Source organism: Glandiceps talaboti, chromosome 8 (assembly GCF_964340395.1).
Source record: "Glandiceps talaboti chromosome 8, keGlaTala1.1, whole genome shotgun sequence".
In the NCBI taxonomy this organism is placed as follows: domain Eukaryota; kingdom Metazoa; phylum Hemichordata; class Enteropneusta; family Spengelidae; genus Glandiceps; species Glandiceps talaboti.
The window spans coordinates 5,956,842-6,028,930 of NC_135556.1; the positions used below are offsets into that span (position 1 = coordinate 5,956,842).

The 72,089-nt window shown below is 36.3% G+C and overlaps 3 protein-coding genes across 3 annotated transcripts in view; all 3 read right to left on the reverse strand.

Annotated features, from left to right (window-relative positions):
- Positions 1-245: 245 nt before the first annotated feature.
- Positions 246-1,337, reverse strand: LOC144438755 (ectoine dioxygenase-like). The gene has a single exon (XM_078127914.1). It carries the CDS (start codon positions 1,335-1,337, stop codon positions 246-248), a length of 1,092 nt encoding a protein of 363 aa, XP_077984040.1.
- Positions 1,338-9,552: 8,215 nt separating this feature from the next.
- LOC144438757 (cholecystokinin receptor type A-like) lies at positions 9,553-34,019 on the reverse strand. The gene is made up of 5 exons (XM_078127916.1): positions 33,506-34,019; positions 15,724-15,983; positions 14,062-14,185; positions 11,875-12,297; positions 9,553-9,680 (listed from the first exon to the last, which is right to left on the reverse strand). The coding sequence occupies exons 1-5, from the start codon at positions 34,017-34,019 to the stop codon at positions 9,553-9,555; spliced, it is 1,449 nt and encodes a 482-aa protein (XP_077984042.1).
- Positions 34,020-71,935: 37,916 nt separating this feature from the next.
- Positions 71,936-72,089, reverse strand: part of LOC144438522 (cholecystokinin receptor type A-like) — a 124,364-nt gene continuing 124,210 nt past the window's right edge. Inside the window, exon 7 of the mRNA XM_078127582.1 lies at positions 71,936-72,089. This exon is cut by the window's right edge and continues 4,293 nt beyond it. The gene's annotated coding sequence lies outside the window, so the exon portion shown is untranslated.

The window sequence follows — 72,089 nt, forward strand, 5'->3', positions numbered from 1 at the left end:
TGTCTCTAGCTATAAACAATGTGAAATATCGTGGTGTTGTCATGTCTCTTGACGATGAGGATACGTGACTGTATGGATAACGTTTGTAGGAATTTGGGCAGCAATCTGGCCAATATGTAACATGGAACGTTAACTTGGAGAACTTTATACAGAAATTTCTGAGTCGTTTAGTCATTGGATAAAATAGTCCAGTTCTCGTTTCCTATTATTATCCAATCGCATGATTGCGAATGGATGAGATTCATCTATGCAAGGTCTACTACATGTTCAATAGGCTTGACCCAAGCAGGGTCACGACTTCCCATGTGCTCTGGTCGTCTGTCCCAAGGAGCGCTGTAAGGCTTTAAGAGTTTATTGCTCAGGGCATTGTAGACAGCGAAGAAATTGATCCGATGCCATGGTGATATGTTGCTATGGTTACCATGCAGTAAGTTAACATCAAATAATATGACAGAGCCAACATCACCGGTGCAATAGTCGATGCCACATTTGTTTGCGATGTTTTTGAACACACCATCGTTTGGAGCGCCATATTCTATCTTAGCTTTGGAAGATTTGGCTAGCTGGTCAGATGGTGTTGGTTTCGGTGAAGGAGTAAATTCATGGTGTGAACCCGGTACTACCATCAGTGCACCGTTCTGTGAGACGTTCCGACTTAACATGACGACACCAGACAAGGCTCGCATTCTGGGCATTCCATCTTCGGCATGAAATATTTCGAAATCATTATGCCAGTTATGACCGACGCCAACGAATGCTTGGTGAAAGTTTATTCGGCTCTGGTGTATGTAAACATCATCGGCCAGAATCTGCTGAATGCGAGATATCAGCTTTCTGCTCCTGGACAGTCTATCAACCAGGGGGAAATGCTGGTGTGGTGCGAATATACTTCGCAATGTTTTCGTCGTTGGCTCTGTGGAAAATAAATTCGTGTTTGTTATTGTTGGGTCTTCGCCATCCGGGATACCATTCTCTATTTCATCTTTCAGATTTTGAACCTCTGTGACAACCGGTTCCATTTCTTCATCGGTGAACAGCTTCTCCAGGACCAAGTAACCTTTAGTGTCATACTCGTTCAGCTGCTCTTGTGTCAAAGGACCAGAATATGCGATACCATTGTTGTTCCAAGTAATGGGATCAAAACGCTGCAAGACTTCGCTGTTACCAACTCGGGTTGGATAATGGTCTTCAACATCACCAGTTGCATATTCAGTGGAAAGAGACGAAGCACTTCGAAGGTATTGTAGTCTTCTGGGGACGTTTCTTAAAAGATACTTCGCCTTAGGTCTAACACAATGTTGAATAAGACGATTTTGACAAATACGAATTAACGACATGATTGCAGCTACGATCTGAAGGAAAAGAGTGAAAGAGAGATATTCATTAGCAATAAGAAATTAAAAGGAAATTAAAGGTACATGTGTTCTTTATTCGGCTTCTGAATTATTTCCCATTCTCATTGTCTTGCGACACATTGATCCTCTTCCATATCACTAATGGAAGGATATAGAATCAATTGTAAACCTTCTGAAGAAAAAATATTTCGTTCATCGTGTAACCAGTAACTGGTACATAATGGAATTGTAATCCAAAGTCTTAAGGAGAAGATGGTAGAGGTGGTGGTTGCTTGAAAGTCGTGCATGTTCATTAAAAAAAATATTTGGTCAATAGTCCACTTTAGCAGATCACTTGCTTTACGATGGCAAAACATGTTAGTACAACCCGTTTCAAGTTATCGTTCACCGATCCTGTTTGATATAACTACACAGAAACCAATAAGAAACAGGATACTGGTAACTAACCAGTCTTTTACTGTTTGTCACTTTATATGTACAAATATTGCTTTCTAATACAGAGTCAAAATAATTTAATTTGTATGTATACATATAATGGGAATATTGATTAACTTTCAGTATATGCATGGGGAGGGTCATGTTTTATAAAATGGGACAAAAGGGAGGGTCACTTCTTACAAATTGGGAATGGGGAGGGTCATGTTTTACTTAACAGACTATGGGTGATTTCCTCCGGCCCCCTTGTAAATACTGAAGGCTCCCTTAGCATTATATACTAGAATATTTTAATGTTTTTTAGGTAAAATGTATTTAAAACCATTTTAACCATAGACCCTACACGATTTTACTCGTAGCCAGAGAGTCTATCAGATTTGATAATCCAATACTTCATGTTATCACATCAAGAGGGAAATGAGAATGATTGTGTGCAAACCCAACCCTCTCTCCTAAACGTAGGCCTACACGTGAACTGGCAAAAGTAAGCGTAACGCCCGCAACCATTTGTAATTAATAGAAATTTGAAATACTAGTAACATAATGAACGAACTCAAAAGTGATCAAAGTGTTGTGTGTGGTTGTGGTTGTGGTTGTGGTTGTGGGTGTGTGTGGGGGGCGGGGGCGGGGGGAGGATGGGGTGTGGAGATTATACAGGCCTAGGCCAGGTGATGCAAACAAGAGAGCTTAGCTATAACAGCAAAAATAACTTGACCGTAGAATAAAAATACTTTGGTAATATTGTTGATGGTACGGTAAAATAATCTCATTGTATGTGATCACAAAGAAATTTCGTCTACAAGAGAAAAGTTGGCTATTTAATCATACACTCTCCACCCACGTTTAATTGATCACAATACATGTATGACCATAAACTAATTGTCTTAAAAAAGATGTGTATTCAGTCATTCAAATGCTTTTCAATGCGTCATTAGTTCGGATAGTTCGAGCAGAATAGTATTGGAGAAATACAGAGGGAATGGAATATTAATACTTATAACACATTATCTCAATTCATGTTGAAACACATTTCTGTACAGCTTTCCTGTAAAAACACCACAATACACAGACATTTTTATAGCCCTTTTCAAAATTCCGAGTGTTGTTCTCAACTTGTCATGATGCATGCGTACTCATATGATTAAAATAATGTATACTGCAATGTACGGTGAAGTAAACTGAATCTTTACAACAACAACAACAACAACAACAATAACAGCGTTACAAAGCGATATAGAAGGTTTAGATTGAATGTCTGAACGTTATGTAACCCCAGCCCCGTCATGTCAGTTTCACGCTTGCTCATGATTTGGACATTTTTTAAAGTTCTGTGTATTCAGGGTACGAATGCAATCATTTTCAAAGGTAACCAGAGCGTGTTTTTCAATACACATCAAATCGATTCCGTAAAAATCCCGAACCTGCCACGAGCACTGTTATGCTGTTGACGGGCACCGGTCAAGAGACACTCCGAAGTACCCGAATTTATACAAGAAAATGTTCGATTCTAATGAACCACCTTTTCGGTATTTCGCGGGACAACCTATTTATTCGTTTCAGATACACCGATTGTACAGTGCAACTACTATGAATAATACTTCCGTTAATATACAAGCAAATATATTCAAAAGCACGGGGCTCGGAGTGAAACAGTTGGGAGTTCATATGCTGCCAAAGCATGCATGTGTAGTTGTTAGTTTTTGCAGATTACAGTTTTAATAGCTCAAGCAAATGAAGACTTATTATTGATTATAATACTAACCTGTGAATGGGTGATGTCTCTGGACAAAATCTCCAAAATATACAAGTACACTTCCTAGTAAAAACCAGTGAACCACAGGTGAGACTTCAACACCCAGTTGGCTTGAGCGTATGCAATGCAATGAACAGTTCTATATACACATGACACTGAATGAAAATTGAGAATAACGCATGAATTATTCATGTATGGCGTGAGAGATACACTCGCATGCGGCGCGGCGTTTGGTTCCGGTTATCTGACCCCCATTTAGCTTTTCGCTGCCGACCCCGAACTTTTATTTTTACGTATTCGAGAACAAAATTATAAAATCGCACAAACATTTGTGAATTTTCACGAGAGATAGTGGATGCAGAAACTGACATCAACTTAAAAAGATAAAATAAAACCGTTCTTCCAATCTGTAATGGCTGTACATCTGATGGGAAGAAATAAACAACACAGAGACCATTTGGAAAACAATGGAAAACCTGAACTAGACACTCACACAGAAAAAAAAAATATAACAAAATAAACTAAAAAATCTACCTACCCCCACCTATTCTAAAAATGAGCGTAATCGGAACCACACATTTTTTTACTAGGCCTAAACAAACAGAAAGAGAGAACATGAACATAATCTTGTACATTTTATTTTTGAAAGGCCTATTTATAAAATACCAATAATTAGACATTTGTGGTCGATTGTTTTCATAAATAGTCCAGCAAGAAATTAAAATCGAGATCGCATAGGGCAGCTGATTTTTTGGGTGCGGACCCAAAATCAATTTATTGGGATTTATTGTATCATGGTGTGTGTACAGCTTTCACCAATCCAAAACTATGCAATTTCGCTCCTGTAAAGTTGTAACCGCTATTTACAAACACTTCTTGATAGTCAGTAGAACGCTTTCTGTGGTCGGACCAGCTACTCAGTTTAATGATAAAGTTTTAATATGCTACCTAGCAAATTTCCTTGTACCCTTCAGTAACACCAAAACAATCAAGTTGAACGATAAGCACAACACCGTCAGCAGATTTCAGTTATAGGAAAGACAAAAGATTACAAAATTTGGTCGCTTGGAGTGCTATTCGGAAGCTGCTTTCGGACCTGAAATGAGTGCCATAATAGTTGACTACTTTGAAATTGTGATTTCCCAGAGTTTCATTTTATTTTGGCACGTCGGAAGTGAGCGCTTCGCAAAATTGAGATTTCTCTACTCACACAATGACAGTCTTTGCTACATGATATGCATACAAAGGGTAACCAGGGCAACAGTAACACGTTATGTCGCACTGGTGTCGTCGCCATTTTTGTTCATGTAAACAAAATAACAAAACAAGACAACCTCAGCAGCTATTCATGCTATTGGGTTGTAACCTCGTTCGGAGAATCTCAAAAGAACTAATATTAAAATTCTAAATAATCATCTTTAATGTGACTTAAGCTTTGTTTCCACTCTCTGGATACAATCTACCTCAACATGCCATTGGCATTATGCTTTTTTTGTCTTCAGACGTTCCATGTACATGTATTCTGTGGCGAGTTAAACCTTTCCGATGCTGTCTCAAACAAAACGCCTTCGAAATAATGTACACATGTCCAGTGTTGCAAGTAATACTCAAAGTAAGATAAGCATATGCTAGTACAACACATCAAGTGATGAAGCCTAGTTGAAGCTCAGGACAGTTCTTGGAGCCTGGGTAGGAAGGATGGGATGGGGCGAGGTCGAGGGCATCTCCCATAAGAAAGTAAACGTAGAGATGCCGTTAAATTGTGTCATGAAAAAAATCCCTTAACATGGGTTCAATTTTCTTTTGAAATTCCTAAACATGACGTCGTTAAAAACTGGTACCCACCAAAACTAATAACCCCCCCCCCCCCATCCATTAGAACCTAGGTGACACACGGCGTCTGAAATTTATCCGCCTACCCGCGAAGCTCTGAGGTGAAATCTTATAATTAGCGGTGAACTTAATCTTTAAATCTTTGTGTAGTCTCGTATTATGCGTGCTTTCCAAAGTACACACAGTACAATAGGGTGGTTACGACAAAATTTATTCTAAATGCTAATAAAATAAAGATATCTGGTACAGTGATAATATTGAACTTCAAATGTTGGGCATCTTATACGATATACCACATGTACATTTGTTTACATAAGCCAAGTTGACAAAGAGGGCTGTCAACTGTAAACACCAAGTACGGAAAACTCGGAACCCACGGCAATTCAGAAAAGAGTAATCCTTTCTATGTAATCCAATGCATGTATGTATGTATGTATGTATGTATGTATGTATGTATGTATGTATGTATGTATGTATGTATGTACATTTGTATGTATGTATGTATGTATGTATGTATGTATGTATGTATGTATGTATGTATGTATGTATGTATGTATGTACATTTGTATGTATGTATGTATGTATGTATGTATGTATGTATGTATGTATGTATGTATGTATGTACATTTGTATGTACATTTGTATGTATGTATGTATGTATGTATGTATGTATGTATGTATGTATGTATGTATGTATGTATGTATGTATGTATGTATGTACATTTGTATGTACATTTGTATGTATGTATGTATGTATGTATGTATGTATGTATGTATGTATGTATGTATGTATGTATGTATGTATGTATGTACATTTGCATGTATGTATGTATGTATGTATGTATGTATGTATGTATGTATGTATGTATGTATGTACATTTGTATGTACATTTGTATGTATGTATGTATGTATGTATGTATGTATGTATGTATGTATGTACATTTGTATGTACATTTGTATGTATGTATGTATGTATGTATGTATGTATGTGTGTGTGTATGTATGTATGTATGTATGTATGTAGGACAACTGCCCCCCGGACAACTGCCCCCCGGACAACTGCCCCCCGGACAATTGCCCCCGGACAATTGCCCCCGAAGGACAACTGCCCCCCGGACAATTGCCCCCGAAGGACAACTGCCCCCCGGACAATTGCCCCCGAAGGACAACTGCCCCCCGGACAACTGCCCCCGAAGGACAACTGCCCCCCGGACTACTGCCCCCGAACGAAAAAAAAACTAGTATTACAGATGTACGGGTTGGTCATTAATTAAAAAGTCACCGTCGGCAACTTACCGCCGCAATTCACATGTTTTACTCTATTGTTATCTGTGATAATTGTTACGTCATTCATAAATGTCGACATGATGATTTAACTTACCGCTGTAATTCACATAATTTTCTGGAACATTCTTCTCCTCTTTTCAACCAGTTAACAATTCTCGACGTGTTTAAGTTACACAAGTATTTAGTAGGTGTTTTTGTTTACGACTTAATACACAATAATTTACCACACTCTATAACCGATTATTGCACGCTGTTTAATTATGAATACAATACATGACAGAAGGCTCAGGGCAATTTATGTATTCCGCCAGTAAAGACATGAGTTGAACAACAATCAATATCATATACAGGTATTGTGAGTCGTAGAGTTATATACGGTATAAGTATGGATAGTTCTAACGTTGCACTCTAGCACTCACACTCTCATACTCTCGTACGGGATCGTTCAGGTCCAAGTCAGGAATTAGTCACGACTGAGAAGAGATTTCGGCTTGCCAGATTCACCTACCCGAGTGCTCGTGTACTTCTGGATGTTTAATTCTCACTTTAAGAATACTTCCAATACAATGAAATTTACACAACCACTAAATATAGAAAATCACACCATAAGATCACGCCATCATAAAAGTTATTATATACTTTTCTCTAACCAATCATGTGAATTTCGGTTACATCATGTTTGCCCAGATTCGTCATCGCCAATCTATTTCTGACCTATGGCCTATGCCGAATGGCCAATGGCCAATGCCGAAATGTAGAATTTATTCCCACAATTCCGAAATACAAATTGCGGCGGTAAGTTGCCGACGGTGACTTTTTAATGAATGACAAACTAGGTTTTTTTTTCGTTCGGGGGCAGTAGTCCGGGGGGCAGTTGTCCTTCGGGGGCAGTTGTCCGGGGGGCAGTTGTCCTTCGGGGGCAATTGTCCGGGGGGCAGTTGTCCTTCGGGGGCAATTATCCGGGGGGCAGTTGTCCTTCGGGGGCAATTGTCCGGGGGCAATTGTCCTTGGGGCAGTTGTCCGGGGGGCAGTTGTCCTGTTACCATGTATGTATGTATGTATGTATGTATGTATGTATGTATGTATGTATGTATGTATGTATGTATGCCCATCCGTCCATCCGTCAGCCCACCTCTGTCTGTCTGTCTGTCTGTCTGTCTGTCTGTCTGTCTGTCTGTCTCCTTCCTTCTCTTTCTCTCTCTGAGAAATGAAGTCGAATAGAAAACGAATCATTGTTTTTTAGTAAATGAACACAGAAGCAGGTAGGTAATTAAGATTATATTGGTAAATTCTTCTTCCTTAACCATTCAAAGTCAACATATGTTGCAGAAGTTTATTGAAGTATATACACAACTAATACAAATTGAAAATGTACAAAGTATAATAAATAAATATATAAATAAATAAATACATGGTAAAAAAATTAATGTCTAAATAGCTAGATAGTTGACTATATGAATGAATAAGTATTTAGGTGATTCTGAGAGGGACATAAGCTTTCTCTATAATCTGTCTTTCAATGACGAGGGAATCTGAGAAATTTCTATTCTTCATATGTCTACTCTTCGTAATATCCCATGAGTGAAACACCACGACTACATCATTTTAGCTGTAATATAAGCAATTATCTCTGATGGATGAAAGTGATTACACACAGGCAAACTCTTGCTGTTGCATGTGGTAGATTATAGGCATGCGTATGATAGCAATGTATTTATTATAATCACCCTGGAATAAAAGCGTAAATACTGCATGAAGGAGGATATGACACCACGTTGGGAATCTCACTATCAGAGATGTCACCCTACTGTGAGTTTAATAACATCAATGTCCGTTTGCTGCTTACATATCAACTGTTGCAATAGCACTTTTTTTCTGTGTATGTGTTAGTTATAATACTAGCTGACAGTTGACTTGCCGATGTTGTTTATTTTACAAACAGTAATTTAGAAGATAACAAAGAACGGTATGGTACGTTATGTAGAGTCATATACGGAGCAGCCGTTCGAGAAATGTACAATTTCTCGGATATTTCACGCAATGTTAAACTGGCGCTATCGCCAGGATGTATCATTGATTCTCTGTCGTCATAAATTGCCATACGAAAGTTGTTACGTCACAAATGATTGATTTAGTAAAGTATACTAAGACAATTTAGAGTAGGAGTTCAGCTCAAAAGACAAAGTGACTGATAATGTCACACTTTGCTGCCTTTATACAATGTACATCATGGATAAGATCTTCACATATCAACCTATATGGGTAATCTATGACGGAGACAAATACAACGTATGCTGCCAAATGGTAAGAATGTTGTTATCATCAACAGATCGTTATCAATAACGAAGACAGCCTTATAGAAACACACGTAGTAGAGGAAAGTTAACAAATAATAGTGTTTTGGTGTCTATGGTAACAGTACATATGTATATGTGATGTATTACCATGGTGACGCAATATTAAAAGTGTCAAGTCACACCCCATGGGTTCAACTGACTCGTTAACGCTAATGAACAGTTCCGTTATGCCTGGTACGTACACAGATCGGGCAAATGCTGCTAAAATTCAAACACTACATGAACGACCAGGTTCTATATTGTTATAAATGGGAAAAGTGAAGTGACACGCGTAGGAATTGAACCACGTCCCCTAAACACTAGTCGGGTTCCTTCAAGATATTTTTGTGCGGAATTGAATCCTCTAAGTGATACCAACAAACTTTAAATGTGAAACAGTGGATGTGTGTTTAGTCCTTGTCGCCATAAGCGAAGGATTTCGTGTTCTGACTTCAAGAGTTGCTAAGTGCTCGTGGAACGTTTTCTAGCACACACACATTCAATACAACCATTCTCTGCTATGGTCCCCCGATAGGGTAGCAGAATTTCAAACTACGTCGTTTTCAAGTTCTGTTCTTCGGCAGTTTCCCCTGCTTCTCCTCCCCTTCGTGATGGTCGATTTAATGATAACTGGGTTTGCAAAGACGTTTGGGTTGTTCTTTTCGAACTCCGGGTCCTAGCTATACAAAGAAAAAAACACAGGGAGACGGTGAGTTGTTGACGGAGAATGAAAATTAGAAATAAATCTACAATCTAAAGTTCTGTATAAAGTCTAAAAACAAATGCTGCAGTAACAGATTTTGACGCGTTTGTTACATTTTTTGAGTATTCACTAAGTGAAATAATGAAATATTCATCTGTACCTCAGACCACCATAGATATAGTGATCTGGTGCTGAACAAGTTGACATAATTAACTTCGCGTGTTTGTCTGAATTCACTTATCTTCAATAAATCCTGACCCATATCGAATGAGGGTTTGTTTTTTTCAGAGCCGGTCTTTTTTTTGTCCATATATTATATATTCTGTAAATAATCTACACACACAACTCTTAATATGGGTTGTCTACGTGTTAATCTAAGTAAACGATGAATACATTGTTTTAAAGTGTATTTCAGAACACAGCGCTAATAAATATATGTTGGTCATTTGTTATGAGAAACATTTCTATCGATACACTGTGATGCACAAGTAGGTAACAATGATAAAGCAACCCAGTCTCCTATCACTATACTCATAGTCCAGTTAGATGCAGGCTTATTTTTGCTTACACTTGGCACAGTTTTCTTGCTTATGAACGAGGTTGAAATGTAAAAAGAAAGGAAACCTTCAACAAGTGGGGGGGGGGGGGGGTTAGGTGTTTCATATCGGTTCTCGGGGGGAGAGTTATGTTTCGGAAGAGAAATTAGGCGGAGGTCGAATTTTTTTCTTTTAATTGCATTATCTAATGTGATTTGGTCATCCCATCGCTGCCACCGCTATCACATCCAAATGCTGCCACATCCCACCACTTCCACTGTTGTTTCGTAATATCAGAACATATCAGTCAACTCTCTGCTGACAACCACGCAGTGAATCAATTATTAATTGTGGTGGTGGTGGTGTGAGGAGATGAATCTAGGAGTGGGTCTTACAGGAGTGAAGGGTGAACAGTGTGGTAAGATTGTTGGTGATAAATGCGGTAGTGTGCCCCTCTAATCTTTGGGAGTCAAGTTCTGACCTTCAGCTATACAAATTAGATCCAAACACTGCCTTGTTCACTCAAATGCAAAATGGTAACAAAAAGTGGTGGCTGCAGTCTTTACCATTATACTAAGACTCATGTCCCTGTTCACGTCTGACAGCATTTTAACCCATGTTTTGAAAAATATGACTATGGAGAGGGTCATATTTTAGGGGAAAGGGAAATGGGGAGAGGGAGGGGGAGGGGGATGTTGTTTAGGTAGAAAACGGAATCGGGGAGGGTCAGACCGGGCTTGGTTTTCCCTTGCCCACTTGTAATTACTGAAGTCTTCCAAAGATGTGTACTGAAATCAAATACTCTATATAATACCTCAGCAATCTGACTTACGTACACTACTTTTACTCTGATCTATGCACTCAATATATGTAGATCATGTAACCATACAAGGTTCACTATCATATTTCCACGTGTACACGGACCACTTGAACTTCTGGCAATTCGTTTAGTAGACTCTACACATGTTTATGTTCAAAGCCAAAGTAAACACAATAAGGAGAGTAGAGCACTTAGCATATATCTGCTCTGTTCACCTGTCTCTCCTGGACGTGACAAGCTCCTCTGTGCTTTTTAAATGTGTCCTTCCATTTTTTCATTATAAATTTACATATCCAAATGTTTTAAACACGAAACAAAGGTGAATGGCTAAAAATATTTAATAAAAGAGTCATGAAAGGGCATTGATCGTTGATCATCCCAAACAATTGATATATGATCAATATGAATTCTAGTTATGTTAACAATGTACATTGTTAACAATACACGATGGCCTCTTTTATTCATTATAAATTTACATATCCAAATGTTTTAAACACGAAACAAAGGTGAATGGCTAAAAATATTTAATAAAAGAGTCATGAAAGGGCATTGATCTTTGATCATCCCAAACAATTGTTAAATGATCAATATGAATTCTAGTTATGTGAGCAATGTACATTGTTAATAATACACGGTGGCCTCTTTTCACCCCCCCCCCCCCCCGAGACACAGTTCACTGACTGTTCGGTCACTGTAGTCCTTACGATGGCCAAAGCATGGAATTTACTAAAATTACGATTATTTCATCAGTAAGACTATCAATTTCACCACAATAGATAGAGAAGGTCCATAATCGTGAATAGAACAGTACGTACCTGTGGCTCTCCCACCAAAACCATCACCATTCCTCTCCCTTTTCCACCCACAACAGGAACACACTTCCATAAGTCCTTGTCGAAATTTTTTCAACATGAAGCAATACACAACTGGGTTGACACAGCAGGACATGTACATGACCAACTTGATGACTGCCGCCTCGATTGCCGTCACAGATTTCAAGGCAGTCATTGGATCATACACAAACCAAATATTCAACACCCAAAATGGAGTCCAACAAATAAAGAACAAAACTACAACAACGATAAGCATTCCGACTACTCTCCTCTTGGCTGCGTTAGAAGCACTGCTTCGTAATCGTCGTCTACGGTTACGAAGTACTCGTTTGAAGGAATCTACACCATTCGCGCTCTCAGAGTTGAAGCCGCCATCTTTGTCAAAGTTCGTTGTGAGGTTGGTGTCTATGAACGAAATATATAAAATCATGAAATGTCACTCGACGTGTGGTTTCTCAGTCAAAGTTACTGGTTTAAGCTACAGTCATGCAATATTAAAATCCTCGCTAAAGATTGATATTTTTATTCAATAAGGAAACACGTGATTGAATCCCACGGTTCTCGCATGGGCGCCAAGGCTTATCAGTGGGGCTATGCGGACTAGAAAGGATTTAGTGTTTTGTTCGTGACCAACATTTTCTATAGCGTAATTTTACATCAACTTTAGGAAAGTGAATAATTATTTATTTTTAAAAAGAAATCAAAATAAAATAAGACTAATATTATTCAGTCACTTCAATTACTGCAAGGCGGTAAGACTGAAACAGAACTGGTTCAAAATCTCATTAATATTGTCATTTCTTTCGTCTGAGCTGCAGGTTAACGACCACTGCCACTTATCATCCTTTGACGAAGATCTGCTTAGCTAATACGTACAACCCTTTGCAGCAGTTTTCTGGCGATACCGCTAATCAGAACGCTGTTTTATCAGTGATGGATAATTAAAACTGGGATTGAAGGTTCTGAAAGGTTTTCACCTTATCAGGCTATCAAATTGCCAAATATTGACACAATATAAAAGCGAGGACCTCTGATGTAGGGTCACCCCATGTTCTTATCATTTTGTTTCATGTCTGTGAAAGTCATGGTCATATCCTTGTATACCACATGACTAATATCTTTCTCAGACAGAAACAAACTGATAAAGGCATGGAATGAATCTGCATCAGTGGCACCCTTCTATTGTTATCAATAGAAGTCAATGTGATAAGGAGAAAACTTTCCGCTACCCGCAAATGGCCCACATGAAGTAAATGTAGTAACATGTTTAGTAACATGTTTTTTTGTCGAGCCAGTCAATGTTCTGTTACAGCCTTAATACTGCCCTCTATGGTACAAGTATCATTTAAAGCGGCAACTCAGTGAACATATTTGTTGAAACTGTTTGGTTAGATTCAATAACTTACTCGTAATATTGTACACCCTGAACACTACTGAATCATCTATGGGTTAAACATTTACTGTAGCTGTATACATGATAAATCAAATCAAATCAAATTGATCTTTTGGGCCCGCATCCAAAAACTAACGCCCTCAACGGCGATAACTATTTAAATCTGTTATTGCAATACTAATAGGCAAGATCGTAAAAAATGTCTGATTATTGATGTTTTAACACTTTTCAGGGAATAGATTGTGGTTATCGGTCGAAAAATGATACTACAGTTACACACTAGTACAGTTTTAGCCTGGCGACAAACTGAAAACCAAGCTTTCGCTCAAGATTTACACTTGTCACTACACCACTTACGAATAATACTGACCACTAACTAACAGATACAATGTCTTCTTATAAGTAACTGAATAATTATTAGGGCATATACATTTGGTTACTTGGTGAAAAAACATCCAAGTTGCAGCTTTTAAGATCTTCGAGGAAAATGTCAAATTAGAGTGGCACAATCTGTAACCGAACTTTGAACTCTCGTAGGCTAAAACGTAAAATACACTTTTAATGTCGGGACTAAAATAGATAACTTTGAAAACAAAATTGACCCCCTTAAAACTTTCCAGTTACAAAACTGAAGTCTTTTTAATAAGTAAAGGAAATTAGAACATCGTAAACTGTATGGTAGGTGTATTTGTTAGCGGAAATTATCGCAATTTCCCGCCATAAGAACCTACTGACTTTTTACGTATGGTTTATTCAAATGTTCACGCTCTACTTACCTTCAATGAACATGGGAGTTTGATGCTCGTTCTGCATTCCATGCCATAGATCCTTGATCACTAAACTATATGCCACCGACATCACCATTAATGGTACCACCATCATAATTACAAAGAGCCATGTCTTTAAGAAAAGAAACGATTGACAGGATTGTTTTTCTGTTCTCACGGAAGGCATTCAGTTTACGTCTAGTATAATGCAGTGCTCAAACACTGGAACTTAAGAGCTAAATCGTTGTCAATCCATGTAAATATGTTTATTCTGAGAGGTGAAACTAAACTGTGACAAATTCTGGTAGGTGATTATTTTACTTATTGACAAGTAACCAAAGCACATATAATTATGCATAGTAATTGCATATTCATTAAAAAAATATTAATATGAATTATGGGGTGTCACAGTAACTTCATACACGTAGTTATCTCACGAGCGACACTAAATGCATCAAATACGTATAAAGATAAAATTTTATTCAAAATACGTGTAAAAATAAACGTTTTGTTCCAAATACATATTAAGGAAAAATGAGCACCTAAAATTTAACGTTCATTAAAATTTGTAATGATTTTCTTTTCTGTGTTTGGAATACATGTGAAACTTCATTTTTAGTTTAATTTTACCAACATGGATGAACAAATTACTATAAAATACTTCATTGGAAACAAAATCAGACGAATGTCATAGCATGTCTAAAAGTAAAACGTTTTAGCATCGTTCTGCTAGACAAAGTGCGTTTAATTGTGTGTTGCGCATTTCAGAAGACGGACCGTTTGCAGAGCACATGATGTAGATGACTGATATTTACAGAAAGTGGAGTATGACGTACATCACTAGAGAAAGAGAGACGTTTATCTCTAATACGAATGGTTAGAGTCTTGTAATTGCACTTTCCCATTTGTAGGAAAGAAAATAGAGCACACTTTGAGTCGCCTCATTCCATCACATCCTCCATTTCGAGAAAGCTATATATTTGACAAACACAAAATTCATGTATTTTCAATTGGGGAAAATGTCATACGTTTGTTTGAATTCTTAAGAACATAATGGGTGATGGGTGCACTAATGACTGCGGTACAGATGCAGAAATCCTACTTAATATTCATGGAATGGGCATGCACACGTCAATAAGTTGTTTCGAGACCTGGCCGATGTATGTTTAATTGTGTCCAGACTATGCTAAGTGACATGCCTTCTATTACGCTATTTACAAATTATATCATATTCTTTTTGATATCGCAGATGAAATGCAAAAAAATGGCCCAATCCATTATGCACAGGGGGACGTAAGCTTATTGTCAGAATTCTCGTCTCTATCCAGGAAAATATATATATATATACATAGAGTTTCATTCTTCTTTCGCCAAGTAGAGTGCTCATATCATACATAAAATGAAAGAATACGAGTATGTTATTACTTTATGTATTTACTCAGGTCTATGCTTGTGTGTGATACTGTGCCAAGTTTTTATAGAACCCTAGCTTTTTGCAGTAACAGTATAGAACATGAGCGTCTACATCTAACTGCGAAATATGACTACAACAATTGCGAATCTATCGCTATTTGGCGAAAAAATGTGTACAGAAAAAGACCTTAAATCTGAAAAAAAAAATTTAAACAAATTTATCCTGCAACTTATAACCTTTTGGAAATTCATACTCACGATATAAACCTGGTAAGATGTTAGATTTGGCCAATCAATTTGCTCATCACAGGCGAATATATTCTGTCCGGCCTTTCGTAGATTGGCAAATACCACAGAAGGGATGCATAAAACAAATGCAGCGAACCAAACCAGTCCAATTGTCTGATAAGCATGCCTCTTCGTTTGCCATCGCCGTGAGCTTAATGGTCGACAAATTGCAAAATATCTCTCCATTGATATCGCTACAAGTGTCCACACAGAGACGAATACTGATATCACTGCGAAAATAATAAGCATACAAAAGAATACAAGAGCGTTGGTAAAGTTAAGTTATTACAAGTGGGCATTTCCCCGTAAGTCCAATTTCATTTTTATGCATGCTACCGTGGTAAGTGTGGTGGTAATTGTGAAATCTCAACTGCAAATATATCTGGAGTACGTGCTGTGTAAGAAATACTTGCAGTTGCTAACTAATAGAATTACGGGAGTAACCCTGAGTGAAATTGGAATCTGTTTTAAAAATATCATATAAATGGTATTCTGTTCTAATCAATCGATATTTATATTACATATAAGAAAATAACTCTTGGCCCAATAGTACGTGTACTGCGGGCATGGTCGAAGAAGTCTTGTAAACAAACTGGTAATTGATGGCCGACATGAAGAGTGGTGACAAGTATCTCAATCTTACGTCACTGCGCTGTCAAAGTAACGGTCAAAGGTCAATAAGTCTATGATACATTTTTGCTCATAACGAGGTTGTCAAATTCGGGTAAAGTTGCTGAATCTACTGCAGCACTGGAACACCTTTAAACAAGACATGAAATTTGTACAACATCAATATGTACGATGGGAATCATGGGATAATAGTTATGGAAAATGCCATTTTCCTAAACATAACTTTGTAATTATCCAAATTGAATCGCACAAGCTGTTGTCATTTATTTTGAAATAGGAAGGCATGTGCTTTCTTGGAGCTGAATTAATCTTCTGGTAGTAGCTTGACAGTGTGTGCCTGACAAACATGTTAAAGGAGATAGACGTTAAGCCGCCTTTACAGATATTAATTATTGTTAATGTAAATGTCATCGTAAAGTTCGACCTCCATTGTAATTCGGAAGATAGTCACAAAGCACTGTTTTCCTTGAGGTTCTAACATATACCGATTTTGTTTTGGGCTAAGTGATGTAATTTCAAAGTAGCGGGGAACTAGAGAGACACCGACCGCCGTAATGCAATCATATTGCTGCGCCGGTTTGAAACAGCATGCAGTGTGGAAAGGCCGTAGATGTCGAATTATGATTGGAATTTGCATGCTAAAAAGACAGTTGTCTGGCAGAGTTATAGAGTAGGTTGGTCTTGAACAAAATCCCTGATAAAGTATAGCATTAATGTGAAAACCTGGGAATTGAACCTCAATGATTTATTTTAAAAATGTACTGAACCGCTCTTTTTTTAAAAATAGAACTTGATACAGCCATCACCTGGGACACGACTTATCAACATAACTAAAGGAACTCTTTATAAGCTTACGGATAATTTCCTTAATCGTGGACGCAGATTTTGTCATCGAATCAATAATTAAGGTATGCATTTTGAGTTATCTTTTAATTTCCACGCCAGTCACTTGGTCAACTGCATACATTATATATCAATAATTAAAAGAAGAAAAATCCACCTAAAAACACACCTAATAATTCAATCATTTATACTATCTAGACGACTTTGAATGTATGTGTGAATTTCTCAAATAAAATCAATTGTTGGGACTTTGCTGAATTTATGAAAGTCACCACCAACTTTTGCCGCAAAGGATATCGGGATCATTACATCACCACGCCATGCTGTCGGATAGAATTCGGTAAAAGGCATAAATCGAAAGACAATCTTTCCATTTCTAACCATTTTACGTCATACTGTCAAGCTACTACCAGAAGATTACTTCAACTCCCTAAAGGCTCATGCCTTTCTATTACAAAATAAATTGTTGGGATACTAGTAATTACACAGTTTCTATGTAAAGGAAGATAACATTTTGCATAATTACTATCCCAGGATGTACTACCAATCCAGAGTGACTATAGAGTTTCAATAAGACGGCACGGTGTTTTTTATGTCTCACACTAGAGATTTTGTTACAAATTACATAAAATAAAATAAAGACACTGATATCACACAAAACATCTAAAATGATACATTTCATTTCACTGTGAACCCAAATAAACATCACGGTGGGATGAAACAAGGAAGATTCAAACACAAAACTGTTTATTTGTGTTCACAGTGAGATAAAATGTAACATTTCATGTACGTGTATTGTCAGTGCGTGTAGTTTGTTTGTGTAATTTGTATGTGCGTTCACTGTGAGATAAAATGTAACATTTCATATGTATTTTGTTTGTGTAATTTGTAACAAAAACGTTGAAGCTAAGCCTAATTGAAAATATATTGTCTGTGTTGTTAGGTAGTAAAACCCATTGTACATTATATTGAAGTATGAAGTCCAAGTCTTGTTTGAAAGTGTTCCAAAACTGCTTTACCAAACTTTGACTAGCTCGTTATCTTTCAAAATATATCTTAGATATATTTGAGTTATTGCTAGATGACCTTTGACCTGTACATTGACAGTTCAATGCTGTACGATTGAAATATTATTATAAATAGTTTTTCATGTCGGTCATATTGTTTCTTCATGGTGAACTTCTTTTTAAAACAACTAGATCAAAAATAAACGTACTGTACATACATACATACATACATACATACATACATACATACATACATACACACACACACATACATACATACATACATACATACACACACACACGCGCGCACACATACATACACACACATACATACATACATGCATGCATACATACACACACATACATACATACATACATACATACATACATACATACATACATACATGCATGCATACATACACACACATACATACATACATACATACATACATACATACATACATACACACATACATACATACATACATACATACACACATACATACATACATACACATACATACATACATACATACATACATACATACATACATGCATACATACATACATACATGTACATACATACATACATACATACATACATACATACATGCATACATACACACACACATACATACATACATACACACATACATACATACATACACACATACATACATACATACATACATACATACATACATATCTATTGCATTTTGGGATTGCTGTGGCTAGGAAAACGTTAAGGCAGTATTTCATTTATTATATTTACAATTACAGTGCGCTGGTTTAGTTCAGCTATTTCTTTATTTAGTAAATTCTTAAGGTACACAGTCTTTTAATATCACAGATTGTTTGAGGCTAACACAGTCACCATGATGTACAGTAGTCAAAGGGTGTCCGGCTATATTGAAAGCACACACTAAAGTGTGAAGTGAAGGCTCGTTTAGTTTACGTAGCACCTATTTGCATGTCATCCTTAAACTAGTAACAAAAAACCCACAGAAAATAATCTAAGTTTACATAGCCAAATTATTTGTATTACCCGAAGGAATGTCGACTAGTAAAATGGTCATTTATAGTCATGTATTAACGGGATTATTCTCCGGAGTAGTTTACAGCCCATCTTCGTTTAGTCTCTAGTGGCTAAAAAACATCTCGAATCAATCAGATGGTTCAATAAAGATTTAGCAGTAATACAGATACATCAATTCCGATTAGTCAGCTTTAGTAGTCGAGCGATAAACGAATATATTGATCGCGTTGTAGAGTACGTCATTGAATTCAGATTGTTGTTCTTGAGACCTACACACATTGCCTGTGAGTGCGTATATAGAATAGGCCTTGGAGAACTATTACAACTACATGACACAGGGCATTACTAGTATCTCACATCCTCTTGTGAACTGAGGGGCAGTTTTGTAGACTAACAAGCTTGTATAACTGAGTTGTGTGAGATTTAATGTCAATGAAAGCATTTACCTATAATATCTCTGTAGTATGGAAATAAGTTAATATTGCGTCAGTGATGGGGTTGATATCATTACGTCACAAGAAATACACATGGTATGATGTTATCCTACAATTAAAACCTTTTATAGTCAATATGTAGAATTTCAGCCACATTCATACGAAAGGAACTCAAATTAAAGCTGACTAGATTTCGGTGGCATAATCCATACTACAAATTTAACTATCCTCATCAGTTCGCAAGTTACTTGCACTGTATTACTGGTAAATACAAGTGGTATATTTTGTCTGCATCATTCTTACAACTTAATACAAGCCAGTTGGGTTGGCATCCAATGGCGCGCGTTTATTCATGCCGCAAAAACGCGATGAATGTTTTGCTAATGCAGCAAGAGATTCGAAGAGTGTTTTACTAATAATATATCATCGAACATTTCTTTCACTTTCAGTAGTGTTAGGATTTAGCTCTCAGAGAAGGATTAGTCCCGAAACATCAGTTATCTATCATTTTAACTCAACTTTGTGTGTTTTACTAATGACTCAAAGACGGAATGCACGATTTATTGAATCCGGGATGCCGCAAGGAATCGATGCGTGTTTTACTAATACCGTAAAGACGCGATGCGTGTTTTGAGGTTTTACTAATCCCGCAAAGACGCGGTGCGTGTACATGTTTTATTAATACCACAAAGACACGATGCGTGTTTTATCAGTAGCCCCATCTACACATAGGTCGTCCTACCTGAGGTAGGATAGATTTGTGTCTACACGTAGGAAGGTTACAGCGTAGATGTCGCCCGTTCCGTCCTGACAGTACTATAGGACGAAGTCAGGAGGATTTCAGGAAACCTCTTAAAGGTGTCCTAAGTCAGGACGGTTTCAGGACAGGTTCAGGACGCGTTTGCGTCTACACGCGCTTCAAACTATCCTGAATCCTACCTCAGGTAGGATTTTTAGTGCCGTGTAGACGGGGCTAATGTCGCAAAGACGCGATGCGTGTTTTTCTAATCTAGCAAAGACAAGCCTGCGTATACGAAATCGCATACACGCATGGTAGTTTTACGACAGTGCGTCAGCATTAATTCTTCAGAAAATAATGAATAATTTTTTATTTGAAATGGGAGTGTTTTCTTTTATTATAATTTGCTGGTAAAAATTGGCATAAGACTCTTAAAAATCCTGAGGAACATAATTTTGACCTTCAAGTGAAAATGAGTATGATGGAATGAATTGCCAATTGCCTGTTCACACATCCTTGTATGCTAACAGTTACGGTTGATGACACCACTTCGTACTAATCCGACCAAAAATTCGATGAGTTTGTACGCCAGCGGCTAGAAGCGTCATTTTACCGTAGCGAAGGCCACACTTCTTGTCACCTCTGAATTGTACGCATCGTCGTGACTAACATTATCGAGCTTAATAAAGTCACGTTTAATAAACAGCCACTATCACATAAATTCAAGACTGTCTCCGGGGAATGGGAATAGTTCCCACTTTAACACTCCAATTAATCCAGTCATCCAGAAAAGCAATTACTTATCCCTAACCCAATATGACCCTAAATACTTGAAGTGTTCAATTCAAACAAGCGGATCATACTTGTTTTCTTGCCAGTATCGTAAAGCAAGACGAAAGGGCTATTTCATCACCTCCAACTCTTCAACCTTGACCTAGGATCAACTTATCAAAGTGTTGCTGTGACAATTATATTAGTATACACAATGTAATATATGTACTAAACAAATTGCTTGTCAACTATACATTTATTTTTGTCTCTTGGGTTATCTACTCCTTTAAACTTTTGATGTTCGAATAAAAAAGTACGTTCAATCTGACAATGCTCAGTAAATCTGGTTGCCCGATCATCTTTGATCAACATACATACAAATATCTTACTTTTCTGAAATAACTACCGTCTTCGTCGACCATTAACTATATTTTATCTTATTTTCTCCAGGCATATACATTCTCGTTTAGCTATCAAGGGGCTTATAGATAGATATGGAATAAATTACCATACTCAATAAGATCTACCACTAGTAAAAATAAAGAATGCTAACAGGTATGTTGCTAAATAGACAATTTGTGCCTCATCTTGTTCCCATCGCCATTAGTAGATACAAAACCCTTTTAAGTGTTAAACCTTCAACCTCTCTGGATGAGAACTGGCCAATGATAAGGCAAAAAAATGAGAAATGCTCAATTTCAAAATATGGTGGGTAGGTAGGATTTATTTATTGCTATGTTTCATCTTTGAGGATATGTTCAAATGTTGTCTTCATATTTACAGAGGTCAACAGAGACTTCTTATCGATGTAATCGCATATTCTGTACTATATGCAGAAGGCATCATGTGGTATACTGTATTCTATCGTGTTGTTTTGATCACACTAGGCGATGACAACCAACTTCAAATATCATTATTTCTCGCGCGAATTTGCAATTTTATACATATTTTTATAGACATTTCGACTTTAGGTTGGCGGTAAAAAATACGTTGGGTCGGGTTACCGAAACCAAACAATTTGCTTTGGCCTTAGCTTTGTGTTTGCTGTCTGTCAGTCCCCAGTCATCACATTCACAGTTCCAGAAACATAACTTGCATCTCTTTTATCATTGTGACTTTATTTATTTTGTGATTGTACAACTATGCGTATTCTTTATTGCGTGACGAATAACAAAAATAAATAAAGATTGATTAAGAATCGTTCAAAGTGTAACCAAAACAGCTGGATAGGTTTGTAAAGGTTTTAAATTTTGCTGAAAGTTTTCAAGACAATAGTGTATGTGGTAAAAAGCCATGGATGAGTGAAATTATTAAATCTACATTCCCGTATACATGGGTGAATCACCGTATACATAACACTGACAATTAGAGGATTTGCATGGCTTTACACTCATTTATACATCACTAGATGTGGCTAGCATAACGGTAGAGGAAAACATTCAACAGACACAAGCTACAACTTTGTCGTTCGATGTGGAAGATTACACAAGTGGGCGATTTGTTCACTCTGTAATCAACTTGAAGATAGCATGAATTTGAAAAGTCCTCCAAACTTTACTCTGCAAGATCATAGACGTAATCAGGCCCTACTGTGAGTACAATGAAACCAACTTAAATTCAATAGCTTATATCAATATGTCGCAATAACAGTTTTTAGCTTGTGTCTATTTTAAATCGAAACCTTGATTGCTGCTGTTGTATTACGCTTCGTGCAAACACATGTCGAACACGAAACTTCATACTTATTACTATCCTAAATCTAAGCACTCCATTTCCCGTTGATTTATGTTGTTTACTTCACATAGGATAAACTATAACACCACAGACTGAGAACTAATACTCCTCATTTACGGTTTGTTTGATGTGAATGATACCTAAGGGGCAAGTAAAATTCAATCGGTGTATTTTTACGATGACAAAGCTAACAAATAACTTTTCAATTTGTAGCAATTTCTATCTGAGAGATTTCTGACATGTTATTGGTTTTTTTTCCACTTCCTTCTAATATGAAAGCTGAGAGATTGGTTTTGGAGGTAAATAATCCTTTCATATCCTCGTAATTCTTGTTCATTTAAATTATTATGGCACATGTCTCACGTGACAGTACATGTGTACCGGGTCATGCAAATGTCAGAATGTCCCCGAGAGGACAAACTTATAGTTTCTAGGCAGACGTTGTTCCCATGGGAACCCTGAACTACTTCAGGATATGATATTGCAGAGATTGTGGATATCAAGGTGTTTTTTTTATAGTATTAACTCAATTCAAACATTTAGAAAAAAAATGTTTTGGCTTCTTGTCTGGCAAGAATAATAATGCACAGAATAATTATTAATGAAAAACTGGCGATTTTACATGGTTTTTATAAGCCAGAGAGGCACAGTGAACTCCTTGTGGTATATAAGTAATTGACTTAATATATTGAATGGAATGGTGAACACACATTTTGATATCTACTGACAACCTTCGCTTCTGCCTTCCCGGAAACAGATCGCTCATACAATCGCTACTTATCCCAAAATGAATACGGCTGTTTCTAGGAGAGTCATAAACAGTAGTGCATGGGTCAAATGACACTGTTTAAAATTTCGGTAGCTGTAACAGCGACAAAATTATGCACAATTTGTATTCTATATTTTATATTGTTGTGCTCACTGAAATATGTATGCATGCCCGACTAAGGATCAAGCCCCAAAATTTGGTGACAAACACATATTACCAGTTTAAACATATAACCATCGACAATTAACAAAGGGTACTTAAGATAATACATACATACATACATACATACATACATACATACATACATACATAAAGACATAAAGACATAAAGACATACATACATGATTTTGCTGTTACAGTTTATTTTACATAATCATATAGTCACGTTAGTTAGTTTATCTGCCAGCTATACCCAGACCTGTAGCTCTGTCAATTTGTTGAACGAGAAAAGTTTGAAACTGTCAAAATAATATGTAATCCATTACATAATTACATTTGCAGCAAAATCTTGAAATACCGATAACAGGTACAAGTACATATACGGTTGCTATAGCAACAGTGACTATTTTGATTGCGTGTCCCTTGATACACTGCAATCACAACGCCTACGACATGCATCGTTATAACTACTGAGATCGATATTACCGTATTGGAACTGTTTCCTGATCGAGTCTGAGTTTTGGCCAGATCGAGAAGATAAGTTTCCTTAAAACCTTGCTGTAAATTCTTAGGGGAATTTAATGTTGATGACTAACTTTTTCAAACCGCATACTAGCGTCATCACGTTGTCAGCACGTTCTTGCTGAGACACTGACTAGTACAGCTCTGTATCCGATGATAAAGTGTGTGTAACACTGTGCTGCTTAGAACCATTCTGCTACATTCCGAGGGCACGCACTCCTTGCGTGATACTTATTTTTAGAATTAAATCTACTGAGAACTCGTTACTACAGTGAGATTACAAGAAAAGTCTGCTCAAGGCTTTAATTCACAATGGAATGTAATCTTGTCAAATGAAGACGTCTTCAGAAATGTATGATACGAAACTAGTTTCAATCGCAACTTGGGAAGACAGAACCTAGATACTGTTTTTTTATATAAAAGTACACAGCACAAAGTACATAATCAGACTAGACTGCATGAAAACTACACTATCTGTATTATATATGGTATATGATAAACCGTAGCTGGTGTCCAATTTGTTTTAATTAAATAAAAAAATTTGCAGTTCCTCATGTTTACTAAATAGTTGGATTTTCTTGTTTGAAATTAAAAGATCGACTTAGAGTGCCGTTAGTAAATCTGCAGTGGCACTGTAACTGCACTTGTGAAACAAAATGTGTATTTTTTCCGCAAGTTTTTGGAACAAATTTAACTTTTATCCACCCTTTCAAGTTTCATTTTGTGAGACATGCTACTAATATTAAGTGGTGACGTCATCACCAAAACTACTGGCAACTATTATGTCAGTTATTCTTCGTTAAGTTACAAAAGATGGTAATATCGACTGAGAATATGCCGAATATCCCAACGATGAAAACCACGTTAGCTGTTACAGACCGATGTCTGGCTCAACGAATATCTTACACTCTAGTATTGCTGCATTTTATATTTATTAAACAATGTGAATCAACATTGACAAAGTCTGTATTTGTAACTCAATACATTGCAGAAAATCTAAACATTATCTACAAATAGTTTGTTATTGTAATTATTATGTATTTGCAATGTATTAAATAACAAACAAAGACTTGGCATATGTTGTTTCACGTTGATTTCTCAAGTAGAAAGCCATTATTTGAGAAATTAAAAAATCCAAAATAAATACCAAATCTTCATCCTCATGGCCGCTTTAATCGTCCGGCTCAACCAAAATCTAATCAACATCGCTATGTACGTTTTCTTTGCATGAGATATCTTATCTTAGCAAATTATTACTTTTCTTTTGGCTTAGGAACGATATGTTAAGATAATGGTATTTCATTACAGAATGTACCAAATGTTTAATTTTTGTCGAGTCAGACGATGTAACTAGCAATTAATAAATGGGATTTTGTCGGCGCTTGTTAGTTTTTATTCTTGTAACTGTTTTATTTCACGAGTATTAAACAGCTCGTTCTACGGACTGACTAGCAACTGACTTCTGACAATGCGAAAGCAGTGATCATCGTCGTAAATATTGGCAATGGCTTTGGAAATAATTTCCGTTAAATTCCCATAACATAGAGGATCTTCTAGTTCGAATCACCAAGTCATACAAAATTAAAGCTGTTCACACCTCTGAAACTACGTCAGAACTCGACTTTCCGCGGCAATGATTTTAATCTAGTGGGCATTTTAAAAAACAAGATTCTCTTGACTGTGATGGAACGGGAGGTGAAAACTTGTAAACGAAAGGTTTCAGTAACTGAAAGGAATGACCTTGCTGATGTCATTTAATCTTATCTTGTTTTGCACTGGCTTCAACTTTTGACTTTTAAGTCAGCCTGTTTCAAAGTAGTCTTGTGTGTGATATGGAGGTGTTGGAGTGACAATGACGATATATAGAATGGTTAAAACGCCTGATTAACTCAGATGAAAGTTTGTAAGAAGAAGGAAATTGAACATGTTCAAAGATTAAAATCTAATTCCGACTGTGTCAGAACAGAATCTTGTCAGCTCGGTTGACAACTAGGCTTAACCCGCCGCCTATCTAATTTTGTAGATCCATCTGTATATACATTCTAACATCAATGTATACAACGCGCGCACACACACACACACACACACACACGTACACGTACACACAAGCGTATACGAAGAATTCAACTTAAAGTTTCTAAAACGCGTGTGATTGAAAGTCTATTTTAGTCACACTTCAAGAATGTACACAGTTAGTGTATATGATATCCGATATCTTTATACAAACGAAGAAAAATATTACAGAAAATCAAATTTTAAAGTCACAATTCACTTTTCAAAAGTAAAGTGTTTGATGAAATACATTCGTGGTCTCGTGGTCGTCAAATCATGCCGGTGTGAACGGGTTAATTTACGACAACTTAGCAATAAAAACAAACTACCCCGACTGGCATTATATCAAACACTTAAAAGATCGAAATAACGACAAAATAGAGCATAAAAGCGATGTTGGTACTTTTGTTAGCAGATGAAAAAGGATGCGATGAGATTAGTGTCACTGAAGCAGAACAGTGTATGAACATGATTTAGTTGTTGTTTTCTGAGCACCCTATATCAATACTCATTTACAGTCGGTGTACTCTATTAAACTTTTACACATCCAGGTTCAATCGATAACTTCACATAAAATCTACAAGATCAAAGAAGTTTATATAAAAGTTGTTACACTGATCTTTACGGATATGAAATTTGTGGACCAAGGCGGAACGGTCCAGCCTTGAGAGGGTTCGTAAGCTGTACTACTGACGCCAGATATAAAGTCGATAGGCTGGAAATGAAGAACGATGCGATAGTCATCATACCCATTTTCAATAAATTGCCGTTCTTTGGCAAGGCGACGTCTGTCCTGATTACACCTCTGATTAACACATGATCTAGCGAACGACAAGTGTGGATGTTTTTACGTAGTATTAAACCCTTTTACTGAATCCAATATATGTCGCCAAAATTTGATGTAACTATTTCTACTGTAAGTATCGCAGCTGTCGCCAAACAGCATTCTATTTAAGTTTTCAGGATGAATTTCCTCAAAATATTCTAGGGCTGTCGTCTGCTTCCGCATGCAATGATTACAGACGCTGTATTGTACATAGTACAAACAAAGTTTAGACATCTGTGGCAGCCGAAAAGAAAGTAGTTTAGCACAATTCGCGCTACTGGCCTTATTTGGGCAAAGTGGTCAACAAAATTTGCACTATGACCTTATTTGGGCAAAGCGTGTTGGGGGCGTGATACGAACTGTTTTACACACTGTAAGAAAAACATGCCAACGTGTCAAGTGTTTAGCTTTGCCTGTCTGAGTTATCAGGTAACATTGCTATATTTGATGAAACGTACTCACGTATGCTATTGTCAGGAAAGATAAAATCATTAATATTTCACTTTTATGAGTATTTCGTCTTTATATGTTCAAGCTATTTGCATCCCTACTAGACATATGGCAAATGAATAAATAAGGGTCCGAACGTATCCTGTGTTAGTTAAAGACAGTTCCAATACACAATGTAAGATATAAAAAAACCTCACAGATATGTTTATTTCATTGAATTTCACTTTGCCTTATATGACTGCATACCAATGAAACGAAATCATGCACTCTACAATACAATACAAAACAATACAATGGTATTATCCAGTCCAATGTCAGCGAAATGATAAAACTAAAGAACTTTTAATTTTGAAGAAAATGTTTGTGTGTATTCCATTATTTACTTCTTGATAAATTGGTTTAAATTAAACGATGCATTTCCCCCAAAATCCTGTCTAGACTCTTGTATGTGTTTTTGGAACAAGGTCATTATGTCATTTTACTTCGACCTATACACGTCAGGAAGATGTTGCGCCTATTTTGATTCTGGGTGCTAGATATTTAACCCCCCTCCCTCTCCAATTCCTTAACGAGTCACTTTTTCTTGCAATATAACGTGAGTGTTATTTTTTGGTACCAAATTGCATAATTTTATGTAGTGATATATATATACAAATCAAACCATCTATGACAACAATGAGTAAACCGTGTAAGTTGCCAGGATACAGTACACGATTTTTAGACCGGAGGGACATTACAATATCTAATTTCTTTCAAACCTGGCACAAAGGTGACATGTCATATGGGATATATGCACGTCACTTTGATTCGTGACACACGCAAATATTATTGAATGGCGGCATATTAGTAGTTAAAACCCCAATATTTATTGCATACCTCAAGAATTGTAATACACAGAGACTTCATTCAGATGTCTACTCTATATACTTTCTGATCCAAGCTTTATTTTACGACATTGACCTTTACCTTGACACCCAGGGTTAATTAAGAACATCCCACAATTTCTTGTATAGCACAGAAACTTTGTAGCACTATATTTTTTTCTCGCCCTATAGAACATAAACATTACATACAATCGTCTACCCTCTTATTATCAAGTTAAGCTTTCTTTTCAGACCCGGACCTATGAATTTTACTACCATGCTCAATCTATCCAAATCAAGTCATTTCTTGTATATCGCAGACACTTTGTGGTTTTTAAGGGGAACTAATTTATAAACAAATCTTGGACGTAGAAAATAAAGAACATTGGAAATAATATAAGCATTAATTGTGTATTTTTTTTCTGAATATAGCCATCTTGGTTTAAACATTAACGATATGGGCACAAGCTTCCGAAAAATAACATACACAGACTTCATTCCACTTCAAAAGCCATTTCCCCCTTCTTTTCCTATTGTATTTGATGTTACATTTCTGCTTGTGTCTTTATATTTGACCTTGACCTTGACCTCCACAGGCATTGACTGAATGTCAGTCAGTCATACTTGTTGTAAAAAATCTTTTACGAAATATTTAAAAATAAAATAAAACGAGACTTCATTCAAGTGTCACTCCTATATGTCAGTGTCAAGGTTTTTTTAAGAACTTTACCATTTCTCATGATCTTGACTTTTAAGGTCAGTTACCCAAACCGAGCCATTTTTTACGTACTGTGCTGTTTGTACACGCTTTATGTAAAGTTAAATTTCTTTCAAATTTTGTCCAAAGGTGATAAGAGAATAAGAAACATACAGGCATGCATACAAGTTGCTGCTTTATATGCCATTTCTCACTGACTGATGGTGGTCATATCTTGTGTAAAAGTCCACCAGTTCTAGAGTAGTTCAATAACTTAAATGGATTCAAGGACTTAATCCAAGTATCTATCCCTCATCTATAATCAGATATGGCCTTTCGGTTATTACCTTTATATTTTAACCTGGCCTTCACTTTCTGAATCAAAATTAAACAAGAAAATCAATTTCCTCCCCCAGTTACACAGAATTAAATTATATGAGAGGGGCCTGTGTCTTATTTTCATCGAAGACTTAATAAGGTAAGCGTGTACACACGCACGGACGACATGTACTGTAAGTATGTGTAACACATATCCATTATTATACCCTCGTATTTTCCTGTGTTGACGTGCAGACTTATTTTCTTACTGGTTACTGATATGTCAGTGGCACTGTCAATGAACTTGGATGGATGCTAAGCATACATACATACATACATACATACATACATACATACATACACACACACACAGACAGACAGACAGACAGACATACATACATACATACATACATACATACATACATACATACATACATACATACATACATACATACATACACACACACATACAGACAGACAGACAGACAGACAGACAGACAGACAGACAGATATGTACATACTGTTGTTTTTAAGGGGTCACTGTTTTGTATGTAAGGTTGATGTGCTATCAATGTCAGTGCAATCATCATAGACAGAGTGATCGTTGACTAATAATTGGTTTAACTATGACCTTTTATTACTTCGTTAAATCACGCAATTCAATTATAAAGCTAAACTACTTCGAATCTGATACCAATGTTCACTAACTCGTCCCCGTAGAATCAAGAGCAGATACTCCTTTCTCCTTGTGATAAGGAGGCTGCCCTTTCTGGGTCCGTCACTCAGTATACTTCGTGCAACGAGCATGTCATCATGCTTCATTGCTGCGGCAATTAGTGTGGACGATAAGAGTTTCTATACGAATAACACCCTCTTGGAGAAGTTGGTCGAACACATACAGTGTTTTTATCTCTGAAAGTCGGTATGTTGATAACGCAGACTGACGCATCCTTTAAAAGGGAACTGTATACAGTGTTAATGTCGCTACTGACGCTGTAATGCATTACACCAAGGCTTTTATGGGTCGGGTGGTTTTATCCAGCGATCGATCTAAAGACGTGTTTATTGTTCGAGAATCGATTTTGCGGGTGAAAAGGGCAAACTGACTGCCCGACATAGCTAGTCGTCATACATAGGTCGTCATGAGTCACAGATATCCGTCGATAACCGTAAATATACTTTTTTATTAATCATCTCATTAAAATACACGATGTATACAGAAATGGAAATTCTATCTTTTGGAGAACGAAAGCTGATACTACATATCCTTCACGCAGTGCTTTCAGAAATAATATTTTACAACATGATAACTTTCCTGTCAGCATGCGATATAGATTATGGGATCAAAACAAGGGGTTAACCATTTTACCCTGACAGAATCCTGGCATACTTGAAAAGGACTCGCAAATCAATGGCCAACACAATTTGAAATTATATGAGGACACGTGTAAATCGATACTCACAAAATTCGCTGATTTTGGGAATTAATTGTGTTGCCGTTACTTTGCCTTTGATTTTGCAAGACGTTTCGCGAATACAAATATTAGAAAAATGTTCAAAGTTTTTTTACTTAAAACGTACGTTGAATTAGCTTGATTGATATTCAATGTTAGCAATTTTGAAAATGAAATCTCCGAAACTAATAGTTTATAGAGAATGGCAAATTATCTGTAACTATCCCAAGTAATTTGTTACTAGTTTATTAAGACTCGACATTAATTTGACTGTACACTAAACTTAAATGTACCTTGATGGAATTGATAAATCTTTAGAAATCACGTTAATTGACTGTATTCATAAAAATCAAACTAACGATTCTGACGACATGTGACGTTAACTTTTTAATCGACAATTTCAATGAACCCAGTTTTAAAGTGTATGTAACAACGTCTTGTAGCGTGCACGTGATTACGACATGTACAGCCTCTCAAGAACATAGATGTATACCTGTATATCGGTAATCAAGGTAAATTACGGCATATTATCGTATTTTAGTTTACTTTATAGTAGTGATTCATTTGTAACAGGTGCCGAGATGTCTACTAAATTTAGACGTAAATTGAGAGCTGAATGTTCGCCATCTACCATCTTTCCCGGTTCGTACTACACCCAATTTATTTATATTGTTAATAATTTTTCATAACTGAGTCTTCCTATATAAATCATTACTGATTATAGTGTTTACCCGCCATACTATTTTAGAAATCAACCATGAGACAGACGACATTCCATCTGCGCAAAAAGTATCATAAATTACTGTAATGATATATAATGTCTAAAAGCTATCATGTTATCAAAAGACACCCAATGCGTTCAACGATTACACATGCAAACCTGTACATTGTAATCACAGGGGTGTGCTTTAAACAATAACAAATAAAAACATAGAAGTTAAGTCAGGTCTCATCTACAACTCTATTGTGAGTTTATTTATGATACAGGACAGACACGTCTACTTGGTCAGTGTGATTACATCTGAATCTGCTAAGATGTCATTTTTGCTGGTTTTTTTCGTGGTCATGATGAAGACGCAGTATAAAAAACATGTTGACGATTTTCAAGATATACAAGGATTATACGTATCTTAGATACATAATCCCGTCTACACTATAACTCAACTGTCTGACTGTTGTTTTGCATCTTAATTTTGCCAGATGCACAATCGTCTAGAATGATTCTATCATATGTCAAATAACTGTCGGTTTGTGTTTAAATATCTTCTGTCGAGGACCAATACCGTGACGTCAGAGAGAGAAATGTCCTCCTTGTAAACCTCTTGTCATAGATCAAAAGCACTTCTCTAAATACTACTAGAAAATCAAGCTATTGGCAAACTCAGATACACGCAAACTAAAACTATAAGTTTTAAGTTTTCTTGAGTGGCGGAAATCTGCTTGGCATGCAATCAATGAGCTGCTATCACCCACTTGCGTAATCTACGATATCCACCAACCATAGTTTTAGTTTGTGGCTATCTTATATGTTGCTTATAGGTTTATTTCCTCAGTACAGATTGGCAGGTCGAGTGTAAAAGGAACGGATAAAACTCCTGATCAATATGCACAGAGAACAAGGCAAGATATATGTGGGTCCAATACCCGACAAATACCGGTGTTGTATATTCGATTTGTATTATTAACAAGAAAACACATGAAAAACATAACTATCATCGCCAGTAGAAATGTTACCTTAACATTGTTTTTTGAAATTATGTATTTGCAGCAGTTACTGGGCAATAGTTATGAGCTTTGTGCATGCCATGAGATAGTCTGCCTGTATATATATATATATATATATATATATATATATATATATATATATATATATATATATATATATATATATATATATATATATATATATATATATATAGTTTTGGTAGTACTGGAACTCTTTCTTGGGTGTAACTCGGAGTTTCACGCATATTGCGATCATCAGACACATCAGAGTGTCTGATGATCGCAATATGCGTGAAACTCCGAGTTACACCCAAGAAAGAGTTCCAGTACTACCAAAACTATTACGCTCTGCCACTGCGGTATAGAGCACTGTCTTAGCAGATTGATACTCACCGAGTTATATATATATATATATATATATATATATATATATATATATATATATATATATATATATATATATATATATATATATATATATATATATATGGTTGCAATTCGATGATTGAAAATAGAGCAATTTGCTGAAGCGAATAGCAGTATATAATATATACATATATATACACATGTGTGTGTGTGTGTGTGTGTATGTGTGTGCCAATCAGTGTATCTCATTCTCTCTCTATTCACTCATATTTAGTTTGTAGCGAGAGGTTCAACTTGAGTAGTGTAAATCTGACTCAACTTTGTTATAGATAGATATAAATGAAATTCTTTCCTTACCTTGGAAATATACAATGAAACGACAGAATCCAGCTCCGAAGATGAAGCGCTGTAGAAATATGCCGACAATTGTTGAGGGCATGCAGAAAATAACGAAGAGCAAATCACTAAGTGCCAGGCTGAAGAGAAACAAGTTTGTGACATTTCTCATCCGTCTGTTTTGTATGATAGTTATCAGAACAATGGCATTTCCAACAACAGCTAAAAGGAATACAAAAGAATACAAGAAGGCCAAAACCTTTCCGTCCATGACGTTTGGATATTTTAGAGGGATGTCGTCATAAGATGCGTTACTGTAGTCAGTGGAGTTCCAGTCTCCGATAGTGGAATTACAAAGCTGGACGAGTTTTTCTAATTCAGAATCTGCAGTTTTCAAGTTCGTCGAAGTCTTGTGAGTGCTATTACAGAAATCGGCCAACCGCTGCCACTGATCAAAATCTTTTATAGAGAAATTCCCGTACCGTTTAAGATTGATCTTGTTGGCAACATCTTCGATGGGCGTGAAATACGTCATGGTTACAGTTCCCAGTAATCGTTGCAATCTTCGATCGTACTCCACTAGTTCCTAACTCCTCGATCTTTCCCTGTAAAAAGTAGCATAAGGTGTTCACATATCAACTAAACATGGCTGTTGTGGTGGTGGTGGCATTTTAAACAAATAGCGGCTCTTTAGTCATATGTAATTCATCCCTGTGGACTGGTTGCAATTCGATGATTGAAAATAGAGCAATTTGCTGAACCGAATAGCAGCATATAATATATAAAGTTAGGCGCCTATCTGGCACGACTATTGGAGCACGTCGTATAACTCGAGCCTTCCTGTGACACTGTACACAAACCTTTTAGAGGATTGTTGTGAGTGACAATCGAAGAACTCTATATTCTTAATATATGATGATACATAACTTTGCTGAAAAGTAAAAGGAAGGTATCTTACCCTTATCATCTAAATCGATGAATTCCTACATCCACTACTCTCGTTTTTCTTATTACAGTAAAACAAAGTTTGGTGCAGCATAAAATATACTCGTCAATGCCAACCCGGCAGAATGACCTGGCAAACTGACAAGACGCCACCACTGAACTGAATAATATTAACTTGGAATACATAAGGTCGCAAACATCGTTGCTTTGCATTGATTTGCTTACTGGGCCCTGCTACAGTATCAGTATTCGGGAAATGAGTGGCTCGTGATCGACGGCGCTAGAGACCCACCAATACTGGCGCTACATCCTGCAATCACGTGTAATTGAAAACAGCTAGTGATGATATTAGATCCATACTCATTCAGATCGAACGTGATTTGCCTATCAATGAGTACTCTTTCTATCACTTTTATTGTCGTTAAGATGTGTACTCGTGCTCCCCGTATGGCTCGTTATCCCTTCCTTATACGCCTACCGTCGAATCTCAAAGGAATATATAGCTTATAAACAACTTGTCAAGAGCATTATGTGATCATGTTATATTAAACTTTACCACCGGCTAAAGTAAATACACATCAATTACACTCTAACCTGTTCGTAAAAATATATAATTAGAATATTTGGATAGGTCAAGACATTTCTTTAACGAGATTGAAATATGGCCTTCACTTTCAATAAATTATGCAACTGCATTCATATTTACGTGGCATGTAGTCGTCTGTCTGTAGCATCAATCAGCCGCAGGACACATCTGGAATCATTTAATATTCAATCTGACCCGAAAACTTTTTGATGGATTTGTCCTTTCATTTCCATAAATGTCAGAGGGACCCGAGTCACCTTGTTAGTGGCCTTGTATAGTAATCTGTGACATCAACAAGGATATCTTTGCCCTCCTTTTTTTCTCTGAGAGGCTTAAACCAGAAAAAAGTATTTATTTGGCATGGGTTTATGGCATAAAATGGTATACATGTGTATTTGAATTATTATATTGGAAACATGGTTTATTTTTAATAGTCATTTCCTGAATTAAATGTCATTACAGGTTGATTATTAACCATTGTACTTGGAACATATAGAGGAGATGAAGGTAGGGTAGAGGAGGGGATAGGGACTCGATATGAGGAGAAGAGAGGCAAAGATCTGTGTAGAAAGGAGAGGACGGGGGAGAGGGGAGGCTGGAGAAGAGGGTGAAGGGGAGGAGAGAAGAGAAGAGGAAATGAAAGCAAAATATGAAGATGCTGCCGTGGTTAACTGTTGTGCCACTTACTTTCTGTTCAATTGGAGATTTTTAAACTGAAGACTATATGTACATTAAGCGGAGGTACTTATGCAAAAACCGTCTCGAATTCGGAAGAGTTTCCATGTCTAGAAATCAAACATTGTAATATAATCTCTTTACTATGTATTTTGAGATGTGTAATACTATGTAAATGGTATCGGTCTAGCCATGCTGATGGAATAGTAAGATCATTGCTGTGATATATTACTCTTTTGAAATTCTTGTCATTTCCACTAAAACTACACATTTCTCTTCTACTAACGCACTGTAAAGACATCACTTGTTTATTGCACTGTCTAGCTGATTATGCCTGTCTTACTGTGTACACCTTGTAGTCATAAATTACTTCCAGAATATGTCACTATTATTTCTATCGAAAGTGACATTTCAAGACACCGAATCTAAGCCATTTAATTCACCAAATGTTCTACCGATTGGACACGATAATTGTTTTACATACATATCGTACTTTTGGAAGATGCTCTGGTTTTCATTTACACTTTCGCCATTATGTCTGATATATGATATACTATATGATATAAGAAGATATACGATACACTGGATGGAACACAGGCTACCATGGAACAAAAAGTGTATACCCTCAGAAGGGGAAAAGAATAGCCTCATGGTTTCCTAAACTTTTTAACATTCAGTGTAGAATAATTCAACAAACAATCATACATTTCTGAATTTCTTTTTAGTTTGTTTTTTGAAGTCTCTAAATTTTCTCTAAATGATGTTAACGATATTGACTAATTACGTATACAATTTCCAGACTACCTGCATTATATGCCTTTTTAAAATGCTTACCCCACCGTACTTACTACTTCCCGAGTCATTTAACATGATCTATTCCTTTTAAAATCAAGTATGTATATTATTTCAGCGTCGCTCTCACACTTACGCCTAGCCTAGTTCCTATACAGTATCATTACGATTTATACCTGTCTAGTCAAAGTCGTTGCTCTTTCACATTCATCCACAGTCACCCACACAGTCATTAACATCATGTCTTTGTTAATCAATCACAAAATTCTAACCAATAACACAGTCCGTCATGTCCAAATATGGTATATTTGTCAGCTCAGGATGCTACATGCTACTTATACACTGTTTACCGTCACTATAGCAGCTGGGGTTCACTGATTGGATGAACAACTTTCTGTGCTGATCGAGGGACTTTGACCAGACTGTGGTTAAAAACCACAACTGGCATCCAGACTACTTACGCCAGGCACTACAGTTTCATGCTCGTCCGATTAGCTGTTTGCTACGTCGAATGCATTTTTTGTTCCTCGTCTACTTGTGTAGAGACGCATGGATATATACTTGGAATCCGAAAGCCCCAAACACCATATACCTAAAGCGCATTGCACATACACCTTTAATAATGACTGGTCCGCTTTCTTAAATGGTTTTGGAACATTCTTCAACCCAGTATTAGCCTCCGTGTTATTAACCCTTTCATGCTTATTGGTGGAGATTTACCTTTCGGTAACTTGATGACGTAGATCAAAAAGAGAGACCACATTCTGTTCACTCAAACACAATACCTGCCAGATTCGTTACAAAAGACCTTCAATGATTTTAAAGTGGGTTTTAAATTCTTAATAAGCAAATATGGAAAGTGTAACGTTGTTAAGTGTTTGTTAGATTTACTATAGATCAGTGCACTTCGAAATGCTTAACCAAATTATGTATTCAGCAAGACTATACGAGACTCTTGGGGAGTAATTACATCTTACATTGAAGCCATTAAATACAGCCCAGACAACCTTACGACATGATCCCTATGTTATATATCACTATAAGTTCACGTGAAAGTGGTAAATTCTTCTCTTAAGTTTTCAAAAGCGTTTCCGAAAACATGGTTGGAGAGATTTGCACGCTAATTGGTCACAGCGCGGTTTCACTACGTTTGATATAGGGCATGCATGGAGGACCGTAACCCCATTCCCCTCTGATCACTCGTCTTAAATATACTGAACCAACACAAAATATAGTGACGTAAGCTTGTCTGTATTGACTTTATGTCTGTTAAATCTATATTACACGGATACTGTAGATTAGAAGTTATCCAAATTGAAAAACTGAAAATGCTCCGTAGTTCATAGTAAAATGATTAGTCGGCATTTTCAAAGACGGATTGTAACAGTTACTGAAACTGCTCCGCAGGTGTCGTCAAATACGCAGTCGCTACTTTCAAAACAGTGAATACTATTACATGTAATGTATGCACTCATTCTTGCCCAAATTTAACAGCTTATTTTTCCCAATGGATGTGTATCCTGGTAAAAATGTTTCTTGCTACAAAAGCTTATCTTCGTGAAAAACCCAGAACAATTAACAAAAATGCTAATTAGTCTCATTGATCTGCCCAAAATGTGATCAACCAATGACAAAGTGTCACAATTCTTGTAGGCAAAGCCTTCTGAAATAAATAAAAATCATCAAAATTGATAAACATATCGTAATAAACCGACAGAGCATTCCTATAGCAATTATCACTCAGTTTAGGTCAATTTGATTTCAGAAACACATGGAAACTAAAAAATGCTAACGTACACATGCTAATAGATCTAATTAGTATGCAAGTTTTAACACAAACCGTCAGATACACATGCACATTATTAACACGATGCACATTAGTTTAATTAGTATGCACGGATTTTAACCACAAATTCATGATCTTATAATTAATATTGTTTAACCTAAGAACTATGCCTCAATCACGTTTCTTTTCTTTTATGGTGGAGAAGTCTATCGAAATATAACTAAACACATTTTTAAATGAACGAAAATATGCTGTTAATGATAATCGATAAACGGATTTGGCCAAAAATCCAACCAGTTCTAGCCATACTCATCGTATTTGAGCAAAATTTATTGAAATCTATCTGTTGGTATTTGAGGTCATCGGTAGACAAACAGACAGACAGACAGACAGACAGACAGACAGACAGACAGACAGACAGACAGACAAAGACTCACACTATACGAAAAGTCAAATTTACCCAACCTGTGACCCACCTAACTACCATCTCTGTCAAGGGGTAGTATGAGACGAAGTGACACTTTTGACTGCCTACAACCCCCAAGGGAGAGATCACCGAGGGTAAATTAAGTCAAAGGTGTCACTTCGTCTCATACTCACCACATTACACATCCTCTGCTAAAGATTTACCCCGGTGGAAAGACATGGACAAATATGACTTTTCGTATAGTGTCACAGAGACATACACTCCACGATGGACGTAAAAACATCGGTAAAACACTAGCTTTCCCCTGTGGGCGCTATAGTGAGATATCCATTAATCTATAGAAACTTCAATTTGAATGGTTCAGACCATTTACATGTATCAGTCCAGATAAAGTGTGTTTTCAAACCGGGATGACAGATTAAGTAGAGGGTTCGTACGTTGTAAAAAAAGTCACACCAACATGGATGTATCGGTATTTTCTTTTATAAATCATCATTATATATTTTTAATTACAGCTAAAATGATGTAGGCTTGGTGTTTCACTCATGTAACATTATGTTTTTTTTACACACAGTCAGACTTCTATTGCAAAAGAAACAATTACACAGGTGTCGCACACAGTGGGGATGTACAAGTAGTCAAGTTGAAATGTTCATTATCAGTTAAAAAATAAATAATTGAAGCCATTAAAATCATCAAGTCCATGTGTAATGTTTTCATTAGAAGCCAATTTTACTGCACTGTGAAAGAATAGCAATGGTTATCAGTGTTCAATGTGATTGCTGTGGACAAAGGATCCTGCTGTGTTTGTTGTGTCTCTGTTATTGTTAGTCTAAATTTGAAATATGTCTATCTTTGTGTCAAAAACGTAATGCCCCAAGAGTGAAATACCAAACCAACACCATTTTAGCTGTAATGCCCCAAGCGTGAAACACCTAACCAACACCATTTAACTGTATTTTTAGTGAATTCGTTTTGGAGGACTAAGTTTAAGATTACATTGACCGACTCTGCTGTTTAAAATCACATGATTTCAATTAAAACAGAATGTGGAGAATATCAAGATGAAGGTTTCGACTCTTACGCAATATCATTTGAGACGAATTTCTGACTCGAACCATACCTTGTTTCAATTGATACCAAAAGGGAAATTTGTCAAATTTGAGTAATCCGATAGAGTATTCCAACTACATGATTACTACGACAGTAAAAGATATAGGCTAGGAGGTGTAGCAGTTTAGTAATAAGAGTGGTTAATGGAACGAAGCGTCATCATACTTGACCTTATCGGTTTCATGTGACCTTCTCATATTACAAACACTGACAGTGTCGCTGTTTCTCACCATAATTTACGCAATACTGAAAATCGTTCGTGTTTCAAGGATTGTTATGTCACTTAAAATTTTGACTGCATTTTATCCATCGCAATTTACTTTGAATTGTAAACTGACATACATTTATTTATGTATGGTTCGTGAGTTTGATATCCGTGCTGTGCTCGTTGGAATTGTTGGAACGTGTTTGAAAGCCATAACATCTTTTATCGTACTCTTAGACTACTAAAATATAGTTTGGTTGTTTATAATTCACCAAATATTATATCACATAATATTCCTTTCCACTCTCAAAGCATGACATTTACACATAGTGTAGTATGGTACACCCTGCGAAAAAACACCAGTGCTTTTGCTTGAATGACGTGAGCCAAGGAAAAACTTCATGCAAAGAAAAAATTAGGGAGCCTTCAGTAAATTCAAGGGGAGGGCTGGAGAATCAGGCTCGGGGTCTACGTAAAAAGTGACCCTTGCCCGATTTCATCGTGCTAAAAATTGGCCCTCCCTCAACTTTCTTTCGCTAAAACATGACCCCTTCCTCTCACGCAGTTCAAAATCATACATTAAAATGATGTCAGAAATGGAAATGGACACGAGTTCTGCAACCAGTGGTAATGACTTAATCCCACCACTGCCACCATGTTGAAAGTTTCCCAATACCACCACCATGTGAATATGTATATATATATATATATATATATATATATATATATATATATATATATATATATATATATATATATATATATATCTGCAACTCATAGGCTGAGCCATAGGCCACAACTGTGAGACCCACGTCTCTCCTCACATCACAACTGACAATGAATTCACTACATGGTTGTCAGCAGCAATCTGATTGATAATACACTGATATCACTGTATCTAACCATAACACCAACCTAAACCCAAACCCAAGTGGCAGCAGTTGGATTGGAACTGGTGGCAGCAATGGAATGGTCCCCAAAAATAATGCAAAGTTACACAATGCAATGAGTCAAAGTAAAATACGACCCCCTAACCATTTTCTAATATTTGGCCCTTCCCAATACAAGGGCTGATTTGTAAAAAGTGACCCCCATTCCTGGCCATCCCCATTGTAAATACTGAAGGCTTCCTTTTGGGTAAAAACAATCATACAACTGATACAAAAACAACAACAGTGGGTACCTCGGATGTAGGTTCACAGGAGACTTTCATCTGTCTGTCGTCTTGTTATTACCATAAGGAAGATATGTAGCAAGTTTCGTTAACATTTATGCAGTAGTTTTTGAGATATCGCGTTCATAGACAGACAAGCAGGCAGGCAGATAGACAGACAGACAGACAGACAGACACAAGAACATAACCTCCGTTATGAAAGGTAAAAATGTACTGAGTGACAAAATGTACATCCTCGCCACTCTATAACGCTTTCATTATAATATTGTAATATCGGCCTAGACGGCAAACAAAACTCACCGTCCATACACATATTACAATGCACCTTGAAATTACGGTCATCGACCAATATTTCAATATTTATTAAATTGGCAATTTCGTCTCCTGTCTAAAAATATATTAAATCTACTTCTAAATTTGAGCTTCCAGACAAATAGCTTTAACGCTGGCTCTAATCGGTTGACTAGGCGTTGGGACATTGTGATCAGTTGAGTTTAAAAATGATCTCATTGCATTGCTACATAATAGATTAATGAGAGCATATGACTTTGGTGTTTTATGGTAAGTTAGAATTTCGCTGATGATCTCGTTTTAATAAAATTATCCGTCAACAAATCCACCAAAATAATTATATATATTACCGTTGATCTGACCAGCACCCGTACACGTGTTGTTTCCATGGCCCACTTGGTTTTTATATACCTATTTTGAAATATCCAGTACCTAATCTAGGCACACAGAATGAATCCACCATATGGACACCGCCCGGTCAGTGAAATGCTAAGTTAACGTAATTCAACTTTATTAAACACTATTAGAATAATATTTGTTGATACACAACCAAATTACTTGTTTTCATGTTCACGTTTCGGCAACGTGACTGCTGCCTTCATGATCTGGACAAATTAATGATGGTTACTGTTCACCACTAGATGGCGGTGTGACTGAGCCGAAACCCCCATCCCTTGTTGTTGTTGATCGCTTATCCAAATTCTTTATCCAAATGGCAAGGTCAGTTTGTCCTTAGGAAGGCTACAATGATGTTGCTTTACCGAAACGTGAACACGAAAAAACAAGTAATTTGGTTGCGTATCAACAAGCATTGTTGTGATTATGTTGAGTTCCAACCCTGTGAACCTGTTTACTGACAGAAATTTATTTCAACATATTTTGTCATTAACTGGCGCCTAGACATCCATTGTCAATCTTGATTTGAAATGGGATATTATCTCTACTCATCAATATTATCTATTTGCATTGAAATAGACACCAACAGAATGGATATCTGTATACAATTTCAATATTTAATGCATCAAATGTCTAACATTGAGATGAAATAGCAAGATCGATGCGGAATATGTCAACAGTAAAATTCATTGTACTAAACAAAACCATTAATTCACACACGATACACGGGAAATTAAATTTCAGAATTATTAGCTTGAGAATTACTTTCAATATTGGTTGGCCCCGAGCAAAATAAATATTGTTATGAGTTCGTCGAATAGTACTGGTGTTGAATTGTCCGAAGGACTGATAAGCGATGCTGTATACGTTAATCTACTTTCTTTTCCTTCCTTTCGGGGGGGGGGGGATCTGACGGAAAAGTTCAACCAGGCTTAGGAGCGAGATTAATGGTTCAATGAATGATAAAAACTAAATACCTTTAGTTAGACCTCAGACCCCCTACCCCTTCTAACCAAAATTCAAAATTTTTCCAGCCAGCACAATCAATTTCACATCTATATGTTGTAGTAGTATCCATGTACTATAGCGAAAATTCTTCAATTTCGTGATTTGACCACATATTTAAGAAAAGAAAATTAGTTTTTAGGGGTACAAAACAGATTCTATTATAAGTAAAATTGATTTTGTAAGATGAGAATTAAAAGAGTTGGGTTTTTCATCCCACCTTGAGCTATTGATCTGAGATCCACCCCTTCCGTCTGCCTTTAGCACACTTGTGTTGATTAAGGTATCAACTTACATAGGAGTCTGGGTGATAAAATAGCATCTTGCTAACATATTCAGCTTTTAAAATTGTTGTAAAGAAGCCCCGCTGAACTTTACATGTGTTCGGCTATAGAGCGATGTATTTCCGACTCACAAGATTTATGGGAAAACCTCTGATGATATGACATCACAATTACCATATTCTCTTTATGTTGATAGTTGTGATGTTATATCTAATATGCAACTATCTGGTATCGAGTAGTTGATCATTTTTGTTGGAGTCTCGATTCGTTGGTTCTGTGAATGTAGTCATGTACAAATGTACGTTTCTGAATTAAAGGTGGCTATATGGCATCGCCATCTTGCTGTCAATGACTACAGTTCGTTTCAGATCCCACCACAGAGGGCATGTAAATGTTATATGTATACGTCAATGCCGTAAAAACAGGGCCACCGTTCAAAAGGACACACACGTTTATATCGCAGGAACCACTGCGTTGCTGTTTGAGGACGTACGGTATAGCACGCATTTAAACTTAAAATTGTGCAAGGTAAACCCGACTTAATATGTTGTATCAGCAATTGTTACTATTATATTAAAAATGTTCAAAGCAACAACACCAGGCTGTGACATTCTCACATATTCAATCCTAGAGGTCAATTATACGAGACTGGCGTGCAGCATTCAGTGAGTAAGTTGTGGACCGATTTGTTATTCTTATGCAGCATGAGAGATACATATTCTAACATCTATGTAAGAATTGTGAAATATACACTTTACATTAGGGACAATGGCACAATGTCACACAAGTTCAATAAACGAAGTTCCTTCGTTTAGGGAGGAGGGGGTTTCGCGTCAATACAATTGCTGAACTTCATTTTCGCACTTCTAACCAAATGTCGAAAACTTTCACGCCTTCAATGATAACAGCTTCTGTATTTACTACCGAGATGTTGACAAGTTTATTATATTCACTTCGAATGTGATATACAGTGATGGATTTCTGGTAGTATTTTATTGTGTTTACCATCATGTCTTTACGTTGCGTCGATCGTAATGGTGTGACCGCTACAGCTTTCATCATAGTTAACATCATATATAAACGTGTCGATGTTGCACTTATGAACATTCGTTTAGGGGGAGGAGGTTGGGTTTTTGTTTATTTAGCTTGTGCGACATTGTGCGATGGTCCCTTATGAGTTGTAAAGCCCAACAGAGAGCAGTTTCAAATAGTGTATCTCTTTAATATTTTAATAAAGTGTTGTGTGTACTCAGTAAATGCTTTCATCTTAGGAGCACTTTTGAATTAGAAATGTGGCCATTGGTGCCATGGTGTTTCATCCGTGTGTAAATAATTTTTGTGTAACATTTTAGTATTAGTTAATGATAATTATAAATTGCTAAACGAAATGAACTGATGAAAGCACTTCTAACCAATTTAAATCAAATCATGTGTATCAAATCAAATCATAATCAAATCAAATCATGTGTATCAAATCAAATAAAATCAACCAAACCAATAATCAAATCAAATAATAATCAAATCAAATCAAACCAAACCAATAATCAAATCAAATCATATGTATCAAATCAAATAATAATCAAATCAAATCATGTGTATCAAATCAAATAATAATCAAATCAAATCAAATCAACCAAACCAATAATCAAATCAAATAATAATTAAATCAAATCAAATCAAATCATGTATCAAATCAAATAATAATCAAATCAAATCACACCAGTCAAAACAGCTTTATTGATTGTTCAGTAAATTGGATTACATGATGAACATGGAATTTGACAATAAATGCAGTTTAAAAAAAGGAGTACGTGTTATTTTTATCTCACTTTCCGTATATTCGTCGATGACGTTGTAACCGGCAGTTCATGTAAGTGGACAAAAAGAAAAGAAAATCATTTGATTTACGAATTACCTTGTGTAACAGCACACGTCACGTCAGATAAGTTTGTACATATATATAAATATTATGACATTGTACTATAATCTCCGAAATGAATAATTCATACCATACAAGCATACAATTCAATTTTTTTCACGAGTAATATCCATCGACCTTTAGATGACACTTTCAAACTATGATATATTATTATACAGTTTCTTCCGTTGGGAATGAGAACTTCTTCACGTTTGACGGCTTTATATTAAGGGAGCTTCCAGTTCTTACAAGAGGGTGGTGGAATTAGGGGGGGGTCACATTTTATAAATCGGTTCTCGGGGAGGACAAACGTTTTATATATATTTTAGAAAATGGAATTAGGGGGGGGGGGGTCACGTCTATTTTGACTCATTGTATTACCTAACTGTGCATTATTTTGTGTTTGGACATCACGTTGGTGCCACCAGGCCGATGTCACAAATTCCACAGCTGCCATTACCACTGTACTTTAGTCAAATTCCTACTGACAACCATGCAATGACTCATTTGTTGTATGTGTTGTGAGGAGAAGAGATGGTCTCATATGGGTGAAGGGTGAACAGTGACGTAAGATATTGATGATATGATGTGGAAGTGCAGGGAGTTGTTTATCTGAGTCCCAACAATGTGCTCATCTAGTCTTTGGGAATTCTGGCCTTCGTCGTCTATCCCAATTAGATCACAGGAAGTAATCAATAAAGTGGCTTCACAAACATTCAACGTGGTGGAAGTAGTAGTGGGAAAAGATCAGTGCCTTTGAAATTATCGCTTTGGTGGCAGCGATGGGATCGACTCTTTGGCTCTGAATCATATATGCCTTTTCACTTATGACAGCATTTTAATCCAATGTTATTAAATATTTCCTGCGGGGGGAGGGGGGGGGGCTGTTACATTTGATAGAAAGGTATTTAAGGGAGGGTGACGTTTTAGAAAACGGAATAGGTGGAGGTAACATTTTACGCAACAGATCACAGTTCAATTTCCCCCGCCCTCTCCATTTGTAATTACTGAAGGATCCCTAACACTACACCAACATCTGCCAGGAAAGAGTATCGTAGTGAAAATGAAAAGTATTTTACAATGTGTGTCTGTCAAAAGCGAGGACATGTAATAGTGAACACACACAATTTGTTTCGTGCCATGAACAAAATGAAACGAAGCGATTGAATGTTTACCTTGCCGCTTGCTTCATACATAATTGCTCTCCAAACATTAATCCACTATGTATGTAGCTTTTGTAACATTAATTGCCTGGAAACTCGAGCACTTTTTGAATGGATGAAATTTCCTGTGACGAAACTTATGGCCTTGACGTTATCTCCCTGCTCAGCCAAGATGTGAACCGATGTCGACTGATGAAGGCAAACGTGCTTTTAAAATTTGTCCTACAGAAACATTCTGAACTATCACTTAATCAATTCTTAGAATTTATTAAATCAATGCATCTTCACCAAAGCAAAATAGTTTGTTTATAGTTCATAAGCTTCATTGTTGGTTTTCAATTTCATAAGTGAATATCTATTGGTGCCTACGGGAAGAATGTCACGTATTCATTTGGCAACTAAAATAGAAATCCATACCTACTATGATGACATGTTTGATGGAGCATGATAAAGTATGTTAGCAATAAGAATAGTTGCGGTGAACATCAAAGTATTCGCCGACTATTTTCTGAGTCAATTTCATATGTGTAATTCCATTTGATGTTGCCGTTTGTAATGGACAACATTTTAAAATGAAAACAAATTACAGACAATGATTATAATTTGCGTATGATAAACGTACGTTACATTAACCTTATGTAACAGAGGCAATGTTATCAGGATTCTAAGGAATACAGTCTAAGGTAGGAACGTATGGGGTGGTCATGTTCGTGTCATCGTGAGAATAGACAGGCATGTACTTCACAGCAGGATGCTACCTTTTAATTAAGACTACTTTTTTCCATCTAGGAAATGGTGTAGACTAAATGTAACTGTATTCTAACATAAAAGTTCGTCTCAAATCTTACATATTTGAGTGACATGCCACGAGCCATGCTTAAAAACTGATGAAATGTTTAAAATTAACACGTGTCACCCTCCCTTTATACGGATTTAGGGGTTTTAGAGGTGGCATAAGCATGTAAGCAGTATAGTAATTTTTAACACCATGTTGTCCTCGAAAGCTGATAAATTTTATGGTTTCTGTTTCAAGCAATATCAGAGACAAACAAGAGTAAACATGTCGGCATTATCTTTCTTTGTGTAGTATCATATTCTATCTGCAGCATGTATGACCAAAACATATATCATACGATATGTCAACCGAGTGCCTCCCGCGAGGACATTTTAATTTTCAAATGTTTATTATTAGACATAGAATATTAGAACATCTTTTAGTTCAGTTTTGTTGAGGCACAGACGTTGGTTGAGAGAGAGAGAGAGAGAGAGAGAGAGAGAGAGAGAGAGAGAGAGAGAGAGAGAGAGAGAGAGAGAGAGAGAGAGAGAGAGAGAGAGAGAAGACCTATCCCTTCCATCTATCTATCTATCTATCTATCTATCTATCTATCTATCTATCTATCTATCTATCTATCTATCTACTAGCTAGCTAGCTAACTAACTAACTAACTAACTAACTAACTAACTAACTAACTTAACTAATTGACTAACTAATTGACTGACCAACTAACTATAGCAGGGGCTATATCACTGTTGCCTTGTACATTTTAATTGGTTGTTGCCGGGAGGATCACATTGATAATGCAATTAGTATTTGTAACTTCACTAATCAGTATTCTGAACTTTGTAGTTCAAAGGTATGTTGCAAGCATGTTCAATAAGGGAGAGTGCACTTTTTACTTGGGGGGGGGTTAGGGCCATCAAATGTTCTCAACAGAAAATAGGGGGTTAACAAAAAGGTTCACTTCTCGGGGGAGGGGGGTGTTAAAAAAATACGCAACACATTATTATTTGACGACATGCAGAACAGTGTCAACTTATAGGAAATCATGCATATCTGGTGTGTAGAAGAGAGTATAATCCCATTCCTGTCCCTTACTTGAATATGTAATATGTACGTATTTTTGAAACAATTGATAACGTGTTCCCCGTGCCTAAATACTTGTATATAGTATGTATTTATGGTACAATTGGTGGAGTTTTCACCCAAACCTAAATACTTGTGTATAATATGTATGTACATTTGGTGGAGTATTCACCCTTACCTAAATACTTGTGTATAATATGCATTAATGGTACATTTGGTGGAGTGTTCACCCTTACCTAAATACTTGTATAAGATAGATTTAAACAAAGATGATATTTGCCAATATACAGCCTACATTTTAAATATGAACAGCACACTTGACAGCGTCACATGTTCACATTGTACAGTCTTGCCTCATAGTGTTTGAGAAATCAGTATCTCACTGTCTCTTATCTCAACAGATAATTTTGCTGCATGAAGAATAAAGAAACGTTGACCCTGTAAGAATGTGTAAGCGAGGATATCAAATTGCCAGAGATGTAAATATATTACGTCATAGGCAATGGTCATATGTTAACTGTGATAGTCTGATACATATTATGAGGGGTTGTAGTAGTCATGATAGAACAATTCAATGTAAACATAAGGTATCAACCAAATCTTCCATTAGATTAAGTAAATGAAAGGAGACAAATAATAGTGGAAATGATGCTGACATAGGTACTGGCAAATGGTAATTTGTTAGTAAGGATAGTTATTGTAGAAATGATGATGACATAGGTACTGGCAAATGGTAATTTGTCAGTATGGATAGCCATTGTAGCAGTTAGCAATGACTATAAATGTTCCTTCTAGTAATTGATTTTTTGCCCAAACTGAGTAGATGTAGTTTGTATGCAATTCATAGACAGATAAGACACAGTTTTATCATGCAGTAAAATATTGTAAGTTTAATAGGGCGTATGTTTTAAAGGAGTGATACTAGGGAATTGACATCTACATAAATATTCAGAGGGGAAATTGAACAATATCAATTTGACATTTGTACTGAGAGCTTTCCCTACTCATAGTACCATACAAATGCAGACACAACACAATCATGACATCGAGGTACTTCTGCCATGGAAGACTTTCACTATTAACAAATCAATGCAAATTGTGAAGCATTCCAACACTTTCCAAACAGTGTATCTACTAGTTAGATACGAATGCAAGTACAACCACCGTTGACGAACAGAACCTGTTACAAGCAGGGAATGAAAACAACCCAATTAAATTAATACACACAGAGTCCTGGAAATATAGAGAGAGACAAGTATTACGTTCCGTCATTTGATAATACCAGTTACATGGCCACTTGAAGTTTGATGTTCACCTGGCAATTTATGCTAATACAAAGAGGCCATAAAACTGTTCTTATCAAACCATGAAATGTAATACAAGTCTGTGCAGTTCCAACATGTTGTTTAAAGTGTTATTCATCCAATTATTTTTTTTTACATTCCCTGTTTGTAACAGGTAGTAGGTTCGTCAGCGGTCCGATGTCGGCGGTTATATTACATGAGATTTGAATTTCCATCTTCTCTCTGGTGAGAATGTATTTTGAACTCCTTGTATGTTGGTAAGTACAAATAATAACTGACAAGATACATCCCTTACTGTCCGAGTGTTTTGCATATTATATAATAAAAACTTCTTCTTTTGAACACAACTATCCTTCTCATCATGTATATTTGATATTGACCTCGTCAGAAAGTAATTTCATGAATCCAAGTTAAAATGTATTTGTTTGGAGCAGAAGGTTACTTACTACAGCACTTTAAGCGTGTGTGTTTCTTAAAATCCTGTGTCGACTTTGAAATGCCACAAAGGTGAAAATAACTAAGAGACGCTTTGGTACACTCTTAGTATTTGTCAAGACAAGGATATTTTGGTAAATGTGATGTCATCATGCATGGTTGGTTATATGTATGTATGTATGTATGTATGTATGTATGTATGTATGTATGTATGTATGTAGTACCGTAGCCTGCAGGGGGGGGGCAGTTGCCCCCCTGAGAATTTGGAAAAAAGCTAGAAAAAAGCGACTTTTTGAATACATAGCGATGTTAATAAATCGTTATTTACGTTATGATTCCTAGCATGCGCGATTTAAATTGATGGTTCAATAAAGTCAAAAGTGACTGTACACTGACTCCTCGCTAATATGTATCTTATATCTCTATTGTACGCTGGCTTAACTTTGAATAAAAAAATGTGTCCAGTTAAAAATTGTAACTTTAAAAATTCTTTGCGCAGGAAAGTGCAAAAGAAGTTCACATGCACTGTGCATTTTCCGCGAGTAACAGTAGTCTTGAAAGTCTCCTTCATTCCAAAATAGCAAGTCGCAATAATGTCAGAGAGTTAAACTCCAAAAAAGACGGAAAAAGTCGTTCAACGCGAGGTCGCCTGTTGCATGCAGTGACTCCGAAGATGGACTCGACCTCATTTACATCTTGTTCCTTATATTAAAACATTTACCGATAAAACGGCAGACCTCTTTTTTGGAATATCTGGTAGCCCTGAAATATTGTTAAACTAGGTACGCATTTTAAGATCCACTCTTTAAAGATCCACTTTCAATAATTGTGTTCGGCGTTGTCTTTGGTTAAAATGTTGTTTGATATAATTTGAAATTCAACACTTGGTATTTTTATCGATTTTTCAAAGGCTTTCGATACTGTAAACCATACTATTTTACTTGCAAAGCTTGAACATTACGGAATCAGAGGTTTACCACTCAAGTGGTTCTCTAGTTATTTGCATTCACGGAGTCAGTATGTCAGCATCAATAATATAGCTTCAAGCAGATTAAATATTACCTGTGGTGTCCCTCAGGGGTCAATCCTAGGACCTATCTTATTCTTGATATACATAAACGACATTCCAAATTCCTCCAATCTTTTCAATTTTAAGCTTTATGCAGATGATTCAAACTTATTTCATTCTATCCAGGAAACCCATAACAATATATCCCTCAATCTAGCTAATGTTGAATTTCATCAGGTAAATAAATGGTGTGATGCTAACCGACTGACTATGAATGTAAATAAAACAGAACACATGGTAATTAGAAGTAAACATAACAGTAAAGAAGTAATTGGGTCTATAACTCTTAATGACAGGGTGGTTAGAGAAGCTAACAGCACATCGTTCATTGGGATTCACCTAGACAGTAATTTAACTTGGAAAACTCACATTGTAGACGTAAAGAAAAAGATCTGTAAATTTACTGGAATATTTTACAGGCTTCGACAACTGGTCCCATGTTCAACTCTCCTAATGTTGTACAATACCTTTGTATTACCACACATTTCCTATGGCCTTGAAGTGTGGGGAAGTTCATGTAAAACATATCTCAAAGAGATTTTACTTGCACAGAAAAGGATTGTTCGTGTCATTACGGGGAGTAAATATAATGCACATACCGCACCTTTATTTAAAAAGCTCAGTATTCTTGATATATACAAACAGTTTGACTATCAGATTGGAATTTTTGTTCATGATGTACTACACGATAAACTTCCGCCACACTTCAAGGACTACTTTTCGAATATCGAACATTGTCATGATACTAGGCGGAAATTGAGAGGAGACCTCCATGTACCAAAATACAAGAGTAATTTTGGTCAGTCTTCTGTCAAGTTCACTGGTTCACAGATATGGAACAACATTCCATATACAATTCGCAGTCACCCAAGCAGACACAAATTCAAGAAAGATTACAAAGAGTTTCTTCTTGTAAATATGTAAAATTTTCGCGCATTTTCATTTTCATTTTTCATGTACAGTATGTAGTTTGTGAGTTTTTGCAGCAGTCACCTGATCTTTTTTTTCATTGTAATATTTATACTAGTGTATGAGTTTTGAGTGGCTAGACTAGATTAGTTATAGAAACTATTTTCTAGCCTCTCGCCCGCTCTGATACAATTATGCACACATTGTGTATTATATGCTTTCAATTGTTATGTATTATTTTTTTTTTGTGATGGGTAATTAAATTACAATTACAATTACAATTACAATAATTATCTCATTGCACTGACACTAGCGTTATTACGCAATTCATTTTGAAGCGACAACTTGCTATGGAAAGAATGGCCCTGAATTTGTAAACAGAGCTGTACCTTCGACATCAAAATCCAAACTTCAATCACTTCCATTATAATGATAATGACAAGGAGAATTCACTGATTTCACCTTGGGTTCCAAGATAAAGGAGGGCCATAAAAGTGTTGGGAGTAGGGTAAAGAAAATGATTATTTTGTTGTGTTACTTAATTGAGAAAGCACCATCCAATTTTTTTTTATTTAAAAGTTTTTTTTTACTTTGAATGTGATATCTTTTCGGCAACTACTTTGAAAGATGTGATATTAGGCCAGGAAAAACGAAAAAGCTGTTCAACCTACCCATATATTTTTTTTGGTGATGGGCAATATATCCTCATGCGGGCTTCGCATTTGTTTCAAAATTAAGGATATTTCTTTATATTTTCTGAATAGTACATGTAACCATATACATTTGAGTCTATTCCAAACTATATAATATCTTATACAGTGGTTCACTTGGCTCTGCTGATGCATATAAGCATGAATTGAGATTAAATTAAGCTGTTGTATATCCAATGTGCACTAAAAAGAATTGAGCAAAGGTTTACGACCATGGAAGTGGGCTGAACAGTCATAGGGCCATCAAAGTCGAAATGTTTTGCTCTTTATTCGGGATTTTTGGGAACCAAATTAAACTTCAGGAGAAGTCATTTACCAAGTGCACATCCGCAAAATATTTTTCAGCTTTGCCACAACAAAATACACTTCCAGATTATATGTAATGTATAGCATAATTGTTTAAATTCTGGTATTTTATTACCATATTCAAGTATTGTAAAACTTTAAATTATGTCTATGGTTTGATACTTTAAGCCTCTAAATGGCCTCCTACACTGTCTTATTTTCAATTTTTTTTCACCTTTGGAGTTGTCTCTCCAATCAGTAGCAATCAAGGTGATAATTGTCTTTCTCCCAAAACAGATGGATGGAGTCTGGCTAAGTACCTCCCTGTATATGTTAGAGCTAATTAGAGACATCTCCGTATGCGTGTGAAATCCACATCCTGTGGAAAGTAATCTCATCAGAGTATTATTGTTGTTGGCTATCACTGTTACTTTAATGTATCATATTGTACCACATAATTTTATATCTCCACTTTAGTGTAGGTGGCAGAAGGGGTGGCTAAAATAATGCTTGAGTTTCCTTTGGCGGGTCTTAACATTTTTTGAGAAGAGAGGTTGAGAGGACTACAACATTTATTTAATTAACCGTGAATTGTGTACATTTCCTAACTGTAGCTATGCAGACAAATTGCATGAGATAGTATCAAGATGACTGAATAAGTTCTATCTAAACTCGACCTGAAATATTTTGCGATCATTATATATGGTTTGTTTTATCCTTGTCAAGCATTGTGAAAAAATGAAATTCTACCTACTTACCCAATATGATGGGGTAGGTTGCCCCTTGACCGGCTTTTTTATTTTTTCTAGCCTTACATATGATATTTAATTGCATATGCTAAAATAGATATTATGTAAAATGTATGCAAATTTATGTAAATTAAATATTAAATGCATGGTTGCACCGAGACAAAGTTCTGCCCCCCCCCCGGCAATTTGGTCAGGCTACGGCCCTGGTATGTATGTGTGTATATGTATGTATGTACATGTATGTATGTATGTATGTATGTATGTATGTATGTATGTATGTATGCATGCGTGCGTGCGTGTGTGTGTGTGTGTGTGTGTGTATGTATGTATGTATGTATGTATGTATGTATGTATATGTGCATGCATGTGTGCATGTATGTATGTATGTATGTATGTATGTATGTATGTATGTATGTGTTACATGTCGGAAACAACATTGTCAGGTTCACCATAACCACCAACCCAACAACAGCGGAGATGGCAATTGTAGCATTTCCAATCAGCTGTTCACCATGGTTATACTAAATTGCTTCGTTTGCCGATATCATGTACCTACTCGCATAACCCCTCCCCCCTGAGAATGAACGCAGTAATGACTCCAAACGTAAATACCGTCGAATTCATGTAAATTATAGTATACATTTCCAGCGACAAGAGTGACGTAGAACGTGTAAAGGGGGTTATGTTATTTCACAAAATAAAAACACGCCATTACGTGATTTAAGATTAAAATATACAATTCCCTCATTATGCGTGTATAATTCCACTAATAGTTTTGATATTTAAAAACTTTGTACCTTGGTCATATTAGATTTATGTTATCGTCAAACATAATACCAATCATCGTGGAAGGAGCATTCGTGTTTCCGTTTTCACATCACACATTCCGTTAGTTCAAAATTTACGAGAACACATTGAATCCTTAGACTCACCTCGAAATTTGTGACGTCACTGCATTTCATCTGTCGAACAGAGGTTTTATGAGTTAAAAGCCTTTCTCTAGCAATAAGCTTAATGAAATACTCTGGTTTGAATTAGATGTCACAGCATGTCAGCATACTATATTTTTTGTGATATCAATATATATGCACATGTTCTACATGTTCTATCACACTGCACAGTGCGTTGGTGGCATGAAATGAGGGTGTTTATTTGCACGTTGGTTTATACATACACGGTTTACATACATACATACATACATACATACATACATACAGATGGTATGAGTTGATTTGGTACACTGTGCTCGCTCTGTATGTATGTACACTGTCAAAGTAAACTAGGCGGATGATACGACATTACATTTCTTGTAGAACACTATAACTCTTATTCCATGTAATTGGATCGAAATACCTTTGAAAATAAATGACGTATTCTATGTCTGAAATAGAAAAGAAATTGTATGTCATATTTAACCCCTTTCAACTTGTGTTTATCTTTCCAGCTCTGAAGTAGCATACTTCTACACATTACAGATATCGCCTATTCGGTTGTGTTTGTCTTCAATTTCCTTCTGTAAACGAACGGATCTCCAAGCACACCAAACACAGTGCTAGTGAGAGCACTGTATTTGAGAAGTCAACACCCTTAGAGCGCGATCAACTGATAATATCTTTGTAAATGTCTGTGTGCACTTTAACTCAAAATCCACAAATTTATATTTACAATCGATTTCCCCGCTACATTAATGTCTATAATGGCAATCCAAAATGGAAGAATATATCCGGAAATGTTGCTTACTGTTTTAATTAGTTATTATTGGACGGAAAATAGCACTCTGTTGAATTAGTGAATTGTATGGAACATCATGAGAACAGTTTTAATGGCGGGAATGAATGATTAAGACATTTTGTGATTTTTGACGACATTATGTTACTTGTTCAAAGATTGATTCTACAACAGCTACGTAAATATTTATCCTTTGTAATGGAGGTTGAAAACCTTGCTTGACAGTGCCATGAGTACATTCATGAAATGTCGAAGAGATGCTGCGATACATCTTTCGGAGGGGTGGGGGGAGTTGATCTTTACCTAATTGACAATGGCTGAGAATCTGTATTCACCACCATCTTTCAATTACATACAAGTATTGTAGCCTTTGAAGGAATTGGATAAAAAGATATGTTGATAATCGAAAACAAAATTGAAACCAATGTCACTAAAGTAAAGATCACAGTTGTTTTCGGGTAGAAATACCGTAATTTTACGAACTGACTTGATTAACAGTCAAAGAATTATCGGTGCAATCTACTTCTATTGGTGATTTGTGTACATGTTGATTGGACATTCATGCAAACAGGGAATGCTTCGCGTTGAGCAAATCCAAATTACATTTAGGCAAACTTAATTACCACTTCCCACCTCTCCAATATACTTCGAAATCGCCTAAAACATGTGTCGTAGAGATCTCACCAATCATCTTTGGTTATAATTTCACAATTTAGACGGCACAGAAGGGAAAATATATCTAATAATTAAGATATATATCGTTAAATATAAATGAAAATGAAACGTTCTAAAACATATTTGAAATATCTTCCAACCAAATCGAATTACTCAAGAGTCTTCAGCTGAAAATTGGTTAGCAGGATTGTAACCTACGGAATAGATATGAAATATGGAACATATCTCATTAATGATTGGCAAACACCAATGTATAAAGTCTTTCAAACGCTTATCATCATCCAATGAAACGCAAAATGGCTTTGGATCTTAGTATAAACGGAAAATGGTTATTGTAGAGATTCCGGACCTACCGATTACAACATTACTATTTACAGTATAAACAATTTAGCCTTGGTGTTTCACTCATATAATATAACATTGTTCACACACGCTCAAGACAACTTCAAATTCAAAAGAAACAATTACATAGGTACAGTGCACAGTAGGGATGTAGAAGTAAAATTGATATGTTGATTATCAGTTGGAAAATAAACAATTCAAGCCATTGAAATCATTAATACATGTTTAATGTTTTCATTAGAAGCCTGTTGCTACTGCACTGTGAACGTATAGCAATGAGTACCACTTTTGTGGGGAAATGATCTAGCTGTGGGTGTTGTGCCTCCGATATTGTTAATCAAGAGTTGAAATATGTCTATCTTTGTGTCAAAAATGTAATGTCCCATAAGTGAAACATCAAGCCAACATCATTTATCAACTGTAAACATCTTCTATGAAATTGTTATCAACTGTGTGTTGTCAATCTGTGGGAGGTACTACGTCATCAGCATCACATGTCAGTGGAAATACAACAAACGTAATGATGTCACCACGATATATTTGTCGATTAATATAATTATGATATCTTTGGGGGCTGCAGAATAAATATCAATCTGCTTTTTCTTTTCTTTTTTTATGAAATTAGATTTCTATTTCTAATTTCTCTCTAGCTGCTAACCCAATATGTTCCTGTATGCCTATAAGCGAGAACGTGAGGCGGTTGTGTCACAAGATGATGCCTATAAATTAAAGTATGTAATGTGATTAAAATTAAGATTGCAAAAACAAACGACGAATAGAACGGATGTTGAATTACCTTAGGCACTGTACTCTGGCACGTTTCTGTATGAGTGAGGTAACATTTGAAGTAATTGGACATGGGATCCTTAAGAATGCAGATCAAGCATACCTAATAGCTGATAAAATAACAGTACATGCATGAAGTCACATTGCGTGTAACCCAGAGAATTCTGGAGATAGCTAAATTGAGTCAGACCACAGGCACAACAGTATACACAGAGCAACTGAAGTATCGGCAAAATAAGCCACGCAACTTTGTTTGACATCTATCTACATTCTCAAATTAACTTGCTTATTTTACTGAATATATATGGCCACATGGATGAAAAATGTGTATCTATTTTTGAGTTTTAATTCATAAAAAAATCTACATGTTTATGTACTTGAAAAAACAATGTGATACAACATATATACATTCCTTTTGTTTTTTAATGCAAAAGGTTAAAAACGTGTGTAAAACGTTGCTGTATGTATAATAAGAAGCGTTTTACACACTTTGTTTTAGCTGTTTGCCATTTTAATAAGTTACAAAGACAGACATGGTCGATACTGGTTCACATTATTTTTCATCAAAGTAAGAAATTATAGAGTTCTCTTAAAAATCCAAATAAATACCAAATTATCATCCATGTGGCCACTTTAACATCAACAACTTTTTATTTGTGCCCAACATGTATTCTAGTTGTTGCATAATATTTTACTGCACATACATACTCGTTAAATAAAAATGATTCATATTTGTCTTCAAAACAAAGTTGTGTATGTAACTTTACTAAAACTAACAAACACTCAGAATGAAAAAAAAACCTTTCTAATTTGTGTTCTCAATGCATCCAACCTGCTTGCATGATGTTCTACTGCAATACAATACGTAAAATCAAAACTTTTAGGTTTATAACAAAACAAACAACAGAATTGTATTCTTTTCTGTGAAATGATACTACGTATCCTAAGAGTAGGATGGATGCCTAAGCCCAGAGACTTGTATCAGCCAGGTTGGGTAGCTGTGATATAAATTATGGATGGTATGACGTCATCATCACAATCGCGACCTTATATTTATTCATGACAAAGACGGAATTAAGTTGGTAGCCCTATGTAGTACATACAAGTCGTACGGCAGTTATGTTATGCAAATTAGTCTTAAGAACCACCTTGTCTGAATATTTAAAGTAATTATCTTTTTGCCTGTCTAGTATCTTTTTGCTATTTGTTTACAGTTAAATCTTACATTAGTGGCTACATGTCTGTCCAATAGACATAACAATTCTAGGGACTAATGCAGGTCCCTTGGAAGAATACTTGTAATTGGAAAAATAAAAAAAGTTGATAACATTTACCTGAAAAAACGTAACAAACTCAAATCATTTGAAGATTATGAGACTTAAGAAATCTCCGAAGGGGCTGGTGGCAGTCTAATTTTTTCCTACAAAACAAAGTTTAACTTGAGTATGCAGTTTTAAGAAACTTTTTACTTGAGTTCAACGTGTTTGCATAATGTCCTACACATACCTCAAATCAGAACTTTCATGTTTGTCTTCAAAGCAAAGCTGAACTTAATTGTGATTGTAATTTTACTGAAAATAGCGAAATAAAAAAAAACTTTCTATTACCACGCTAACCTAAAATATTCGTCACTTGATTATACTAACAGCTTTCTAAATGTCTGTTGGATACCTTTGCTAAAGATGCACCGGAGTCCTAATTTATGCATCGATGCATTTGACTTCTCTTTGGGAAACATGATAAAAAGGTACATCACAGTGAAGGTACAAGTAAGAGCCTCCTTTGTCATACAAAGCGTTGCTGCTATAGAGAGGAATACATGGTTTACAAGACCAGAATTATAATGTGGCAATGGTTTGAATTTGAAATAGCATGGTTCCGTTTTGCATTCGTATACAAGAATTCGAAGACGCAGGTGATGTTTAAGTTTGTATGTATCAGCCACGAGTCTTACCCCATGGGATGTCGTAAATAGCTTACAATGATTTTAGGTCACCGTTATTATTGGAAAAGACGATTGCCTCTCACAGTAAGATATTTTACCATGTTTTGCAATCAATATATACCTACGGGAATTTTTAATTCTCGAAGCATACATCAGTTTTGATAATGAAAGGAATTCATTGCCTAATTTTAACTTTGACTCCGCAATTTTGAAATTCAATTGAACATATGCCGAGAGCTTTGTTTCAAGTGTAAATTACAGCAACATTTAGGACCAAAACATATTTGTCAATATTGTGTATAATTTTAAACTCATTTGCAAACTCCAATATTTGCCCAGTATAGTAGTTACAGAAAATGTTTTCATGAAGTAACTTTAGTATGGTGAAAATAACTGAACAGTGAAATGTTCTAAGAGGCCTATCCTGGAGATTCAACATTCCCACACATTCAACAAATAATATTTTTGAGGAAACGATGACACAGATGGGCAGACAGACAGACAGACAGACAGACAGACAGACAGACAGACAGAAAGACTTTTCATCCCTAATATATATCAACCTTCCTTACGGAAGGTAAAAATGAGCCTTTCCTGTATAGTAGAGCTATCCACTGTGGAAGGACTTATTCCCTTGTATCGAAGTTGCATTTTCTTGTACATTCTCACGTCAATATCGCAACCAGTATCTTTAACCCGTTTAATCTTTTTGAGGATTAGCCAAATTCATTAGGGTCTAAACGTAATCATCATCTTAATCCTATCCTTTGAATGTAGACGTTTAGTCGATTTTTCTTACACCCGTGAGTGAAATGATATAAAGCAATTTATAATGCTCAACAGCAACACAAGTATAATTTATAATTGGCTTGTCATTTGGCATCAAATGTAGTTACGAAACTCAGACACATACCTTAACACGAGCCTAACAAAATAACAACTGCTCTAAGAGTAAAGTAAATGCAATCTAAGACGTGGTTACATTCATTTAAGAATAGGAATTTGATCCTTATTTGCTGATTTCGTCTTAAAAACGCGTTCAATCCACCTCCCGCCGCCGGTCGACTGAATTCAAGCATATCGTGTTATTCCTCAAGGAAATATCGGTATAAAGCTCTTGTAATTGAGTTATTTGTATACAGTATATAATGTTGGCTTTAGTTCGTCTGCCTTGATAGTTTTGTCGGGAAGTGGGAAACTGCAAAGGTTAGAAATCATCCCTGGGTTACTACAACTGCACCAGAGAAATCACAATCAAAATGCATGTTGTTTTAGTTTTGGTAATGTGTGTGAATTTGAGTAAGGAATTCTTTTTAATGTGATTCCTGCAGAATTCCAAGAATAATGAATGTTTGTACTGTTTTCACATCACTTACTAGATTTGCATGGAAATGATAACTTTGACAAGAGTTCTGATAATATGCCATTAGTTTACGAGACAGTCTACTACTTTTTTGACGAGAAATACGTTTTTTCGCCTTCCAGATCTAGAGGACTGGTATACTCTTCTAAGAACATGTCGTGAAAATACCTACGTACTTTGTTCAGTGAATTACATGCATTGAAGAAACCCAAGATACAGTAACTCGTTATTGAATTGAGAAAACCGTATACATCAATTTGATATATAGAATATATTAACTTATTTAATTAATTGCTTTAATAGTATACTGAACAAGAACTAAATTGAGTAACTTCATACTTCCATGTACTAATTGAATTACGGTCGTGAAAACAGTGTCCCAAATCCAGTACCCTATAAAAACCAAAATGCACATTTGGTCATAAAATGAAAGAAAAGTCAACTGCAATGCTGTAGTTGAGAAAAACAATTTCTACTCGCTTAAAGAATGTGTACTCACCCTAGCCAGTGGCGACAGACATCGACTTTAAGAAGTATTGATTTAAGCATTGCAAGGAAATTGTCGTTTAATGCGACTCATGGTATGGACTAAATGTTATCAATTTGTACGAACAGGATGTGAGAAGAAATTAGACGAAAAAAATAGAGAAATAATGGAAATATTGACAGAAAGGTTGAGAGGTCAAGATTATAATGTGAATGGCAAGGATAATTACCATATGTATCTCCCAGTCGTATTTATATTGACAGCTGTGATTCAAAACAATTTTAAGGGTTGAAAGGTCAAAAGCGATATTAGTGGAGAGCTGTTCTGTGAGACAGCCTTCTTGCAGATGGCACAAAGAGAATCCTATTAGTGTTGACAACGCAGGGGGAGATAAGTAGACATTCAAATAACGGCCTATACACTCTCAGTATCCGTCTGAGCATTTACAAAATAGACGTGAAAGTGTCATGATAGGTAAACAACGCAATAAGTAAGTAATAAATAGACATTTCAGTTAGGTAAAACATGTAAAATAATAGTCAATGGATTATTAAAATCATATTTGTCACACGTTCGAATTTCATAAATTTCTTACCTTGATGGCCATGATGAAATCGTAGGCGCGTAAGTGCAGTTCAGAAAATACGCAATCGATTACAATGAGAGTTCAAATTTGTCGTTGATTTACCCCTAAAACATGACGACGTAAAATTGAAATCCATGAAATAAGTTGTTCGATCTTGATAAGAGAAATGTGGCTCAATGTCGTACAGCAGACCGTCTCTGTGGTATAATGTAGTACACGAAGAAATTTACTCTTTATAGCGTATCTAAAGGAGAGGATTGTGAGTTGACGTATTACCATCTCAACTGTTATGCCACTATCTCATTTAAATATTGAAAACGACGCATAGTCCTTCTCTTGAGTCTAATTATGCGGATTCACATACTTTTCCTGGATCGGTCAGAGGTAAGGCCATATGTCTTTTTACGCACAGCAGCGGCAAAAATCTTGGCTCCAATCTTGGGAGTCCCCGGTGTCATAGAGCCACCTAATTAGCATATAATTTTTCGTTGCAGGCAGTGATCGACATTGCTAGTATAGTATCGGTCCCCCCAATCAATGTATTAACTTACGATGGTTTTTCCCAAAACAGTCGAAGATGCAGGCGACAAATTCGATACTATGAAAGGTAATATCGTGTAATGGCAGGAAGTCGGTTTCCGAAATGTCTGAGTTTTCTCAAAGTAACCAGGGGCTAATGAAACGTCATATTTGCTACACTTGTTACATTCAAATTGTCGCAGATACATGTAAAAAACATGTTAAAGATTGATTAGGCCTCAATACAACCCCCCCCCCCCCCGTCTTTCAAACAAAACACAAATTTGAATATTGGAACGACTAATATAACAAATTTTGACGTTAAAACATAGAAAGCACTGCTGTGGCACAATATACAAACCGATCGTTTCCTTATTTGTGTAATGAATACGAGTTGCATGTAATGGCACTATAAATGAGTCATAGAGATACTGCAGACGTCGCCACTGATAATGAAAGCCTAAAATTTGTCGAAAACACACCTCATTATCACAAAGATGATGTGCACCACATGTGAGTTTTTTTCCAGTCGTAGTGACATTATCGACCGCTTCGAAAATAGCAATTCTAAATACCCTGGCCACAACTTTCCAATTGCGAACAACATTTCAGACACTCGTAGTTTTTATTCATTCCCGAGGGATACAATATTGAGACAACAAACACCAGATAGTTCTCTTCAGCGTGAAACCTGTCATCGCAGGGATACTTGAGATAGCCTTTCCTTTCTTGAAAGGAAGCATTTGGTCGTAAAATTACGGCATGATGAACTTTTCATGCGGGAATGTTTATGGACACAGGTGATTATAACATTGTGATTTGCTGATCGACTTCTTAAATCGAAAATCAACTACCATTGTGCACAGGACATGCAATCAGCAATTGCTTTGTAATATCCAATCCGTATCATTTTTCCAGTCCGTGTAATAGTATCGTGGCAGATGAATATAAATGGCAAGTCATTTCTTACAACGATCGCAGCAAATAATGATGGTTTATTTACGAAACAAGGATCGCATCAACGTTTGCTTTGCAGCACACGATGGAAATTTCGATTTCCGGTTTTCTAACAAGATTTCATATCAAGAACAGTAATTTTGCAAATTGAAATGAAAATTAAAGCATAACGACGTTTGTTGCCTAAAGAAATGATAAATGGTAGCCCATGTTTAATGACGTCAGGCATTACCAGAGCCGATGCTACGGTACGTGTTTTCATTAATACATCAATTTTCCGTCCCTAAGCACGAAATTATTTTTTTGAACGTTTTCCTTTCGGGAACACTTCGGCGTGAAAAATTGCATCCTAATACACATACATTCCCCGCATCTATCATCTTCATATTGATTTTCAAATTTGAAAACGTTCTGTAAAGGTACCATGACGTGTATTTGTCAATTATGTATGCATATGCATCATGGCTATAATGACAGACAATTGTGTCTATCCGCTGATTGAGCCTAATTACTCAGTATATCAATCGATTAATCCGCACATAGAACTTAATGTACCAATCTTTTAATTCCTGAATTAACTAAATACTCACTAATTTATTGAGAAACTAATCGATATATTTTCATCGAGAATCTGTACTTGGCCGACCAAAGCTAATGAACTGACGAATGTGCAAATCCAACTAACCAGTCAGTCAGTCTGTCAGTCAGTCTGTCAACATACCAAACAGCCAGCCAGCCTGCCAGCCAGCCCGCCGGTCCGTCCGTCCGTCCGTCAGTCAGTCAGTCAGTCAGTCAGTCAGCCAGCTAGCCAGCCAGCCAGTCGACCAACCGACCGACCGACCGACCGACCACTCACTCACTCACTCACTCACTCACTCACTCACTCACTCACTCACTCACTCACTCACTCACTCACTCGCTCACCAGCCCACCCACCCACTCACTCACTCACTCACTCACTCACTCACCAGCCCACCCACCCAAACACCCACCCACCCACTCACTCACTCACTCACTCACTCACTCACTCACTCACTCACTCACTCAATCAATCAATCAATCAATCAATCAATCAACAAACCAACCAACCAACCAATCGATCGATCAATCAATAAATTAATTAATCAATCGTCCTTAAACATAATTATCGATTGATTTGTTCCAGTATTAACATCTACTTTGATTACGCCTAAACAAATTATTTGGTTCCGGTTACTCGACCCCACGTATTCAAAAAAAATATAAACTCGAAAATTGTGAAGTCTCGCAAGAAATAGTGGATGCGGAAACTGACATCAACTTAAAAAGACAATACAAAACTTTTCTTCCAATCTGTAATGGCTGTACATCTGATGAGAAGAAAAAAATAACACAGAGACCATATGGAAAACAACGGAAAACATATTAAATACCTGACCTAGACACTCACATACGAAAGATATCTATATATATAAATATATATAAATTCTACAATTGAGCGTAATCTTAAACACAATTGTTTTGTTAGGCCTTATCTAACAAGTTGCCCATGTTTGAATTAAGACGATGTATTAATCTTTAATCTCAAAATATGAATATATTTAATAATTGTGCTTTTTACTCTCGTGTTTTACTGTTTATCTACGAGCAATAGGAACGTTAACGATGAAACAGATATCAATGTCTCTGATGGACATGATTTTCAGACTTAAACGTCTCTACAACACATTAACTCCTTATCTCAGGTAAATGTAGGTAAAATGGTTTGACCTATGGCGTCTCTTGCAATATTCATCGACGCCCTGCTTGGCAAGTCGGTCATTAAAATGTTCGAGAAGCTTGGCATGGCAATGCCATTATCATTATGCATACTGCGTATCTATACTATACATTGCGACCCACAGAGTCACCTTCTAAATTATACTTTGAAGAGTAAATTTCGTTATGTTAGGATAAGCATGTTCACTTGCTAACGATTTCAAAGGATTGAAACGAGCAGTATATTTAGTAATTTTGGTTGGCTGGGTCAAAGAACATTTCACATTGTTTTTGGTTACATATAGCACAGACAACTAACTAGTTAGTTGTCTGTGCATGTAGCAATTGACACATACCATAGACAACTAACTAGTTAGTTGTCTGTGCACATACCCGATGCTGTAAACAAACACACAGTATAACTATTATAGTTGTGTTTATCATCTGTCTTTAAGACTGGTGCTGAATGTATCTGGATCAATTAACTAAACAAACTTCCATCAGTTGAGTTTGACGGATTTGCAGACGATGATATTGACCTGCCCGTCGTTAAATCAACAACCGTTTTAGCAATGGAAGGCGAATTATCTGTGTGTATACACAAACCTGGAGTTTGACATGGTACCTTTCAGTCAATGTCAACGTCAGCAATCATTCTAAACCTGATAATTTGATTGTCTATACTTATAAAGTAGAAACACTACCCATGAACAATTTAACTTGACTAATATTCTATCTTATCAAATGAAGAATTAAAGAGTGGCTGGAACTTAAAAATCTAAGAAAAACATGTCTTCAAGTCGACTTTCTAAAAAGACATATGGGATAAGTTTTGAAGCAGTCGAAATTTCCTCAACTTCATGGGGCTCTGCGTAGACACGAACTGACTGGTGCTTTATTTGCAAGGTTGACGTCCTGCCAGATTTTACACGATTTTGAATCATTATTGGGAAGCGAAATGCTTCATCAATGTGCAACCAACCATACTGTATCGGTTTCAAGCATGACTGGACTCCAATATTGCAGTAGTATTTAAAATACCAAAGTATTAATTCAAACAACAACCTTATTCAAATTAATACAAAAAGTATAATTTTTACATTGAAATTACTTTATTAGCTCAACGAACGAACGAACGAACGAATGTTGTCTGTTGGTTTAGGCAATGTTTGATTAATAAATTGTTTAAAAAATCGAACCATGATGAACTTTATCGTAATATCACTGGAAAGACTTAAATGATAAATACGTACACAACAGGCGAGACGCAGGTAGCGTAGAAAATGGTTCTGTGGATTTAATATATAGCAAATTGTTCAGTGGATTTAGTGTAAAGAAATTGGGTTTACTATAAAATGAGAGGTTGTATTGAACAGCAAATGTATCAAAATGACATACGTCTTTCTTTTCTCGTTGGTGACGTCACCTTGGTAATTTTTTCTTCAAGAATGTTGAGTTTATTGCCATAGACAGGTTATATTCGTTGAAAGTATCATGAATAAATCACCACGATAGTCATTTACATATCAAAGTGATTGTATGACCTTAAATTAACCAGCAGCCATTTTAAGTAGCAAAAGGTGTTAGTATGATCGATATAGTAGGCTAATTTGACTTCGAATTTCTCGATAATGGCAACTATTATCACATTAGCGATGAAGAAGACTTTTTAAGTGCCCGTTAAAAAAGTATAATGTCAGTATACATGATGCTAAATCAAGCTAGTTTTTTTTTACCTTTCGTTTTCATCTTAGTCACCTCCATTGCCATATATTGTATTGTATTGTAATGTAATAAAATTGAAATTTCCTATTTTGTTTTACTGCGCGCGAATCAGTTCGTTCTGGACATCAATCATTCAGAAATCCCTTTACGTAAGGGATACTCTAGGGTTTACAAGCATCCAATTGCGTCACTATTACAATTCGTCTCATCTATCACCGATTCGAAATGATTCATTTTTTTGTACAGACTTCCTATATGTTCGTTATGTCAACAAAGAAATAATTTAGAGCAATTCTTCAAACACGAATTGGACTCTAATGATTTCAGATATTGTATTGTTAGCGGCAACATCGAGCTTTGGCTTTTCATTCCAATTCAAGAGTGTTTTTCTTCTTAAAAATTCACTCTCTTAAAAGTGGCAGCAGCTGCAGAGCAACGTCTCTTTGATCATAGACATACTGATATAGATGTCATATTTAGGTTTAGTGCAACTCTTACAGCGAAGGTTCAGTATTAGTGAGGAAAGATGGAGCTCTTGTTCAAATTACGTTAAGACGTGACAAAATAGGTTAGAACGTACGCCTATATGAAATAGACTTTTGTAATATTCATGTACAGTCAATTGTAAATTTGACTTTTTGGACTTTGAACAGGAAATGAAAAAATATATTTACAAGCTACTATAGCGGATTCGGTATGAACATGGTGACAAATACAATCCATGATCTGCAACCATAGTGAGTAGGGAGAATAACATTTATACTGATCACGACTACCTTAATCAGTATGCGAAGTTTGATTCTGAGATAAGTGTTTTGAACAATTGGAGTCCGAGGGACTCGATTTACCCTGGTTATGCCGTCGTAGTGATTTCTAAGGTTGTGTGGAAATCCGCTAAAGTCTTAAGTTTATGAATATCATTATGGACTGTAGTAGGGATTATTTCCTAGGGTTCACATGATGCCACGTATGTCAATCGACTTTAAATCCTCACATCAGAAACACTGGACACAGTTCTGTGTCCTGCTGTATAAGAAGATTTCAACACAAAGTTTGCAATATATAATTTTCAAAATAAGGTTTCAGAGTCCAAAAAAGACTGACCAATCAATATCTTTACATAATCTATTTTTGTCCATGTGAAAGAACACGCTAAATTTTTGCATATATATCAGACTCCATTCTACAGTGGTGTGAGATATATACAAAATGCATACAATATTGCAAGACTGACACAGTATTTACACTTAATGTGGGGCCAGGTATTAAAGAGATTGCGCAGCAAATATACCGTAAATTAATGGCACAGTGGAAACATGAATAATTACAATTTTGGCAAACGATAGCTGCTGTATAGTACTTAGGAAAAAATGTACAGATATTGTGATGTAATCTATACTCAAATACGTGGGGATCGGTTGGGATACAGTACACAGCATTCATACCACAACGTTCGAAATATTTAAAGGCGATAAAAGTCAGTCTTAGGATGTCTACTTTAATCTAGATATTATTTCTATTCGAAAACATCAAAGTGACACGCATACTAAACAGTGGCCCTACCAAGGACGCATTCTTTGCTTTAGATGCCACCGTATTCATAGTGTTAATACGAAAGTAAATCTGATGTAATCCTTTGAATGAAACACACAATCTGTTGAACAACAAGTCAGTTAATACTCAAGGACTCAACGATAGGTTTTGACACTTACGACTGTACATGATTGACAAGCATACAAATCGTGACATACGATGAACTTAATCAAATCCGATTTGATTCACATATATATTTCAGAGAAAGTTGTCACTAATTTGATTTTCTGTTCACCATTTCTTGAAAAAAAAACATGTTGACAACTCGTCATTTTAGAGACTTGTTAGTTCCTTTCTTGAAAGGAGTGCACTTAAGGATATCCGTTTTAAAGTCTTTTTTTTGGTCAAATTTCAATAAAGTGACTATGAAGTAATGCTACCACAAGACGGAAATCCATGGCTTATGATATTTCAAAGAAATAAGGGCGCCGCAGTGGCTATTTTCCATTTCTGTTCTTATTTGCGACTTTACTATGGTATTGTTGTTGTATTCACGTATTAACTGCTGTGTGTATGATCGTCTGGCAACCGAACCCTTTACAAACTTGTGGTAATCCAGATCGCATCTGATTCACGAATGTTTACAAGCGGACATCAAGTCGGTAATACCAATTATTGATTGATTAATTCAGTGAATTAGAGGGATTGAACTGTTTAAAACAATAAATAGTTGGTGTAAATAACAGCGAGCAAAATTTACTCGTAACTTGATAATGATATTAAGCAGTTACACAGAATAAGTTTGGTTTGTTGATGACTAAATTGGCAAAAGCTTCGGATTAAATTATTTACTAATATAGAACCTCAATTCAACTATTCCAGTATATCTGACGTCGATGCATTAAAAGGAAATCTCAACAAGTACAAGGGGAGGGTCTGGGGAAATCAAGCGTGGTCTGTTGTGTAGAATGTAACCTTCCACTTAATCCCCCATTTTGTATAAAATGTTCCTCCCTCAATTTCCTTTCTAAAACACATGACCCTCCCCGCTGTTTATGTTTAACTACACTGGATAAAATGCTGTTACAGTGTTAGGACTCAAAATTCACTGCTGTCATCATATTTATAATGTTAGTGACATTGGTTGTTTCCCACTACTACCACCACAGCGAACTTGTGTGATGGCACAACATTAATCAAGTCCTATTCTTGGGTCAAGCTAATTAGCAGAGCTGAAGGCCAGAACTCCCACTGACTAGACGGATAGTTTACCAACATTCCCTCGACCGCTGTCAACATCCCCACTCCACTACATTATCCCTTAGTCTTCCCACACTGTTTCTCCTTCTGTCCTTTGAGATCCACTCCACTCCTCATACCGCAAGATTAGTAAAAATTGATTATTTCATGGTTACCAGCAGCAATTTCCCTGGTATGTTTTTCTGATATTACTTTACAATGATGTCAGTTGTGGGATGTGGCAGCGGTTGCAACATTATGGTGGAATGCCCAAATCACAAAGCAATGCAAAGCCAGCTAATGAAATGAGTCAAAACAAAATGTGATCCTCCCCTTAGTCCATATTCTTAAATATGTCAATCCCCAACAACGGACTTGCATAATGTGACCCCTCCCTCCCCCTCCGCGCTAGGTTCTCCGGCCCTCCCCCACCTGTAATTACTGAAGGCTCCCTAAGTCTTCGTATGGCACAACTGATGGCATAAGAGGGATTTCCTTGACTATTAAAGTTGTGTCATCAAATCGATTATATTTATATGCTTAAATACCATGTTGACGTCGTCTAGCAATGCTTCAGTCTGTAAAATACTACAGGTACCCTTTACCATGCAGAACACATTACTCCCTAAAACGTAGAAACTCGGCTTATGCTCCTTAAATGCCACATTGCCATGTTTTCACCGAGCTATTTGTAAATGTGTGGAAGGGTTTGCATATCATCATTATGGGCATGTGTATAATATGTTTCCATTCCTTTATGGTTGTCATAAGATTATGTACTACTAATTGGAGTGTACCTTGTTAGCACAATACCTTATCGCCGTTCGTCCTAGTTGATAGAAGTATATGTGCTTATAATGCTGTATTTTAGATGACCTTAGATAGACAAATAGTACTGTTAAAAGACTGTCTTCACTTCATGGTATGAATTCAGGATTCGAACACTTGGCGACACAATTGAAATATCACTAGCATTGTGTTGCTATCTTCGATACCTTGGCCATTATTGTCTGTCCTTTACAATAACATAATCAGTATAACTTTCATACTTTACCTTTCTTCAAAAATCAGAATTGTAGTACACGTTGAGAGTCAGAGTTGTCGGCCGGTGATGGATTGGATCCAAGCCGATGCCACCTGTTCCTGTTCCTGATCAGGTATATTCCTTTGACAAAATTGAAGCAGCACCTGAGCCTCAACTAAACCATTAATATGAGGTGGTATTTGGTAGGCGTCGATTGTTATGTAATGGATTCATCCTTGCGCTAATGGCAAACTGGATTGTTTGTTCCGGGCTGTATGAAGTTAGGTCCCTGGAAGTGGCAATGACTATGCAACGTTTTGCGCACGTTTTTTTAAACAGAAATATGATAGTTTTGCATAAATTTATTGACCATATTTGTAAAGTAACAAATGGAAAGGTCGTACATTAACCACCTATCATCCAGCTAAAGTAACCATAAACGGACCAGGAATTCATTAGGGATGACCATGCTCTACGTCATAACCGGAGTTATGACGAAATTATGACGAAAACACGTTTAAAAAAAATTAACCTATAAACCATTAGGTGTGCTATGATATATCATGTGCACTCAACGAAGCTGTTCTTGCAAAAAAGCTGTTGTTACGCAATTTTTCAGTGGGCGGGCAATTGTTTTCGATCTGTAGCGCGAGAGGAGCGAGCATGAAAAGAATTGTGGCGGGGAAGTCATGATTTTGATACAGTGGGAGGGGTAAAACATGAAATTGTGGGGGGGGGGGGAGGGGCACATTTTGTGTATGTCAAAATGGATTGTTCGTATAGTGGATAGCAAAAATGTTTTCCTTGTGGGAGTGGGTAAATCATTCTCAATATTGGATGGACAGTGGGCTGGCGGGAAAGTTGACACCCAGCAGGATAGGGGGAGGGCAGATATCCTTTACCATCAGTGGAATTCGAGGGGTACATAAGAACGGCTAATCACTCTCTTCACAATTGTTTTTTGGGGACATTTCTATAAAAACATCATTTTTGGTCTGAAACAACATACAATTAATGAAAACCACAAATCTGCCTGTTGGCTGCACCTGATGTATATTGATTGTTTCATATTCCGGAAGAGTCTGCAGAAACACGTTATACAACTAATAAAGACAAACCTACTCGAAACAAAACAAAACACCAAGAAGCCATCTAGTCCGGCTTTTGTTTTGTTGTTGCTGTTGTTGTTGTTGTTGTTGTTGTTGTTGTTGTTGTTGTAAGTTTAAAGACATGGTGAAAGTTGTGTTCAAACATGACCTGGTTTAGACTCTACGATAATGAAGTAGTTAAATACATATTCCACCGGGATGAAACGTAGTTATTTTATGTTATATCCCATGAGAACTACTTCAAGAAGAAGCGGAAAGCATCGTAGGCTTATAAGACTTCCTTTGCGCTCATGGCTTCTAGTTTCATAAATTTAATCAGACAACATTCGCAAAATACAATGATTGTGTTTGGCATTGTAAAATTCAATTGACATTAGCTCTAGGATTTACACATCTACGTGGTTTTCAACAGCTTACCTCCAAATTCGTGATGTTTTTGCTCACCTCGGTCGTATTTGATAGTTGATGGATTGGATGAAATCTAACCCAATATGTATAGTTTACCGTGGATGACGTCAACCAGGTTCACATGAATTATACATGCAATCTGAATATAAATGACGCTAGAGAAACATCTAGATGAAAATCAATATCGTTTTATTTCATCTCTATGGTTTATCTTACATTATTTCTAGGTAAATACATTTATATTCTGTTTGAAATTTAAATGTTGGTTGACAGTTACATGTACAAGATAAAATTTGAATGTAAACGTTGAACAGGTCTCTATGTATTAACCTCCGATCCATACCAAGCCTACAAACG

Coding starts and splice junctions, on each gene's coding strand:
- LOC144438755 (XM_078127914.1), bottom strand. CDS start 1,337: ATGTCGTTAATTCGTATTTGTCAAAATCGTCTTATTCAACATTGTGTT.
- LOC144438757 (XM_078127916.1), bottom strand. CDS start 34,019: ATGACGTATTTCACGCCCATCGAAGATGTTGCCAACAAGATCAATCTT. Junction 15,984..33,505: donor TTTCATTGTATATTTCCAAG/GTAAGGAAAGAA, acceptor TTATTTTCGCAG/TGATATCAGTATTCGTCTCT. Junction 14,186..15,723: donor CATCTTACCAGGTTTATATC/GTGAGTATGAAT, acceptor CTTTTCTTAAAG/ACATGGCTCTTTGTAATTAT.